Here is a 72,089-nt window from a genome sequence, read left to right as displayed (position 1 = left end):
TTGGCTAGATTGTACTAAAAGTGAGTCATGAATATAATTAATTTACCCTACGATGTCAATAGATGGTAAGAGATGTGTTGTGCCTTCATTCTATTTAATCAAATCCCACAGGGAAGTGAGACATATTCTTCTGACTATGAATTCTGTAAGGAAACGGTTTCCACAAAGTCTACTTGCCCAAATACCAAAGTGATGGGCAGGGTTAGTGTCTCCTATGGAAATTTCCATGCATTTTTAGAACATATGGAAACTGCAAGGCAGAGCTATGAAAATTCAGAGATGCTTACAACATCAAAATGTTCTTTTCCTCAGTGAGAATGTGCTGTCATATGACAATGAGGAGGAGGAGGATGGTGAACTCAGCTTTTATCAAGGCACTTATTTCTGTGGAAAATAGGAGCTCTCAGCAATCAGGTGTAAATAAGTTCAAAGTACAGACTCAAATGATGTTTTAATTACCAGTAAAGAGGGAAATGTTTGAAACTTAAACAGAAACTAGATGATATACATATTTCACCTTTTCCAATTAATCAATCTAATGACAGCTGGTTGGCCAAGAGAGTATAAGGTAGACATTTCAACTAAAAGAGATACATCTTTGTTAGTATTTTGTCTGGTGTTTTTTCCCCAGAAATGCTTTTGCTAGGACATCATATTTTAATAGAAAACAGATTATGTGTCTCAAATCTAATCAACAAATGCAAGAACTTTCACTTACTCCCTCTAGTTTATTGTCCACAGCAGCCTGACTTTGTGCTTTGTTTACTTAACCTTGTGCATTTACTACTAAAAAGGAGAGCAGAAGAGATGGAATAAATCTGGGAAATGCTCCAGACCTCGAAATGCCTGAGTGATTATTCTGTGTGATGGCAGACTTGGTGATAACAGAAGATACTATTTTCGGGAGACCCCTCAACATCTCCACTGATGGTTCACATCTGACTGCAACTCACTTTACTGCACTGTTCACTGGCAGAGCCCCCTTCGGGTGGGAAGCCTTGTCCTCACGATCCCTTTGTCTCAAGAGCAGGGAAGATTCTCATGGGGGAGACTTGCAAGAATCTATAAAGAGGTCAAAGTTATATTGCAGGAATTGACTTTAACTCAGTGATAAGACTTTTGGATTAATTTCTGTCATTGTGGAGGGTGAGAAAGGTCTTTACTTAAACAGGCAATGGAGAGTTAAAATACAGAACAAAATGCATTTGACTAAGTTGTATGGTTGATGTAAAAATGAAAGGAGGCTTGTAACTGAATTTCTCTTAAACACCTGATTTAGACATTCTGTATCAGCTTACCTAAAGGACAAATAACAAAATACAGTATCATATATTTATAAAAGATCCAGTAAAGTATAGACTGTTTTTGAGGTATATAAATAGAAAGAATATTTTCTAGGAAAGCAGTATACAATTATACCTACAAGCTCAAATTCTGTCTTCTCTAAAAATTATCACGGAGCCAGGGCCTCATAAAAATAGTCCCTTTGTATAACCAGGTGAGGACTCTCATGTGGTTCCCAAGAAAGAGAAGTGTTCATATTAAACATGATGTCATACTCTCGGTAACATATCCCCTTTTCACTCCATACCTAAGGCACTCAGATATGAATTTCTGTTTGCATTTACAGCAAATAAAGATAAAAATACTTCACTATTCAGACATTTTAGCTGTCTGTACCCAGTTAAGGCACCCATCTAAATGAGGCACTTAATATAGATACGTGTGATCTTGAACAAATGACATCTATGTTGAGTTTCAATATTGCTCAAAAAGTGAATATGTTATAGTGGAAGGGAAAAACGTAGTAAGATTAGTAAAAACAAAATGAGCAAAGTAAAAAATTTCAGGAAAAAAAAGTATAAGTTGACGACACCTTTGAATAAACAAAATAAGAGAGAAGATGTGTTTATGTTCTTGTGACCACAAGAAAAAGCATAACCAACAGCACTGTTAGGATTCAACCAATAAGACCTGAGGAGGTCCCAGTGAGAGAGAACTCTGGTCCATACTCCCAATCCCCTGGGCAAAAGGACTTCCTAAGCATGCTAATTGCACCATTATAAGACAAGTCAAATACAAACGAAACAAACAGTAATTTGGGTCATAGCAACATCTGGACTAGCCAACTCCTTCTTAGAGATAAATCAGGGGAGGAGTATTGGAGAGTCTGGGAAACAAAGAATGAGATCATGGTATAAAAGATAAACGGGGTTTGAGGGCTCAGGCATTTCTCAAGTCCTGAAGACATGCCTGTTATATCATGCTCTGAATTCGGTCACGGTCAAGGTAAATAATTAACCTAATGCAATAGGCCTCCTCTTACCTGAATGATAACACTTTACAATGTGCATGTCTTTTGACCCAGAGAATGCATTTTTAGGGCTCTATCCTACAGAAATATTTGTACATGGACACAAAACCATAAACAAGGATTTCCAGTGCAACATTATTTATAATAATCAAATTGGAGTAACTTAAGTATCCAAGAACAAGGGAATATTAAATAAAGTATGGTATGTTTATATTAGGAGCAAAGTGGAACAAAGCCTCCAGATTTCACCTGCTTGGGTTCATAACTCACTTCCACTGCTTACTAGCTGTGTGACCTTGGTCAAATTGCTTAGCTTCTCTGTGATTCCATTTCCCTCAAATGTAAAAAGAACATGATAAGATCTTCTTCTTTGTAGAGTTGCTGTGAAAATTAAATGACGTACCACTCTTAAAGAGCCAGAACACTGCCTGACATAACAGGTACATAATTCATGTTAGCATGGTTGCTATTTTGAAAATACTATCATGTAGCATTTAAAAAGATTAGAGATGCTCGCTTTGGCAGCACATATGTTAAAATTGAAACAATACAGAGAAGACTAGTATGGTCCTTGCACAAGGATGATGTACAAATTCATGAAGCATTCCATATTTTTACAAGGGATGTGAAGGACCTCTTCAAGGAAAACTACAAACCACTGCTCAAGGAAATAAGCAACAACACAAACAAATGGAAAAATATTCCACACTCACGGATAGGAAGAATCAAAATCATGAAAATGGCCATACTGCCCAAAGTAATTTATAGATTCAATGCTATCCGCATCAAGCTACAATTGACTTTCTTCACAGAATTGGAAAAAACTATTTTAAACTTCATATAGAACCAAAAAAGAGCCCACAATCCTAAGCAAAAAGAACAAAGCTGAAGGCATTACACTACGTGACTTCAAACTATACTAAGAGGTTATAGTAACCAAAACATCATGGTACTAGTATATAAACAGACACATAGTCCAATGGAACAGAGTAGATAACTCAGAAATAAGACTGCACATGTACAACCATCTGATCTTTGACAAACCTGACAAAAACAAGAAATGGGGAAAGGATTCCCTATTTAATAAATGGTGCCGGGAGAACTGGCTAGCCATATGCAGAAAACTGAAACTGGACCCCTTCCTTATACTTTATGAAAAAATTAACCCAAGATGGATTAAAGACTTGAATGTGAAACCCAAAACTATAAAAACCCTAGAAGAAAATCTAGTCAATACCATTCGGGACATAGGCATGGGCAAGGATTTCGTGATGAAAACGCCAAAAGCAAAAGGAAAAACTTTTTCCTTTTATGAAAAAATTAACCCAAGATGGATTAAAGACTTGAATGTGAAACCCAAAACTATAAAAATCCTAGAAGAAAATCTAGTCAATATCATTCAGGACATAGGCATGGGCAAGGATTTCGTGATGAAAACGCCAAAAACAAAAGGAAAAAACTCACAAATGGGATCTAATTAAACTAAAGAGCTTCTGCACAGCAAAAGAAACTATCATCAGAGTGAACAGACAACCTGCAGAATGGGAGAAAAATTTTGCAATCTATTCATCTGACAAAGGTTTAATACCCAGAGTCTATAGGGAACTTAAACAAATTTACAAGAAAAAAAATATTAAAAAGTGGGCAAAGGACATGAAAAGACACTTCTCAAAAGACGACATTTATTTAGCCAACAAACATATGAAAAAAAGCTCAGCATCACTGATCATCAGAGAAATGTAAATAAAAACCACAATGAGATACCATTTCATGCCAGTCAGAATAGCTATTACTAAAAAGTCAAAAAACAGATGCCGGTCAGGTTGCAGAAAAAAAAGAATGCTTTTACACTGTTGGTTCAATCATTGTAGAAGACAGTGTGGCTATTCCTCAAAGATCTAGAGGCAGAAATATCATTTGACCCAGCAATCCCATTACGAGATATATATAGCCAAAGGAATATAAGCCATGCTGTTATAACATAAGTTTATGTTCATTACAGCACTATTCACAATAGCAAAGACATGGGATCAACCCAAATGCCCATCAATGATAGATTGGATTAAAAAAATATGGCATATATACACCATGGAATACTATGCAGTCAAAAAAAGAAATGAGATCATGTCCTTTGCAGGGACATGGATGGAGCTGGAAGCCATTATCCTCAGCAAACAAACCAAACACCACATGTTCTCACTTATAAGTGGGGACTAAATGATGAACACATATGGACAGGAACATGGGAGGGAACTACACACATTGGGGCCTATTGAGGGTGGGGTAAGGGGAAGGAGAGCATTAGGAAGAACAGCTAAGGGATGCTGGGGTTAATATCTAGGTGATGGGTTGATCTGTGCAGCAAACCACCATGGCACATGTTTATCTGTATAACAAACCTGCATGTCCTACACATGTATCCCAGAACTTAAAATAAAAGTTGAAGGGAAAAAAAAAGACTAGGATCCAGCTATAGCTCCTCCCATGGAAAACTTTCTAAAGTATACTGTGAGGCAATAAAATGTTGCAAAACAATATGTAAAGGATGATCCTCTTAATTTTTGGAGTTCATGTAGGCAGATGTGCATCTGTATGTATACAAATGCATAGAAGACAGTGTGGAAGGGCCAGGCAATAGCAACAATCATCTCTAGAGAAGGGAATGAGGAATCTGATAACAGGAAGACCTGAAAGGAGATCTTCACTTTCTTCCTCTCTATATCTCTACATTTGGGGAGTTGTTTTACATACGTCTACATGTTTGTAAAACATATATCTACAAACATATACCTATATAAGTTTGTAACACAACTCATTCATATATATATATATACTTTTAAATATATGTACTTTTGAAAATAAGTAGATAAGTAAAGGATCAACAAGAACAGTGAAAAGAAGTCTGAACACATGAATGTTTGCAGTGTTTAAAAAATCTGTTTCCAAGGAAAGGAGATGTAGGAATTCTCTGTTTATTAAGGTCAAGGGTCTAACACAAGGACAGGACTACGATGAGTCAGATGAGGTGCTGAGTACAAAAAACTTTAACAGGCACCCACCTTTAGGGCCATGACATGCACAACCCTTAGGCTTAGCACTGATCTAACTTTATATTGAAAATGTCACCAAAGTCAAAGCACCTGCTTCTTAGCAGCCAGTATTGCACAAAGCTTTTGCTCTGACCATGTAGTATAGATTTCTTTCTCTCCTCACCTTTTTTACAAGACAAAAAATAGTAATAATAACAATTTATTTTTAACATCTGGAGTTTCAGTCTAAGGTATCTCATGTACAGTCTCCCAGAATGCAGACTGAACAGGTCTCTCTCCCTCCTTATTCAGTCTTCCCTTTAGGGATGCCATTCTGAGAAAAGAAAGGTGATTGTTTAGGGGTAGAAGAAGAGTTTCTATGAGTCTTTTAAAGTACTTGAGTACTGAGATTTGGACTCTCAAATGGTTTGACAGGAAATTTACCCTCTTTCTTTAGCTAGTGTGGTATCAGCATAATAATTTGTAAAATTAGCTGGCATTAGGAATGCAGTAGGACATTGGCCCAGTGTGAAATGCAATAACCAAAACTAGATGATATTTGCCTGAAATGCCCCACTATGCCCCTACTGGTTGTTTATGGCAGATATCCACTTTGATTAATCAGTAACCATGCCTTACTGTTTATAAATAACTTTGAATATTATCCCTGGGACAAACTAAAACTATGGTTCAATGAATCGTATCATGCTCAGTCTACTAGTTGAGCTGATACCTATAGATATTAAAAATGGTATTTTAGTCCTCTTAACTGGGTGGCAGCTTTGAATGATAGCTAACCACTAGCTGGCAAAAGTCCCCAAATATGATACACTGAATCATCTCCCCCAAAATCATGCATTTTTCAAGTGTAGGCATTCATTACCCAAGGAAAATTGTTCCCAGATAAAGGCCACATGAAGTGGTATAAAAAGAGACCAAAATTTCGTAATAAATGAGAGGGAATGGAAAAGTGATTGGGGTTTTATTTTACAAAATGAAATTTTTAAAAAATAAAATTACTTCCATTTTTATTTTATAATTTACAAAATTTAAGTTATAATTACCTTCTAAATTATTAGGAAAAAAAGAATCAGCTTTTCACTGTATTTAAAGAAACAAAATTTGTCTAATAAATTGAATGGAAGTGAATACCACAGCCTTCATTTCAAGACAGTTTATCTGAGTGTTTTGTAAAAATAGGGCATTTAACAATTTTTTCCCAAGGGCATCTCTTAATCCTTTGATAGCCAAATCATTCCGTTTTGAAATATTATAATTATTGTGTGTTTTGTTTTGTTTTATTTGTTAGCTGACCTACTCTCTGATCAATAGATCTGCGTAGGGAATCAAGCAGTTCTCTAAACATCATTTTCATTGATTTCATTAAATTTTGCGGCAGTAAGTAGAATTCTAAGACAGCTCCCAAGATTCCTGGCCCCTGGTGTACATGAACTGTATAATTTCCTCCTCATGAGTGAGAGTGGGGACTGTACATATGACAGGATAGTCATACCTGTAATATGTCATTCTTTTTATAAGTCTCCGTTGTAGCCAACTGGCGTGAGCTCCTCTCGTCGGCCTTGGAGAAGCAATCTGCCATGTGTGAACTGCTAATACAGTTTGGATATTTGTCCTCTCCAAATCTCATGTTGAAATTTGATCTCCAGTGTTGAAGTTTGGACCTAATGGGAGGTGTTTTGGTCATGGGGACAGATGCCCCATGAATTGCTTGGTGCCATTCTCCCAGTAATGAGTTCTTACCCTATTAGTTACCCCAATATCTGATTGTTAAAAAGAGCCTGCCACCTCTTCCTCCTTCTCTCTTGCTCCCTCTCTCACCATGTGACATGCCTGCTCCCCTTCACCTTGCAGCATAAGTAAGGTTTCCTGAGGCCTCACCAGAACCCAAGCAGATGCTGGTGCCATACTAGGACAGCCTGCAAAACTGTGAGCCAAATAAACCTCTTTTCTTTATAAATTACCCAGTCTCAGATACTCCTTTATAGCAATGCAAAAATTGACTAAGACAACTGCCCATGGAGACGGTCATGTGCAAAGACAAGAGGGTAGCCTCTAGGAGCTGAAAACGATCCCTGTTGACAACCAGCAAGGAAATGGGGACTTGAGTCCTATAATCACAAGGAACTGAATCCTGCCAACAACTAGTATGTTTGAAAGACAACCATAAATCTCAGATGAGATCAGAGTCCCAGCTAACACTGTAATTTCAGACTTACAAGATTCATGAAACCCTGAGCAGAGGACCCAGCTAATCCATGCCAGGGCTCCTGCCCCATGGAAATTGTGAGATAGTAAATGTGTGTTGTTTTAAGCCACTAAGTTTGTGGTGATGTCTTATGCAGCAATAGAAAGCTAATACGCTTGCATTTTTTAAGTATTTATATTATTTGGTTAAATGTTCAGAGAAGTTCTCTATTATAAAAGATTGGCAGAGTTGTTGGCAAACTAATCAGCATAGAATGCGTTTCTGAGTTAGAACAAATTTTATAAATGGTCAGCTTGTTAACAAATATTTTATGGTATATTTTAATTCTCTATGATTTTTGCTTCCCTAAGTAACCCTGTAACTATAAGTCAAGAGACATGAAAACAAAGACTCTTTCCCCACCTTTAAGATAGAATCCCTACCCTTAAAATGTTTTGATTTACACTTTCAACAATGACAAAATAGTGTGTTTACTCTCTGCCTACTCTTTCTTCTTTCCCCCTCACTTTCACAGGTTTTTATCCCAAGGGAACCCTTTAATAAACATCCTGTACAACACACTGTCTCAGAGTCCTCAGAGCTGGCATCCCAGGGAACCCAAACTGCAAACCCAAACTTCTACAATGAATTCATGTGCAATTTATTCTAAAAGATCTGTACACACACACACACACACACACACACACACAGATGCACATTTCTCATCCTATTGCTCTTCACTACTTCCTTCATCTCTGTGTTGCAATCTGGGATCATTTTTCCTCCCCTTGAGTAATTTATTATGTCTTTTACAGTGAGTCTGTTGCTCAAAAATTCTTTTAGTATTTATTTGTATAAAAAGTCTTAATTTTGTCTTCATATAAAATTTTGTTTGACATTCTATTCCAAATTGACTGTTATTCCCTTTCCATGTTTTCCAGACATAGTTCCATTGTCTCCTGACTTCCATCGTTTATGTTTAGAGGTCAGTGTTGTTTTTGGCTTGTGAGTAATTTGTCTTTTTTGTCTACTTATATTTTTTTATTTTGAAATAGTTTAAAAGTATAAAAAATTTGCACACAAACACAACAAACTAAGTCATATATATATATGTCCTAGTTTTATAAACTAATAATTTATTGTAAATTTTATAAACCAATAATTTATTGCAAATTTAAGTCAACAGTCTTAAAATCTCTCACCCATTCTATTTTCTCTTTTCTCTTTTTATATCTCCCTTAGATTAAATATTTTTATTATTAACTTTTCTGTCTCTATTGTCTCATTAGTCATACATTCTCACCTGATAGTGGTTTTCCTGGAAATCACAATATTCATTCTTTATGTATCCAAGTCTAATATAAATGAGTATCTTGGCCACTTCCCAAGAAACTCAAAGATGTGCAAGCACTTTAACTCTATTTACCTTCCTCCTGCCTTTTTACTTTCACATTGCTGTGTTCAGATATATATTCCATTAGAGAAATTTTTCCATTTTCCTATTGAGTTGCCTCTTTTCCTTATTGATTTGTAGCAACTTTTTTCACCTTTAATATTCTGGATATTAGTCCTTTACCAGTTTTATGTACTGCAAATGTTTTCTCCCAACCTATGCTTTTCTTGTTTTAATGGCTTTATTGAGGTATAACTGACATAAAATAAACTACATATATTTATGTAGACACATGTGCATACATACTTAATATGTACAATTTGATGAGTTTTGACATATCTATACACTCATGAAACCATCACCACAATCAAAATAGTGAACACATGCATTATCCCCTCAAGAGTTTCTTCATGTTCCTGTGTAATCCATCACCCCTCACCCTGCCTCCTCTCCATGCCCATTCACAGGCACCCACCAGTATGCTTTCTGTTGCCATAGATCATATTACATATTCTAGAATCTTATATGAAAGGAATAATACAATATGGACTCATTTTTACCTAACTTTTTCACTCAGCATAACTATTTTAAGGCTTATCCGTGCTTGCTCTTGCCTCATCCCTGTTTATTGTATTGTTGAGGAAGAACCCATTGCATGAACATGATAAAAATTGTTTCTTCATTCACATGTTGATGGACATTTGGGTTGCTAACAGTCTCTTTTTAACTTTAGTGGGTGTGAAGTGATATCTCACTGTAGTTTACATTTCCCTAATGACTAACGTTACTGAGCACTTTTTTGTGTACTTAGTAGCCGAAGTGTTTACACCTTTTGCCCATTTTTTAAATTGTTAGCCTTCTTACTGAACTGTAAGAGTTCTTTGCATATTCTTGACATAAGCCCTTTGCCATATAGATACATAGATATTTTTTCCCAGTCTGTGACTTGTCTTTCAAAGAAAAGGGTCTCTTTTCTTTTTCCTTTTCTTTTCTTTTTTTCTGTACATCTCAGCAGCAGCCAATCATGCTCTGAGAGTTACTGAGTAAACCCCAGAATCCAAGCTCAACTGTTTATGCTATTATTTGAAAAAGAATACTCTTCTGTGTTTCCACCAGTGAAGTATTCACACAATATCTCCCTGATGTCAAATAAAATAATGTTTAGAATAGCACAAAGGGCTTTTATTTCATTGTCATAAAGTTGTCAGTTTTATAATACAAGCATCTCAAAAGTAGTGACGTTGTTAAGCTGGAAGCCTGTGACTGATTTAAAGTTCAGAAGTTATCAGCTGTAATTAATAAATTGAGCTCATTCTCCAAAAAAACATTTTCAGAGACTATCAAAACACAAAGACACTCTTAACTTGCAATATTTAATTTGAAGCTGCTACCGAGGCTTTTAGCTAAATGAGGCCTGTGCGAAAGCAATTCACTTCATTACCAGGGTCCTTCAAATTTTCCTCTGCAATATCACTGATTTCATAATTGATTCACATAATTGTCCTTTAAAGTTTAGGCCTTCCAAAAGCCAGCTAAAAGAATTTGCTCTCTGGCATCAATTGCAATAATACACCTGTAGGGAGGGAATCAGAGGACAGAGAGACCAAGATGAGAGGGAAGAACATTGTCCTCCAGAAACTGAGTTCTGAAAGGCAGAACAAGATGACACAGGGGGACTGTCAAAAACTCTCACAGGAGAAGAATCCACTTCAATGAAAGATACAAATCCATTGGGCAGGGCAATAATTGGAAGTGTAATATTAATATTAACTAGCATGGTTTGTTCTCCCTTCAGTCTTCCTTGGCTGGTACTCACTGCTCACAGTTTACACATCTAAATGCAAAAATGCAAAAAACAACAAAAGAATTAATCTCTTGGATTCTAAACTTTAAAAACTAAGGACTAGATCTAAAGAATAAAATTAGTTTCTCCCTCCCAACCTTCACCTCCCCAGCCTCGCTGCACTCTGACAAGATCATTCTTGGAGCTGATATTCTCAATTACAGAAGAGTGAAGATCCGTGATGACTGAATGCAATCAACGATTTCAGATAGGATCCTAGATGAGAAAGAAAACATTCTAAGAAGGGCATTGCTAGGGCAAGTGAAAATTGTTGGATATGTATGTATATTAGTAATAGCATTGCATCGATACTAAATCCCCAAATTTGATAAGGTAGGAAAATGCTTTATTCTAGGGAGACAGATGGTGAAGTATTTCAGGGTGAAATGGCATGATGTAGGTAACTAACTCCATTGATTCAGGGGAAAAAGAGAGAGAGAGAGAGAGAGGGAGGATAGAAACAAAGCAAATGAGACAAAAAACATAACCATTACTGTATCTATATAAAAGATATACAAATGTTCATTATATTAGTCTTACAACTTTTGTGAACGTTGTAAAGACTTTTTGAGGTTTTTCAAAGCTAAACACACTTTTTATATGGGAGACAAGAGAATCAGAAAGAAAAACTAAACAGTGAGATGCTGGTCGGGGACTCTCAGCAAAGGAGCTAGTGTTTGAGACAGTGTTTGTTGCAAAAGGAAAAGTACTAAAATGCCAGAGTACATTTGGGAATATGATGGTAGAGGGAATTTGTACTCCACTTCTCACCTGATTCATGGGAGGCAGCAACCTTGCACAGAGGAATAAGGTAAAGAAGGCTGCATGGGATGTTGAGGGCCAAGAGGGCTGAGGGCAGCCAACTACATCCCCCAAGGCTTTGCATCATTTCCCATACTGTAGAGGAATTAGTGAATGGCTGACAGTGGTCTTCTCTCCCTGATGCCATGATGCTACCTGCCACTCCAGGAAGAAGGGTAGAAAGAAAGAAATGCTCAAACTACTGAGTTTAATCTGGAAAGACTGATTTTACCCACAACTGACTAATTTGATTCCACTCCACTAAATTTATTCCACAGAATGGGGGCTCTGGATTGATATGAAGTTCTGTGCTTGAGAAAAAATAATGGAGTGTTACATTTTTTACACACCAGTGTTTCTGTGACATGAGAGTCTATACGCACGACAATATTTTCTAACACATATTGTTTGGAGACTAGTAATTTATTCTCTACTATGAACACTGGTAATTTAATCTGTATTCTCTTCCCAGGGATCCCCTGTGATCAGTATTAATGGACTGGGGTGAGAAGAGAGAAGAAGGCGACTTCACATTTATGAATATCAAATAATGAGGGCTCAGTTTTTCGCCTTCCAGCAGTCAAGTTCTTCTGGGAAGTGCCTCTCTGCTGAGGTGACAAACATTTTTAAGTTGACCAATACATTTTAAAAGTAGTATGTAGAAAGGATCTCTAAAATCAAAATCCAATTTTTGTGATTGCATAGTTGTTTCCTTAAGCTCAGGCCAGGCATTTTGTATACTCATAGAATTTTGGAAGAATTTACAGTTATAATTGTCAGCTTAAATTGTGTTTGAATGTCAGTCCTCTTTTAAAGAAAGAAAAGACAAGAAATATTCCTTCTACTTTGTGTCTTTAAGCTGGATTTTTACTTGGCAGCATTCAAGGTGGGGATTTTTGCAACATTAAGATAACAATCTCTCCTCTGTAGATTTTTAGTACCCCAGGGATTCAAAGATCAAGTTGCTTAGAGACCCCATGGAATTTGCAGAAAAAGCAAACTCTAATCTTGACATCCGTAATTAATGTTTTTATCTTACTCCGAGAGTTTACTTTGCTGGCAGCTTAGCTGCTCTTTGGAGCAGAATAAGGCTCTTGCTACACCACATCCCACATGACTTTCTATCCTGAGAGTGGGTTGGGGAGCTCTGGGACTCTCTATGGGCTCTTTTCTCTTGGGGTCAACGTCAAGCTCTTGATCTAGTTATGTAGTGGTTGCATATATGCCTAGGTTTCCTTCCAATCAATCTTGCTGCAGGTTTCCTAAGCTAGGCTAGCGCCTGCCTTATTTCCAGTGCATTTTATATTGAGTTCACCGATCAATTCATATGCATGCACAGAGCACAGGATCAATTGTAAGTTGTGAAAATATCTGTATAACATATTATTCAGTGAAATGTGAAAATACCTATATAATGCTGGTACAATTTAAACATCTATCTTTTTCTCAGTAACCAAGACCACTGGCCACTCAGGCAAAAACAAATAAACCTGACCTGTATATGTACATACACACACACACATACCTGCATATGCACAAATATGAATTTGATTGTGACTGAGGCATGTGCCAGTTCTAATCATTCCCACATTTTTTTTACATATTTATACTGTAACTCTTTGGACTAAGGAGCGTAAGTGCTTGACTGACATACCAATGAAAATGAGGAGAGGTAATCTATCATCCCTCCCACCCTTAAAAGACAACGTAGTCACCTGACTAAGTAGCCAAAATTGTCACAGAGAGTATCATGCTCATCTTTTGTACATTCCACAAACATTTATGGAACTTCTAGTCTGAGGCCTGACATCTTCACTCAGAATGCTACAGCAAGCAAGACGAAGGGAGTCCTGCTACCTCTCAAGTGCTAGAGGGGAGAAAGACAATGAACAAAGAACAGAATCGATAAAATAATCGTCAGGTGGTGGTAAAAGCCAACAAGAAACGAAAATGGAGTGATGTCATAGGGCAAATGTGGGACTGCATCAGATCGAGGGATCAGGGAATGCGCCATTGAAGGTTACGTATGAGCTGAGACCTGAATCACAAGTGTTTAGGATATAGCTCTATGGTCTGATTTTTCAGGTCATTTTGTGATGTGGCTCCTTCACACACATTTAAATGAACTGATTAGAATACACAACTGGTGGACAGGGTTCTATATTATACCCTCAGCTTCCTCCCACTTTCTTTTTAAGCTTCATTCTAAAATGACATTTTAGAAATGTAAGTGGCAGAGCTAGACACTTTAGCTATAAGTGATACAGAAATCCCAAAAAGATGTTCCAGCAGGGATTGAGCTGGTCTTTTAGACAAAAATGATGAGGTCATTGCTTTGTCGACGGCCATCGGCTTGCATATCTCAGCCTCTATCAGTGACCAAAATCATCCAACAAAATGACTCCTTAAGTGCTTATGATGAAGAACAGCTACCAGGACACCCAGGCAAGCATTCTTACACTCATATCTTCTGTGAATCCATCAGCCAGCAGTTCCCATGCTCAGGGTAAGGAGCAGACATATTTCTTGTCAGTAAATTTATCTACTGAGATGCTGTAAAATGTTCTTATCTATCATCTTGTATGTCATATACCATAACTCTTATGGCTTATGACTTGTAGACAACACAAATAGCCACCTGAAGGTGTCCTCATGCAAAATTCTGCTGTTCAGAAAAGAAAATAACCACTAGTCTTATAACCCTGTGGCAATCCTTTATTCTCCCTAAATACTAATTTTTGCATGTCAAAAAAGAAAGTTAACCGGATGAACTCTAAATTTGAATTTTAGTCTTTTAAATTTCCTAAAAATGATTCAAATAATATTTCTTTTCAAGGAAAGATATAAAACATTTGCTGAAATTCAAGAAAGAATGATATCTGAGCATTTTGAGCACTGTATCCATTGGGAATGTGTATGGCTGCAACTAATGAAAAAGTAAACAGTGGCTCAACAAATAAGGCTTTCTTTTTCTCTCATAACAAGAAGCCTGGAGGCAGACTTTAGCTGGCTTTCGCTCAGCAGCATCACAATGTTAGGGTCAGCATATCCCTTGCATATCCCTTGATCTTTCCCTTATCTTGTCACCCCAAGTTCCCAAACTGGCTGCCACAACTGCAAAAATCATATCCTCATGACTGACTGAAGAGCTGGAAGATTAGTACAGGCAGGAGGCATGCCATCCAGGTTTATCTTTCTATTTGGGAAAAAAAAAAAAAGTATTTTATAGAAGCTCCTGCAGCAGCCAACTCCTTTGGTTTCATGTGTTACATGACCAACTCTAGGTCCAAAGTGCCTATGACTTTGCTTCTTCAGCCTGAATTGTGGACATCTCAGTCTTTTCAATGGTTTTTGGGTCAGCCAAGCAACCATGTCTACCACAATAATTTCTGTATTATATCTTCATATTCCTACACATCTCCTTAATTACAACTCCCAGGATAGTTATCTAGGGTTTCACCAAAATATGGACATAGAGCCAACATTAAACTATTGAGTAACTGAAATTTTTGAAGGCACTGGCTTATAGGAAATGTTAGCAGGAAAAAACAATACCAATTGATTCAAACAGGAAAGACCACCTCAATGTTTGCCAAAATACATTAAGGCTAGCAGTTGGCTGATTTTTAAAAAACATATTTTCTAATTGTAAAAGAAATATAAGCTTATTTAACAAGAATTTTTATTGTAGGGAATTCTAAAAAGAAAGTGAAAGTCATCTAAAAGTAACTCCCTACATAACGTATTTGGTATATTCCCATTAAAACATTTTTTGTAAGCGTTCCACATATTTTCTTCCTTTCTCCACTCTGTTCTTTCTGTAACTATGCTAAGTTCTCCTGAAATCTGCTTTCATCTACTGAATATATCCTCATTCCCTCTGCATATGGTTGCTGTGTTATATCCCATTATGAAATATCAGTGTTAAGAACACAGATCACCCCAGACTGTCTGGGTGTCACCCCAACGTGACCACTTACCAGCTGCATAACTTCTTTGTGGTTCAATTTTGTCATATTTAAGATGAGATAATAATACTATCTATGTAGAGGATTGTTGTGAAAATTAAGCTAGTTAATCCCTGTAATACACTTAGTAGAGTGACAGGCAAATAATAGTGCTCGATAAATGTCAGCCAGTTTTATTGTATGGAAATATGTCAACTAATTTTATTAATCCTGAATTGGTAGACATTCAAATTATCTCAAAATATTTGATTTAATAAATGGCCCATCCATTAATATCCTTGAAAATACATCTTGGTCAAATAATGTCCTAAGGATACATTCCCTCAAATATAATTGCTGGGCCAAAGGATATCCACACTTAAAATTTTGACACTTATTTCCAAGCTGCTCTTTGGAAAGCTTGTTCCAAGCCATGTAGGAAGTGATTGTTTTGGGGTAAAGGAAGGTCTGTTTTCCCATTCTAGATATTAATTTTTTCCAAACCAGCAGTGAGAATTGTTATTACTCTTTTAATTCATGTTTCTTTAATATGTAAAAAGACTTAAAATTTTCTAAGTGTTTTTTAATCATTCATATATATATTGAGACGGAGTTTTGTTCTTGTTGCCCAGGCTGGAATACAATGGTGCAGTCTTGGCTCACTACGACCTCTGCCTCCCAGGTTCAAGAGATTCTCCTGCCTCAGCCTCCCAAGTAGCTGAGATAACAGGCATGTGCCACCAAGCCTGGCTATATTTTTTTTGTATTTTTAGTAGAAACGGGGTTTCACCATGTTGGCCAGGCTGGTCTCAAACTCCTGACCTCAGGTGATCCACCCGCCTCAACTTCCCAAAGTGCTGGGATTAGAGGCATGAGCCACCGTACCCAGCAAATCATATTTCTAGTGAATCATTTGATTGTGTCCTTAGAGGCTTAATGGATTTTTGGTTGTAGGGGTTAGGTGACCTAGATGCCCTTTAAATTAAAGAGTCCAAAAGCAAAAGAGAGTCTGACAATATTTCAAACATTTCTTTTTGCATTCTCAATGACTGCTACCAATTTTTTCTCAATTTGAAAGAAATAGCTGGTTAAGAGGAATTTTCAGCTTTTGTGAGATGTGCATCTGTTTAGAAAAATCTATGAAAAGGAAATAGCAAAAAGATGTGGGGAAAAAAAAACAGAAGAAAGCTATTTCAAATGAGAATGAGTTACTGAGTTACCTATTTGATTATTTTTTATTTTGATTATATTTGCCTTATTATTTTGACATGTCCTGAATTGGCAAGGAGAAAAAATGAGACTCTACTGTTTTGCTAAGTATTCCTGGTACACATCTTTGTGGGGGTATAAATCACATAAGTCAACTTTTTCAAAATATTTTCCTAGGACCACTTGCCTTGGCATCACTCGAAGAGCTTAAATATCTGATTCTGGAATTCAATCCTCCAGATACTAAAGATGAGAGTCTCTAAAGATATATACCAGATAGCTGCATCTTGTAAAGGCCCTTTCTAGGAGATTCTTACATGCACCAATTTTGAAAAAAAAATTTTTTTTGGAAAATACCCAGTTAGTAACAGCAGTTCATTCAATTGTTCATCCATTTGTTCAAAGAGTAATTAAAATAATTACTGAGCACCTACAATGTGCCAGCCACTGTTCTGGAGATGGAACAGCGAATTAACCCCATGGTCTAATGGGGCTTACATTATAATGGAGGAAGTCAAACAACAACAAAAAACATGCATTATTATGCAAGGTGGTAAGTGCTATTACAAAGACTAAAGCAAAATAAGGGGAAAGACAGTGATGTGGAGTGAGTACTTCTGTAGGTTTATTAATAATCTATAACTTTCATTTGTCTCTTTTTTGAACAATAAAGTTACCTTAATATCAATCTTAGAGGCATTCCAACTTCTCAGTTCACCTGAGTTTGGGGCTGGCTCCCTTGTCCTCAACATATCCTTGCTTTCTTCCATCCTCACCTGTTCCTGGGGACCTCTGGCCCTATGGGGTATTAGCAAAGAATGGACTCAGTGGCCAAAGGGCTAGCCTTCTCCATCAATAGGACCATGAACAAACTAATGCGTGGTAAATAAATAGCCTAGACAGCAATCAAGCAGTGATAAAATATGAACCAAGGCAATATTTACAGTCTATCTACGCCCAATAAATTATCAACTGAAATCTTCAAGAAACACACAGGCCAAGACATGGTGGAAGCATCCAGCACATCGGACAGCGCCAGCAGCATGGTAAGGTATAGCTGTGGAGGTCCTGCTGGGAGCTGCCAACTAACTTCCTGAGCATTATATTGCTCAATGCTTGGGTTAAATGAGGGTCAAGGAGTGGGAGGTGGAAGAATGAACCCAGAGCTTCAAAAGACTCTGAAACAAATCTGGTTAAACCAAGCACTGGTCAAGGAGCTTTTAGACCCTAAACCTAAAATGCAGCCAGAAACCCATACCACCGTTACTCCTCTTTCAGAAGTAGCTGCAACAGCAACAGCTGTGGAAATCTGGCAAACAGATTATCTGGCAGTTAGAGTTGACTATGCAGTTTTGGGTATACAAGTAGAAGTCTGTTCAAGTAAGACTAGAGTTTATTCTCCTTCCCTTTCCTCCCCTCCTCCTCCCCTCTTCCCCTTCTTCTTCCTTCTTTCTTCTCTTCTGTCTTTCTTCTTCTCCTCCTCCTCCTACTGCTTCTTTCTTTCTTCTTCTTTCTTCCTTCTCCTCCTCCTCCTTGTACTTCCTCTTCTTTCTCCTTCTTCCTATTCTTCTTCTGCTGCTTCTTTCTTCCTCCTCCTCCTTCTCTTCTCCTTCTTCTTTTTTTAAGAGACAGGGTCTTGCTCTGTGGCCCAGGCTTGAGTACATGGAGTGCAGTGCCACAATCATAGCTAAATGCAGCCTTGAACTCCTGGGCCCAAGCAATCCTCCTGCCTCAGCCTCCTAAGTAGCTGGGACTACAGGCATGCACCACCACACCCAGCCAATTAAAAAAATTTCTTTTAAGAAAAGGGGTCTTGTTATGTTGCTCAGGCTGATCTTGAACTCCTGGGTTCAAGTGATCCCCCCACCTCAGCCTCCCAAGTAGCTGGGATTATAGGCTTGAGCCACAGCACCCAGCATAGTTTCTTAACTGGTATCCATGCACTGGCTGGTCCACAAACCCTATGATGTAAGCAAGCTTCTCTCTGTCTCTGTCTCTCTCTCTCTCTCTCTCATCTCTCTCTCTCACACACACACACACACACACATTATCTATAGGTAGATAGAGATCTGTGTGTGTGTGTGTGTAGCAACAAGGCTGTGTACAAGTACATTTTTTTTTCTGTGAAGAATTCTTACCGATTTCATCAGATTCTCAAAGGAGACTGTAACCCAGTAAAGCTTACGAACTATCATCTTAGAGCAAGGATCAGTATCCTTTAGATCTTGAGCTGGAATATCTAATTCAGCCACAGAAGGTTCTTGGTTAGAACGAATGTCATGGAATACTACTTCCACACAAACCCCAGCTACTGACACTCACTCTCAGGGTTATAAAATGTCTCATGCCTTGTGAGTTCTGTCCTTTGGACAGGAAGCTAAAAGTTTCATGTTCGTTATATATGAAGATCTGTGTTAGGAATTTTTAAAAACACATTACTATATTAGGTAGCTGTCAGTGCATGGTAAACCACTCAAAACTTTGTGGTGTTATTTACTTATGAATTGGTAATGTCAGCAACATGGATTAGGTTCAGCTAGATGATTCTTTTGCCTAGGAATTACAAGGCATGGGTTTAGAATCCGATAACATTATTTTTGCCACATTCATTAGTCAAGGTGCATGACAGGGCCAGTGCAGATTCCAGGGTGTTGAGAAACAGACTACTTCCTCATGGGATGAGCTGCAAAGTCACACTGCAAAGGGGCTGCTCATGGAAGAATCACTGTGGCCATCTTGAAAACAATCTTCCACACCTACATGCTGAAGAATTTACAGTTAAAATAATATGCTATCTGTGATTTGCTTGAAAACATCCCAGAAACAAAAACTAGTGGGAAAATAATTGAAAGAAAAATGGCAAAAAGTGATCAGCATTGAAGCTTGATGATGGGCACATGAGGGTTATTTACATTAGTCTTTTTACTTTTGCATGCATTTGTAATTTTTTAAATTAAAACGTTAAAATTAAATTAACAAAACACATGCCCTTTATGAATCCTTATAACAATTATCTTTTTCCCTTTTACATGTGTGGACATTGAATAGGAGGCAGTCATGTGACTGGTCATTGCTAAGATCACTCATAGAATAACAGCTAATATTTACTGAAGACATATAATGCACCAGCACCTTTGCAACACTGTATATCATATCTCATTTAGTCCTCACAATACTATGCATCAGGTGGCATTATTGTCTCCATTCCTAAGATAAGAAACACCAGAAAGCCGCCCAAGTTTACAAAATAAGTAGTGAAAGCCTGATTTGGATCCAAGAAATGTGGCTTCAAAGCCTCCACTCTGAAGAAGCAAAGCTGAGACTAGAATCAAGCTCTATGTGGTTCCAGCAGCAGGACCTCCCACTCCACAGTGCTAGGCCAGGACTTTCAGAGCTGGTGCTTCCCAGGTTATTTTCCTTCGGTATACTATCTGTCTGAATTTCCCTTCCCAAATCTGCACATTGCGCATTAACACCCCACACTCAATAAGGATCTGACTAATGGCACAGCCCATTTCCCATAGGGGGAACACCTCTATTTTCTTTTACTAAATATATATCTGTAAGTGCTTTATAAACTGTAAGGCAATCTGAAAGATTCACTTGTTCTACAACGTAAGTAGCATTTTAAATGAACAACTATTTGAAAAATTATTTTTAAGACTCTCCAAAGAGGCTAAATCTTGTTGTAAAGCTCTCCTTTGGAACTCTCTGTACCAACATCTGCAAGTATAAGCACGTTTTAGTTCAGGGTGAGAATTGTGGGGCGAGAATCATCATTGTAGGAGGAAAAGCAAGAAGACTCATGAAGTGGGAGTTGGGGCTATCAAAGTTTGTTTCCAGGAATGACCTAAGAACCAACTGGAGCAGCTTGGGATTTTTCAATTACTCTTCCTTCAGAGTGAAGATACTCTGTGCTACTCCTAAATGCTCTCCTGTCTATGTGTTAGAGCCTCAGCCACTCCAGCCTGAGGCTGTAGCTTGCTACTCCAGACTCTGAGGAAGTAAGAGAGACAGTGTACCAGAATACTTGGCAGGAAAATTGGAGTGGAGGGATTTCACTCCCATGTCATACGAAACAGCACTAGGCATTGCCTGAGAGGATCTTCTGTCCAACCCTATCAGCAGCAACACCACATCCCAACTGCAACGGAGAGGTCTATAGATGCAGAGTAGAGGTGTATGTGTTTGTGTGTGTATGTGTGAATGGATTTATGACTTTTTTAGAAACATACCAAAACTTAAAAAGAGAACATTCACTCCAAGAGTTACTGATACAAAGAAATGTGACAGAATATTTTATTGAGATTCAGAATAAAAATTGTTCTTCCGGGGTCCTAGGTATCTTTTTGTAAGATGGGCTTGTGTTCCTTCCATGATAAAGGGAAAGTAAGTAACATGGTGTCTTCCACACATACAAGACTTGTCAACAGTCTTCTCTCAATCATCCCAGCTGTGCAGAGAGGACATTAAAGGACTGAAGACATTAACTGATTGATACCATGGAGCTATGCAGTGCTTTCCAATGCTTCATCTTTCTAAGAAATCAAAATTAAGGAGCATGAGAAAGTAGAATCAGCTGATTACAAAATTTAACATTATATAAAAATATGGAAGGAGAGATAGAGGGAAAGAAGAGGAAAAAAGAGTAAGACAGACAGAGAAGCAACCTTCTTACAGACAAGCTCCTTAATCACTCAGGTTTCAAACTCAATCACAATCACAATCACAATCACACATAAAGCAGTAATAGAGGTCAAGTTTCAACTGTGTAGGTGCATTGTACATATCAGGTTTCCCAGCAACAGGAGTCATAAAAACACATGATTTATCAAGAAGCATTTTCTCTCCCCATCCAAGTAAACTCTTCCCCTGGAAACCACACAGCTGTCGCCTTTGGGAGGGAGGCTGGATTGCGGGTGCTAACTTTCCTGTCTTTAAGTTCCCTGAAACTAGGCTAAGGTAAATCAGAATTTGAATTCTCCTTAGCTTTCAGAATTTCAGGGAAACCAAAAGTCTATACCAGAATATCAGGCGAGGTCGGTTAGCCAGATACCACGAAGGGATCATAGTTAAGAGAGTTGAACTGCTGGGTTTTTAATCTTAAAAGTTGGTGCTACTCAGCCTGGAATGCACTCTAGGTCACAGCTCTCAGCACATGCACCCTTGCAATCACGGCCACCAGACATTTTTCTCTCACTGTGGGAAAGTGTCAAATCTTTTCTCTTTGAGTGTGCATATTTGAGTCACAGGAAATGGTCTTTATATCCCACTCATAGGAATGAATGAGGTGTGAGAACATTTTAATTTCATACAAATACTTCATGTCTTTATCAGACTGGATTTGCTTTTGTTTCCTTTGCATAGCTGCTTAAAAATTCCAGTAATTCTACAAGTGATGCAGATTCATTATGGGAAACGTGTACATACAGATAATAAAAGCAAAGAAGCAGAGGAAGCCATCTAAAGACATGCAAAGATGACTACTGTTAGCATTGCCTATTGTCTGGAAGCCTTTCTCAAAATATAAATTATAAATTTTTCATTATTAAGGGCCATCTTCATATTTTCAAGAAAAGTGCCTTTGAAATAATTTAGAATTTCATCACAATTCTGATACTTATAAATATAGAATTATGACAATATAATTTTCATTGTAAATAATGCTTATTGTAATAAACAATAAACAGCACTGAACACTAAGAAATAAACCTAAACCAGTATCTACGTAATTACCAGCAATTAAGGGTAATTAAAATACAATGAGCCTTGGTTAAAGTCAAAAGAGATATCATTTGGGCCCCAGTTCTGACACTAACCCATAGTGTGACCAAGAATAAATTACTTGGCTGGGCACGGTAATCCCAGCACTTTGGGAGGCCGAGGCGGGTGGATCACTTGAGGTCAGAAGTTCAAGACCAGCCTGGCCAACATTGTGAAACCCCTTCTCTACTTAAAATACAAAAATTAGCCAGGCGTGGTGGCAGGCACCTGTAATCCCAACTACTCAGGAGGCTGAAGCAGGAGAATCTCTTGAACCCAAGAGGCAGAGGTTGCAGTGACCTGAGATCACACCACTGTACTCCAGCCTGGGTGACAGAGCAAGACTGTCTCAAAAACAAAAAAAGAATAAATCACTTTACCTCTCTTAAGTTCAGTTTTATCTGCAGAATGAAGGGGCCAGATTTTATTCCTAAGGTCCTTTCTACCGTTAAAGTTGTCTGACATCAGCTGAAGCAGAGTCAAAGTTAAGCACCTCTTTGCTATATTTTACCTGTATAGGCAATCACTTCTAAATATTCAAATTACTAATTCTATTTTTCATTTATAGATGAGCTTATCCAGATGATACTTTAATTCTTCATCACTGAGAACACAAAGAAGTAAACCAACTTAAGAGTTATTATGTTAGTCATAAATTTATTCATACGCTAAGCAGACGAAATTGAAATACAACAAAAATGACTTTTAGAGCTACCACACAGTCAGATTTTTCCTCAAGCAGAGTATCAGATAGTCTATTGCAATATTAAGAACTTCATTTGTATAAAGGAGAAGAATCCTAGAATCAGGTTGGAGGACATTGGAGTGATAATATAATTGAATCTTGCCTAATGGCATGGATGGCAAATTCAAAGGCATACAGGAATCATACACACAGGCTATATAAATGTCTCCTTATATCTGGCCCTTTTGAGAAAACCCAATGATAAAGTGACAGGCCTTGGTGAACTGGAAAAAGCATACCCAGTATAAGATCCAAGGAACTGGTGGACTGTTGACATGAGAAGTATGGGCACAAAATAGCCAAATCTGATTTTTCAAAATACGCTGGAAATCCACATTGTGTGTGTGTGTGTGTGCACGTGTGTGTGTGTGTGTGTGTAAATTCCCAAGTTTCTAACTTTAAATCAAATATTTTCTTTTCTTCTGCACTGTGTGTGGGCCAAACAGTACAATGGTGGGCCACTAATTTGCAAACCTACAAATTATACAGAAAAAACTGACTTCTTCCATTTTCTGGAAGAAGAGAGACAGAGAAACAACCTTCTTACAGACAAGCTCCTTAATCACTTAATCACATAGACATGCAACTGAAGCACCAAACAGTGGAAGACCAAACCAATTATCTGTGGAGGGGAAGAGTAAATCTATATTGTAATAAAACCACCACAACTTTTATGCCTAAGGAGATAAATTCTGAATATATTTTCTCCAAATAGCTAATGATGATTGGATTGTTTTATCCACAGGCAAATAAACATGCAACTCTTTGCATTTCAGAGTTGACATCCAAATAATACAAACTAACCATTTTTAAATGGACTTGGTAAAAAGCCTTATTGTCAATGTATATAATTTCCTTGAATTTAGGTTGAGCAATAGAATTATCCCCAAGCCTCTGACCAAGCCCCCACCCTCGTCCAGCCACAGTGAGAGAGAAGGAAAAATGCTAACAAAGATATTCCACTGCTGTGCTAATGCATCCAACACTAGCACACTTTTCCCTCCTTCTTGTTCCTATAAAAACATCTGTGCAAAGTGGGCCCAGCTGGCTTGCAAATATGTTCCGAGATGCAGGCCAGTTTCCAGCCCCTTCCTATCACCCTTTGTCTTGTCTCCTTTCTGCCAGTGTGTATTTCTCTCTTGAGTACCTAATGCTTAGTGAAAACAATCAATGTTAACAGGTTAAAAGTTAATGTGCTTCACCTGTTTCACCTCCGTCCATTAGTAAACTTGGACCAGCAAAGAAGGATTTGACATATTACCTGTTTGCCTATCTCCTCCATGGAGGAAATTATAAGGGGTTCTCAAGAGTTATTCATCAAAATGTCAGGCTCCAATTTGGTAAAATCATTATAACACCTGCTTTCAGGGAATCATTGTGAAATCTCATTCCTTTTCCCTTTGCAGAGAACCTGCTGTTGGCTAAGAAATACACCCACCCACAATTTTTATTTACAGTTCAAGGTCTATTTGGGATGGAGGGAAGGAAGGAAATTTCAGGAATCAGCTAGTAGTGAACAGTCCTTAGAGACTGAGGCAGAAAAGTATCCAGACTGCTTGGGAAGTCTCCTGAGATTAGGGGGTGCTTACAACACTGCAAAGGACTTCCAAAGTTTCCATTAGTTCAGACTCACTGAGTTATGAGAGCAGTTCCACCTGGAAACTATCTCAATTTCAGCCAAGGCAGCAAGCATCTGATATTCAGAGAGATTAAGAAGAAATAATAAAGTGTAAAAAAATGTGAAAGGGGTTGGGAAGTATGGAAGCAAGTCTGAGGCACTTGAAATCATCAAAAAAGTTCAAAGTGGCAAAATAGTGATCCCTTAGAGAGTACAGAGCTGGGGTTCCTGGAACCAAAACCTATACTCAAGATTCAGGTCTTCACCTTTTTCCACATCCTAGTTCTTGCACAGTAAACCTCCTCGGTCTTCTTGGCTCACTGGGGGATTTTAGGAGTTTTTAATTCCCAAACTGCTGGTGGCTCTTTATTTACCACCTTCGCAGCACGAAAGTAAGTGCTAAAAGGCCGCAAACCCTGAAGTTTCAAGGGATGGTGCTCTGCTCCACTCGAATTCAGCTGCTGACTTTCCCAAGAATAAGCCATGCTCTCCCACCATTAGTGTTGCCAGATGTAGCAAATAAAATTGCAGGGTACAAGTTAAATTTGAATTTCAAATAACAGTAAATAATTTTTATTATAATACCAACTATCACATAGGCATACTTATACTAAAAATATTCATGTAGCGGAAATCAAATTTAACTGGGTATCCTGTATTTTATCAGGTAACCCTGCTACGAACAGATTCAGAAAGATGGTTGGACTTTACAACCTAGTGATTTGAAGAAGAAAATTCATTCAATAAAGCTAGTGAAGAGGAATTTTTAAAATGTATGAAGCTCTTAACTGCCAGAAAAATGCCAAAAGATCCACCTTATGTGCCTCTTTCTGTGATCTGCTGGTCCAGAGATTCTACACCCTGGCTGCATGCTAGAGTCACATGGGAAAGCTGAATGTTTCTGATGCGTACACCCTGCCCTAGACCTAATGAATCAGAATGGAATTTTTTAAAGATGCTCCTTGATTCTAAAGAGCAGTCAGGTTAAGATGCACTGAGCTAAAGAGGCAATGAAGAAAAGCTGAAGTGTGGTAGAGAATGTATGATTGCTTCAACTCAAGATTCCTCAACTTTGCTGCACATTGGATTCACCCAAGGAGTTTTGAAAATCACTGACACCTGGCACCCACCCCAGACATTCCGGTTTCATTAGTGCTAGGCACAGCCTGGGCATCAGGAGTTGTAAAAGTTCCTCAGGCGTTTCTAATACAGAACAAAGAGTGGAAAACACTGTGTGACCCTAATATACCTCTGTTTCTTAAGATGAGAGCAGCTCTGATTACTTTCGTGGGAGTAGGAATGAAATCTGACCTTCCAACCATATTGAGAAACAAATTAGGTGTTACTTTTTAAACCTATTTTTCCCATGTTGACTTCAAGATTTAAACCTTATTAATGGGATGTTGTTTTCAGGAGCTTAATTCTGGCTCTGTTTATAGGATGTGTATTAATCCCTTTGCCAGGAGTTTTATAGATGGGAGAATGACAGTCACCTAAGACCCTTCTATAACTGCCTGCTTTCAATCATATATAATGATAATGATTATACACCCATGAAACTCAGAAGTCATACTTCATTTGTATATCAAGATTGCACAAACTGATAGATTGACATGAGAAGAGTGTGATGTCAACCTCCAGACTAAGTCAAAGAAGGAGAAGAAGAATCTGTGCCTTGCTAACACAAATGTGGTCATAAGGGATGCTGACCTTTCTTACAAATTGCTAAATGCACACTGATCCCTGGAACTGTGAGTCCTCCAACATTTAAAAGGTTACTCATCCTCAAGAGATTATTCATTCCTGACTTGACAGAGAATGCAAGAACATTACTTGAGTGCCAAAGCCAATAGATACAAATTTCCAAAGAAGCATGCTTTGTGGGAGGATATGGGCTTTACCCCAGCTGCTTGGGTAATCTGAGAGCCAAAGAAAGATGTGATTGTCAGAGAAGACACCTGATGAGTTCCAGAACTTCAGTTTAGGGAAGTATTTCACACAACTAAACAATTTATCAAACGTGGCCAAATACTGCTAGTAGTGTGTAGTATGTCATGGGTGAGTTGATGGGATTCATTTGTGATGAAGCCAGAGCCCCAGCATCTTGCCAGGCAGTGGAGAAGTAAACAGGCCAGAAAAGCAATGATTAAGACAAAGAAAGGAACACATCTACTGTCAGGGCCACTTCAAGTTTTATTTATCACCATGGTAGGAAGAAAAGGAGGTTTTGCTGTCTGTCTAGGGTATTTCAAGGCCACAAAACCTTCTCATTCTTCATATTTTGAGAAAACTTTGGAAACATAAAACAATTTTTTAAAAACAAACATCTAACATTTCTTGTGACTACTTTTGAACTTTCTTACTTGCTCAGTTGATCATTTCATAAGTAAATGACTTTAAAGATTCCTGAAATTATACAATGTTTTCAATATTTTCTAGTTTGAAATATTAATAGGACAACATGGGCCAGATTTGTTTTGAAGGATATGCATAAAATCTGTCTATGACATGAGAAAATATTAGGAAATATATGTTTCAAAGCTTTAAGTTCATGAAGGGTAGCTCTTGCTTTAAGATAACTTAATACATGAAATTGAGTATTTACACAAAAGTGAACATTTACTTCAGCCAAGAATTCTTTACCTCTTCAATTATTTTACATACCACATTCCCAAGTACATTTAAAAATGCTTGAATTACAGAAAATACATCAATAAATAAATTCTTGGTGAAAAAAATTGGTTCAAGTGAGGAACACCTACATTGTCATAAGTGAAAGAAGCAATACCCCAAACTAGTTATTTGGTATACTGGTATACTCAGGAACATTTCATTGATTTCATGTAAACTGATTAATAAATGTTCAGCACTTTTCACTCAGAATTAAGAGTAACAATTCCTCTACAAGTTACTTTGATCTCTAACAGATATAAAAGAGTTCATAAATTTCCCACTTAAATCAATGAATTTCATTTGATACTAGTGATTTGAGTATGCCTTTTTTCATTCATTCATCAAACTTAACTTTAGCCCTTGGCATGTTTCAGGCACTATGGTACTTGCTGGGAGATACAGCTTAGCGAGGGAGGCAGACATAAATTACACAAATTACTACAAGCTATTATAAGGGGCCAGAAGGAGAAGCACAGGGGACATGCCCTAGACTAGGGACTCAGTAAAAGAATCCTGGAGGGAGTGACATTTAAGCTAAGACAGAGCTCTTAATAATAACAGCTCCCATTTACCGACATTATGCTAAAGGAGCTTTAGAAGTGTTAGCGATTATCTATTGAATTAGACACTTTGATTTTGCCACTTTGTGCATGGGGAAACTGAGACTTAAAAAGAGCAAGTGGCTTGTCAAAGGTAGACACATCTAGGAAGTAACAGAGCCTGCAGTTAAACCCAGATGTTGACTCCAGAACATGTATTGTATGCTTAATCATTAGTTATAGGACCTTTCCAGCGAACAGGATGAGAAGAGTGAACTAAATAAAGGGAGGAAAAAAGTGTTCCAGATGAGAAATAACTGTGATCTCAAATGACTAAGAGTGTAGATTATAACAAATATGGGCATTTGGCAAATCCAACTGAAACTAGCAAAGAAACATTTCCCAACAGAATCTAATTTCTGTTACAGAAAGAGGGTTCCTTCAAACAAAATATTTGCAAAGACTGTCACCTAGTGGCAACAGGCAGGAGGTGGGTTTTGGGCTAGTAGTTCTGAATAGGGGTATCTAGTTGCTTACCTGGGGATGCTGATGATCAATTTCCATGTCTACCGTGTGCACTAGGCAATCCCAAGTGGATTTTCCTAGAAATAAAATACATTAACCTAAACATTATGAGATTAGCAACCATTTCCTTCAACTGAATTGAGATACAAACAGAAAAGTACGGTGTCACAGTTTCAAGCCCTCAGAGACAGAAAAAGACCCCAAGTTTTATCCTATCCCTCTGATTTGGGCCAAATAAATTTGGGTCAACAGAATAGTGAGTAATCTAAATCATGGCTACGAATATGTTTTATTGGAGAGTGAAGCTTGGGGTTGCTTTACTGGATAAAGAGCCTCCAAGTAGTTGAGGGACTGTCAAAAAATATACGGGATATGTAATGTGTACTAGAGAGGAGGAATACATAACAGCTACAGTCTTTTAAATGGTTGCGAAAGTTAGGACTCTCGTTTTTAATATACATGTATATCTCAAACCAACCAGAGTGAGTACACTTCTTAGCAAGTAAAAACCGTAACTAATACAAACATGCAGTCTTAATTCTAACTGGCTTAGGTGCTAAAATTACCTGAAGAAGTTAGTTTAGAGGTGGTGTGGTGGTAGTCTGAAGTGGAACGAAGAAAGGGATTCCATGTAAGCTGTTTGAATCTTTATTTTCCTCCATTAAGCCCCTTTATTTAGGATAAGACTTTCTTTTCGGCCGGGCGCGGTGGCTCAAGCCTGTAATCCCAGCACTTTGGGAGGCCGAGACGGGCGGATCACGAGGTCAGGAGATGGAGACCATCCTGGCTAACACGGTGAAACCCCGTCTCTACTAAAAATACAAAAACTAGCCGGGCGAGGTGGCGGGTGCCTGTAGTCCCAGCTACTCGGGAGGCTGAGGCAGGAGAATGGCGTAAACCCAGGAGGCGGAGCTTGCAGTGAGCTGAGATCCGGCCACTGCACTCCAGTCCGGGTGACAGAGCGAGACTCTGTCTCAAAAAAAAAAAAAAGACTTTCTTTTCATTCAACTAAGGCATTTTTCTCAAAGAAGCCAGATCCAGTCTCTGGAAATTAGCAACTTTCCATTTTAGCCTAAATGTAGAATGGGAACTTGACAGGTTAAACGTCACAGGTTAGTCTATTCAAGATGAGACACAAGTATTACTATGTGTATTGGTTAAAACCCCTCACGTTGTTGGCTGGCCACAGTGGCTCACGCCTGTAATTCCAGCACTTTGGGAGGCCAAGGCAGGCGGATCATTTGAGGTCAGGAGTTCAAGACCAGCCTAGCCAAAATGGTGAAACCCCATTTCTACTAAAAATACAAAAATCAGCCAGGCGTGGTGGTGGACGCTTGTAATCCCAGCTACTTGGGAGGCTGAGGCAGGAGAATCACTTCAACCCAGGAGGCAGAGGTTGTAGTGAGCCGAAATCGCACTACTGCATTCTAGCTTGGGTGACAGAGTAAGACACCATCTCAAAAACAAACAAACAAACAAAAAAAAAAAACCTTTTATGTTGCAAACAACAGAAAACAGAAAACTCAAAGTGAAGCTGTGAGGTTGGAGCAAAAACTGAACGGTCCAGGGATAGCTCTAGCTTCATGACAGCTTGACACAGGGCTCAAATGGCATGACCAAAACTCTCTGCTTCCTCTCTTTCAAGCAGATTTGTCTTTCATGAACCCTGAGTTGGCAGCTGGAAGCTCTGGGTTATAAAGTTTAAGTACAGAGGGTGTATTAATCTGCTCAGGCAACTGTAACAAAACACCACAGACTGGGTGGCTTAAATAACAGACATTTTCTCACAGTTCTGGAGGCTGGGAGTCCAAGACTAAGGTTGGTTTCTGGTGAGGTCTCTCTCCCTGGGTTGCAGACAGCCTCCTTCTCGCTGTGTGCACTTGGGAGTAGTAGGGGAAAGAGAGGGAGAGATAAAGAGGAAGGGGATCTATCTCTGATGTCTCTTCCTCTTCTTATAAGGACTGTAGCCCGATCAATTAAGGACTCACCCTCGTGACCTCATTTAACCTAAAGGACCCTCTCTCCAAATACAGTTCACATTGGTAATTAGGGTTTCAACATATGAATATGGGGGGAGGGTGGTGATGGGGGTAAGGACACAATTCAGACTGTAACAGAGGCAGTTAACAAAATCCATTTTTCTAGCCGTCCCAGTGGAAAATCTCTTTGGCTTAGATTCCATCACATGCACATCTTCAAACCAATTACTGTAACCAGGGTGATGGGCTATCCTAGAGACGAAAGGTAGCATCAATTTTAAAGAATTCATATGGCTGAAAATTGAGAAAATAGGAATTACACAAAAGAATCATCAGAATTCTCTTGGTGGGAATAGGAGGAAGGAATTCATGCTAGGATGTTAGCTGATAAATGTCTACCATATTGGGATGGTGCACCCTTTCTCTGAGAGAAGATTTCCCCTATTTAAAGAAAAAATAGTACAGCAATAAGGCTCACTCAGAGTTCAAGCTGGTGCTAGACATTGTTGCTGCAGGAGAGATCACAGACTGGGTTTCATTACCATTACTACTATTAAACAGTCAAATCCACCTGCCTGGTACAATGATTCATTCTGATATCTAATTATCACAGTAGAAGTTGTGACAATTCAATTTCCTGATCTCTTCTCATATGGCTCCTGTTTTTCTTGTTGGATCCTTATTCTCCTCCTGTGCCATGGATTAGGACAATCTCAAAAGTCCTGCATACACCCCTCTGTTCTCTCTTGAAGCTTTTTTTTCTTCATCTCAGCCATCCCCCAAGTTTCAGCAACCACAACCTTTAGTGTAACTTTCATAACTTCATATTCCAGACCATACTATAAATCACAGAGCTCTACAGCTTAATCTCATTCTTATTTGCAGACTCTGTGTCTCAGAGTCCTGAGCTTGTTTTTGCTTGATCCCAACGAAGACTAGCTTGCAGCTCTGCTTAATAATGTGAAGGAACAAGAAAGCCTAAGTCATCCTCTAAGTAAGGATTTACTGTTTATTGTTTGGTAAATGTCTCTTCCACTAAACTCTAAGTTCGTTTAATACAGAAACTATTCATCTGTAGTGCCCAAAACAAATGATCATTCAATAAGCTCCTGTCAAAATATATGTAGATTTCAATACCATGTAACAGTCTAATCCTCTTGTTTCTTCTGGAACAGTCCTGAGGAAGAAATGATGACAAGTTCACTACAGGAGTCTATCCCAGTTCTGGACAGCTATAATATTAGGAATTGTAATTGAGGGGCACAGAATTGGAAGGGGGGTGTTGTTTCCCAGAATCGAAACTCCTATCCTATGCTTGGTGAATTCACTACTGTGTGAAGAGGCCAAGTCCCATCTCTCCTTTTGTCAATGGAAAATAACAGATACAAGGTTGCTGTTTTTTGCTTTTTCCTGACCTTTGGTATTTAGGCCATAGTATGCAGACTTTGCCCGAGTACAGACATCTACATCTGGTACTGTGAATCAGAAGTTCCATGTAAGTTATCTTAAAAGTAGAACCCATCTAGAATTCATTTCACTTGTGACATCTAGCATCCAGTGGTGGTATTGGCAGCCCTGTATTCAGGCCATCCTTAAAGAATGACCTTAATTATGACATGGGTAGCCTCTGTGACTTTGCTAATGCTGTCCCCTCTCCTACAACGCACCCCTCCTTAGCTCTGCCATCCTTCAAGGCCCTGCTTGAAGTGTCACATGCACTGGGAAGTTTTAAAGGAACATTCAGACAAAATATACCTCTGCCTTCACACAACTCCTTTAGTGTGGGGCACATACCACTTGTATAGCATTTACAGCCCTGTAAGTTCTATTTGTTTTTTAAAATCTCCTACTATATTGCGAGCATCTTCTAGGCAATAGTCGAGTTTACCACATCTCTAAATTCCACTATGCCTAACACATTGCGGTCACTCAATTAATAGTTTAAAATATATATTTTTAAAATAGGCTAGGAAGAAACATTAATAATATGGGGTATACCTTCTCTTGTAACAAAGGAGAAAAAATAAGTTCAGATCAATTTTAGATTACCTAATTGCAGCCAGGCATGACTGGCCTAAACTACAACAATCTTTTCCTGGCTCCCAAGTTAAGGAATCTTTGTTAAACCATAGGGAAAATGGTATTTGTTTCATTTTCCAAGAACATAGGCATGATTACAAATGAATGAGCATCTGGTTCATTGGAGCCCCAGATCCATCTGTGAGACTACACTCTAAGCAATTTGTTGCCAATCTTAAAGCTCAGATCAACCCTTTGAGTCTGGCTTAGCTCAGGCAGAAATTGTAGTCTGCAAAGGAAACTGAGAAGAGGCGGGCAAGGAGAGTGTGGCATCCCAATATATCAAGACTCAAATCAACCAGAGGAAGCAACTCTGTCAAATTTCACCGGAAGTGAGGCCTAAAGATTGACTACCGAATTTTGCAAGGTAGGAATCACTGGTAAACCTAACAAGAGCTACTTCACAGTATTGGTTGGGACCAAATCCTGGTTAAAGTGGGAAAAACAAACAAAGAACAAAAGGTAAGAAAATGGAGATAATGGATGTAAAGATTTTTTTCCCCCCAGAAATTTTGTTATAAAGAGAAGAAAACAAATCGGGTGGTTGCTGATTGGGGTCAAGGAGGATTATTTTAAAAAATGAAATCATGAAATGATTTCATGGCAATCATTGCAGCAAGTTTATGAGCTGATAGGGAAGATCCAATAGAGAAAAAAAAAACTGAAGATGCCAAAAAGAGCAGTTAGAGCCAAGTCCTCAAACAGGCAAGAAAAGATGGGCTCGAAAGAACGACATGATTCATATAACAGTTACTAGGACTCATCAGTGCTCACTAAATGTTAGCTACTATTATTTCTGATTGCTTCAATTTTTGAATAATAGGCATCCAGTTTACAAAACATTATCATTAAAAACACATGCAAACAGCTTGGACTGCATTCAATTCTAGTTCTACCACTCGGAGAAGGCACTTTTTCTCTTTGGCCTTTGTTTTTCTCTGTAGAAAAATGAGGAGTAATATCTACCTCATAAGGCTGCGGGCTTAACTGAGATAATCTGTAAACTTTAGCACATGGTGGGAACTCAAATGTTAACGCCAGTATTACCACTGGTAGGGTGCATGAGATCGCACGATGGTGCCAAAGGTGATTCTCCACCGTCCAGCCCAGCGACACTGTTCCCCTAGAAGGCACTGTTGTTAAAAAAAAAAAAAAAAAAAAAAAAAAAACCAACAAACAAAACAGCAAAACACGGAAACTAAAAGCGTATACTTAGAAGACATACATGAAACCAGCCCAAGGTACAACTTCTAAGTGAAAGAGCCACGTCTGCGCCTGCGCCAAGCCCACGGCGCGCCAGTAGCTGTAGGAGGGGGCGGGACGCTGCGTTGGGCGTTTCTCATAGTTTTTCCTTTACGCGCGGCTTGGGCGGACATTTCGTGAGACGTGGGACTTCTCGCGGGAACTGCATTCAAAAAGCCCTGGCGCTTATCCGAGAGCTAGCTGAGTGAATGGGCTGGCGACTCTGGAGTTAGCGTCCTGAATGAATGTGGACGCCCTGAGCTCCCATTAGGAGCCGCTGGCTGCGGCAGCAGGGGACAGGCGTGAGAGGTAGGAACAAGGGGCCTGGTGGATGGTGGGTGTGGAGAGCGGTAGTGGGGAGAGTCGAATAGGCCCTGAAGAAAGCTAGGGGCTCGGGGTCTTGGCCGAGGCCTTTAGCTGAAACACCTCCTTCCCCGGAACCCTGGGGTCCTACACACTGGGTTCCGAGCCGGTCTAATCTTCCGTTGGACCGCCTCGCCGCCCGCAATGATTCTGCTCAAATATGGAAGGCCGTGTCGGTTGCCGGGTCCTCAAAACGATAACCGCCACTGGATCTGCGCTGTGCGGTACGGTAGCCTCTAGTCCGAACTGAGAAATGTGCAGATGGGAGATTCACACTGGATTTCAGAGATAGCGCACAAATAGTAATATCTCATTAATAATTTTTATAATGATTACATGTTGAAATGATAATGTTTTGAGTGTATTTGGTTAAATATGTAAATTAATTTTTCATCTGTGTTTACTTTTTAAAACTTGATGGCTCCTAGAACGTTTAAAATCACGTACATGGCTCACATTATATTTCTGCTGGACAGCACTGCCCCAGCCGTGTGTCAGATTCTACCCTAATTGCTTTTCCTTCGTTATCTCATTTAATCTTTTCAGTAACCGATTAGGTGGGTGTTATTTTGCTTGTTTTTATAGATGATTAAACAAGACATTAAATAACTTGTCAAAGTTCATGAAGCCAGTGAGTAGTGGAGGCGGGGTTGGAACTCAGGCAGTTTGATTCCCAGAGTTTCCTATCTCCTAAATACTTAGTGTGTGCTGTATTTTTGAAAAGCAGGACAGAAAAATGGTTGCAGCATCGGGGTTTGTAGGTAGATTCTAGTTCCCATCTCAGTTCGCCTCTTAACTTGCAGATAACCCTAAGCAAGTTACCTAAACTTTCTATGCCTCAGCTTGCATTTATAAAATGAGGGAAATACCTTCAACCTCTTGAGTTTGTTGAGAAGATTGAATAAGAATGTATATAAAGCACCAAGCACAATGTCTGCCACACATTAGCTGTAGCTTTTAATCAACCACGGCTCTCTCTCTCTGTAGATTGATAGGTTAACTCTTTCTCATCCATTAGATCTCTGCTGAAAAGTTACCTCCTCAGGAATTTTTTTTTTTTTTTTGTCCATGTTCCCTTCTACACACTACCCCCCAGATTAGGACAGCTCCCCCTTGTTACACGCCCAGATAGCATACATCTCTCTCTCTTGCGCTTATCATACTTGTAACTTGATAGTTCAATTACTTGATTTAATGTCTTTTGCTAATAGACTGCAGGATTCAAGAAGACAGGAATATTGTTTTGGGTTACCATTGTGTTGTCAGCACTAGCACAATGTCTGACACAGTAAGAATTCCAGCAAATCTTTCGAATAAATGAGAGCAAATTTTTTTTGGCTTCTCTAGATAATGCCTGGCTGGAATGTCTTGAGGTTAACCCTATTTTTATTTTGGTGGTTGAGATGACAGTATTTACTTAACTCAGGCTCATCAAGAGAATTAGATGAGATAATATATTTGAAGCACTTAGCATGGCAAGTGGTAAATCCTCAACAAATGTAAGTTATTGTAAACAGTACAACATTTAGTTGACTGGCCCTATTATGTACAGGTTTTGAAAAGGTCTTGCATTTTAGAGCAGTGACTGCCAAACTGGGATTACCTAGAACACCTTTTTTTCTCTCTTAAAACCCTGTATCTCTTCCTTTGTCTTCATTCTCAGTTAAAGACCTTGCTTCCTAATTCATTGATAAATTGAAGCAGTTAAAAGGTTACTTACACACACTTCCACCACTATACCTGCATATCAGCATCTGAACTCATATACTTTGATTTCTTTAAATGAAATATCCATGCTTCTATTAAAACCAGTCTGTCTACATTAAACCTCATCCTGTTTATTCAGGGACATCACTAGCAATTCTCCAGTATCTTCTAGGTCATCAGTTTTTCTTCTCTCCTGGATTTATCCCATGGCCTACAAACACTGTTATTTTTTTCCACCTTAAAAATAAACAAAAAACTTGTCCCTACTTCCTCTCCAACTGCTGCTCCATTTATCCGTTGTCCTTTGCAGCAAAACTGTGCTTGCTATCTTTATTTATCTCCTACCATTTTCTCTCAAAGACATTCTAGTTAGGCTTTCACCCCCACCTGTATATCAAAACTGTTCTTGTCACCAGAGACTTCCAGGAATTCAAATTCAATGGCCAGTTCTCTGTTCTCACCTTAATTGCCTTAGCAGCAGCATCTGACATGATTGATTACTCGCACCTCCTTAATACACTTTTTATTGCCTTCTAGGACAACACATACTCCTGGTTTTCCTTCTACCTCACTGGTCACTCCTGATTCTCCGCTGTCTTCTTCCCTACCTCATAACAGGGTTCAATCCTTGGTCCATTTCTCTTTAAATATTTTTATCCTCTACAGACTGATAACTCTCAAATTTACATCTCCAGACAAGATTCCTCTTATCATATATCCAGTTGCCTACTTGATGTAGTTCATGTTCGAAACTTGAATTCCTGATTTTCTTTCTAAAACGTGATTTACATCAGTGCTTCAGCTGATGGCAGTTCCATTTTACAAGGTGCTCAGGCCAGAAGGCTTGGAGGCATTTTTTACTTTTCCCTTTTTCACACATTCCACATTATATCTTTCAGAAAATCTTATTGGCCCTACCTTCAAAATCTTCACAATCTGGCCATTTCTTAAAATGTTACCACCCTAGTCTGAGCCATTTCACATGGTCTCTGCTTCCAGCCTTGTTCCCCTTCTAACTCGTCAACATAGCAGCCAGAATGATCCTTTTAAATTGTATCAGATCCTCTACTCCAGACTTTGGAATGACTTCCCGTGTCACCCAGAGTAGGAGCCAAAGTCCTTATGATGGCCTGATTTACCCACTCCCTACTATCTCTTACCCAAATTTAGATTTCACTCCCTGGACTTCTTCCTGCCTTAGAGATTTCCCCTCTTGCTGGAACATTCTTCTCCTAAATAGCTGCATGGCTGATTCTCTCATCTTCCGCCTCCTAGTTACATCACCTGTCTTTTCTTCCCAGATTCTTACTCTGTTCTATTTTTTTCTCATCTCTCCTTTCTAATTTATTAATATTCTATGACTTATTGTTTATTTTCCCCTCCTGAAATGTAAGCTGCATGAAGGAGGAGCTTAATTTTGGTCCATTTTGTTCCCTAATGAATCTGAACTGCCCAGAGTGGAACCTAGTATATAAGGCATTCAAGAAATACTTGTTCAGTGAATGACTAAATTGACTTGAGACATGGGGGAACATTTGTAATGGCCTGGTGCCCTTTGAAGGCAAAGGTGAGTTTGAGTCTTGCTTAAGAGGCTGGGACCAAATAGTAAAGGATAATTAGTAAGGTTGATTAAAGTGGAATGTTTCCATATATAATGTTTAAGTGTTCATAAATCTGGAATGAAAGCAACATCCTTTAATTCATGTCGATATGGTTTCTATTTTTGCATACTTTTATGAATAACTAGAAAAATACTAGTGAATCTGTTTCCAAGAAAGCAGATTTAATATATACAGGAAGTTAACACTGTTGTGAAAAATTACAGACATGATAATTCCTTATTTTACCTTATGAGCCTTATTCACAGCTGCCTTTTTATATTTTATTTATTTATAGTACCCAGACCTTCCTTTTCTGGCGGTATTATTGTTATTATTATTTTTCAAGACAGTGTCTTGCTCTGTCCTTGGCATGATCATAACTCACTGAAGCCTGTAACTCCATCAGTTTTCCCTCCTTAGTCTCCCAAGTAGCTGGGACCACAGGGACATGCACCATCCCCACCTTATTTCTATTGATTGATTGATTGGTTGGTTGAGATGGAGTCTTGCTATGTTGTTCAGGCTGGTCTCAAATTCCTGGCCTCAAGCAATCCTCCCCAGCTGCTGGGAGTACAAGCATGAGCCACCATACCTGCTACTATGAGGTTTCTTGATTACTTTTTTTGTTATTCTCTTAATTTTGATTATATGGATAGTGGTCCAATTATGAGACCAACTTTACCTTAACATTTAAGGAAGTTTAGCATACAACAACTGAGCAGTTTTCTGATGGTAAACTGCTTAGAAGCAAAATTAAATGTATTCTATTCCACTCTTTAATTTTTGATCCCACATCAGTAATAGAATAGTTAGAACAGTTCTTGCTGTTGGAACAAGAATGCAAATTTGACTACTTACTAGTCAGAAAGAAAATTGTAATGTTTTTATACGGCAGTAGAATTGAGTAGATATATTTATTCTATGATATTATTGCATGGAGTTTTCTGTATAAGCTTAAGTAGTTTTATTTCCTCTATTTACAGGTGGGTAAAAAAAGGAAAAGAACATGGAGACAGAAGTAGTCATAAATCTTCGATGCAAGCTCAAAGAGGCTGAAGAAGAGCGACTAAAAGCTGCACAGTATGGTTTACAACTTGTGGAGAGTCAAAATGAATTACAGAATCAATTGGATAAATGTCGTAATGAAATGATGACCATGACTGAGGTAGGACTCTGAACTCTGTCTGCAAGAGTGTGCTTAGCTATTGAAGATTTGTCCTGTTTAGCAATTAATAGTAGTAGTAATTTATTCTTTTCTGAAGATTTTAGATCTAGTTCCCACCCTGCCCCATCTCTGTTAAAAAAGAATGAACTAAATGAATTCCTATTATTCTTTCCAACCTAGTATATTCAGAGTTTGAAAGATCAAGTTATCGTTAAAGTTATCATTACTCTCTTTGCCACATTTGCTACCCGATTTTGCTTTGTCTGCACACTTCCTAGATGACCTTGCTTGTTGCTCAGACCTCTAAACATCTGAGTGCCCCATGACACTACACCAAGCCCTTAGTTCTCCTCTGAAGTCTAGGTTTGTGTGTTCAACTGCCCACTAACAGACTTCTCACACTTAGAAGAGTAGATTCCCTGTCCATTACCCAAATATTCTTTTATGATTTTCTTTAGCTTATTTAGTAAATGTAATAGCATTCAGTTTCTTGAACACCAAAAATCTTTGGTATATAAAGATTTATGTATAGTTTTGGTTTCTTTATATACCAAAAATCTAGAACTGTTAGTCAATATCTTCCCTTTATTTCTCACATTTCATTCATTAATAAGTTCTAAGAACTGGACTACAAAGCATGTATCTTTGCTACTGGCACTATAGTCCAGATCACCATCATTGCTCCTAGACAAGTACTGTAGCCTTCTGGCCAGGTTGCCTGCTTCCATTGTTGCCATTCATGCCATTCGTTCTTCACTCAGTGTCCAGGTGGTCATGGAAAATACACCAAAGGTCATGCCACAGCCCTGCTAAAAACTATACAACAGCTTCTGATTGTATTTACAACAAAATCTGAGCTCTTTCCTTGGGTTTGTAGATCCCTATGTGACTTGACCCCTGCCAACCTTCTGACATCATCTCAAACTGCTTTGCCTTATTTTTGACTATACTAGTCCTCCCTAATGGGCTTTATGCCAGCTATTGCCTTTTTTCGAGTTGTTTACCCATCAGTGCTCTTGGGTTGAGTCCTCAAACTTCAGCGTTAAGTTAAATGTCACCTCAGCAGAGAGGCCAACCCTTATTATGTAATGTAAAGTTACCCTGATTCACTATTTTTTTTTTCTTTTTTGAGACAGGGTCTTGCTCTGTCGCCTAGGCTGGAATGCAGTGGCGCAATCTTGGCTCACTGCATCCTCTCCCTCCTGGGTTCAAGAGATTCTCCTGCCTCAGCCTCCCAAGTAGCTGGGATTACAGGTGTGTGCCACCACACCTGGCTAATTTTTGTATTTTTAGTAGAGACAGAGTTTCACCATGTTGGCCAGGCTGATCTTGAACTCCTGGCTTCAAGTAATCTGCCCGCCTCGGCCTGCCGAAGTGCTGGGATTACAGGCATGAGTCACTGTGCCCAGCCCTCATTCACTCTTAATTATCTGCATTACTAATTATCTCTAGATTATAAACTCCATGAGAGAGGGAATTTTGTATGCCTTGTCCACTACTGTATCCTCAATGCCTGCCACACAATTATTTCTTAAAAGAATGAATAAATCTGGGTAATTTAGCAAATGCTCAGTAACATATTTAAACTTGAATCTCAACACTGTAAATATGGCAGGTAAAAAATATCTGTAACAGGTAAAAATAACTAGTGATGGCAACCTTTGTGTTTCTACATAGTTCTGTTGTAAACCAAGAACTTAGTGCCAAGTCTTAAAGGCAAGGTAAAGATTACAAATGTCACTAGTAGTAGAAAATAAAACTGTTATACTTAATCATTTTGAGTCATAACTTGTCAAATTTCAGTGTTTAACAGTTAATACTCTTTGCCTTCCTTTAAAATAAAAAGGGTTTGGAGGGGAGTATTGTATCATTTTTTAAAGCTTGTTGAAGGAGTTCATACTCGTAATGTTTTTAATGTCTAAACTTCCCTGTGAGTAAGCAAAAGCCCTTTTAACTACTCCTTTTGTCTCAGCACTGCATTCATTCTGATAGACATTTTGTGAACATTTCTCAGGTAACTACATTCTGAAAGTAAAGGCTAATTGAGTATTTCTTTTTTTCAACTTTTTTACTACTACTACATTGTGTTCAGAGCTACAAGCAGAGCATCTCATTATCAAACTAATAATTCTCATGAGGAAAGCTGAAGTGCTGTTAAATGTTCTTTTGTTGTTAGCAGAGATTACTTGACGTGTTGACATACCATGGAGCACATTTTACTTCCTCGATAGGGCACAGAAGCAGTAAGCTATCCCTTGCATGGGTTTAACATAGTCTGGAAATACACCTCAGGGGTTTAGTAAGACTGATTAACTACAAGGTTATTCCAGGTTTAACGTGTCTTCATTATTTGGAAAGCAGCAAATGCTTGAAATAAGAATGAAACAATTGAAGTTGAAAACTGATTATATGTAATGGCTTTAGGCTATTTTTATGTAATTGAATCTGTTTTCAGAGTTATGAACAAGAAAAATATACCCTTCAAAGAGAAGTTGAACTCAAGAGTCGAATGTTAGAAAGTTTGAGCTGTGAATGTGAAGCTATTAAACAACAACAAAAAATGCACCTGGAGAAATTGGAAGAACAACTAAGCAGAAGCCATGGACAGGAAGTGAATGAACTAAAAACGAAGGTTGGGATATCTGTGTATTTCAGTGCAAAATATTCCATATTTATGCAGCCATCTGTAAACTTTAGATGATAAAGATTTTCTTCAGCGTCAGCTTTGCAAAATAGCCAAGACCTAAGTCTTCATTATCTTAATCTTGGGGGTGGGAACACTGAGATACAAGAGTTTGTCTAAGGGACTTGTATAAATTATATCCTACTAATTAAATACAATTACTTAATTTTGGTTGCTGGATATTTGTGAAGGTTTAGTTTAGTGACTAGCATGGCCTTCTTGCTGATAGTGAGTACAACAGTCCCCTTGCAGAAAGCCTGGTCTCCTAGCCTTCCCTGCAGTCAGTGGTACACTTTGTAATTCTGTAAAACAGACCAGTAGTTTCTTACTAGTTAATATGCATTACAGATGACACTTTGTAGTTTGTTTACTAAAGATAAACTAATATATGCGATCCAGTTCTTAAAATAATTCTTTGGGAAGGTACCATTATTATCTCCATATACCAAATGAGAGAGCCAGTGTTTAGACAGACTGAGTAAATTGGACACAATTCAAGAGCTAGAAATCTCCATCTACATTTGAACTGAGGCTGTCTGATTCCAAAGGCTGTGTTACTGAATTACTCTACGTAGTCTAACAACATGTCACACTGGCTCCATTTCAAACATAAAAGCAAGATAAATGATTGGTCAGTGGTTTCCCCTTTCCCAGCTACCCAGTGCTTTCAGGTTGCTTCTAAGGAATCCAGAACTTTTTATCATGGATCTGCTTTGTGTATAGTCTGTACCCTGACTTTTCCAGACATCTCTCTACCAAAACTTGCCTGACTTTTGTCCTCCTTTCTCAGAAGTCTGTTATCCAATTTTCAACTTTTTCTATAGCAGCTTCTAAGATTTTTCTTTTTCTGTATACCACCTATACTATTACTTAGTATTGACTCTCTTTAAATGTTTACTGATTTTAAGAAACATCAATGAAATTACTTTTTTTTTGAGACGGAGTCTCACCCTGTCGCCCAGGCTGGAGTGCAGTGGCCTGATCTTGGCTCAATGCAACCTCCGTCTCCCGGGTTCAAGCGATTCTTCTGCCTCAGGCTCCTAAGTAGCTGAGATTACAGGTGTGCGCCACCACGCCTGGCTAATTTTTGTATTTTTAGTAGAGACGAGGTTTCACCGTGTTGGTCAGGCTGGTCTCAAACTCCTGACCTCATGATCCGCACCCTTCGGCCTCCCAAAGTGCTGGGATTACAGGCCTGAGCCAGCGCGCTTGGCCGAAATTACATATTTAAGTTTGGTTATTTTTTCCTACTATACACTAAAACAAACATGGCTATCTATATATGCCTTTGTGTAATATATAATCATCTTGCATACCACTCTGACAGGTAATATCATCCAGCTTGTCTGAAACTAGTCGGATTTGAGGCCCTAGTGACTGATAATGATGTGCTTTTTTCCCCCTTCTGATTGTTATTTTTATTTTTGCAATAGATTTCATTACGTAAACAAGAGTAATATAGGGAGTATTCAGCAACTGAGGTAAGGCTAATTATAGAGATGGCTTTTTTTTTTTTTTTTTTTGGTGAAGCAAAGAGTAAATTTGTGAAATATTTTGTTTTACTGATTTTCTCAAATCACTTGTGCCAAAATTTGGAGTTTTTTTCAATGCCTTTTCTTCTCTTATTTCTCACATTTAATTCAAGTTCTAAGAACTTGACCTACAAAACATCTATGACGCTACTGCCACTCCAATCCAGACCTTCATCATCTCTTTCCTAGACTACTGCTGTAGCCTTCTGACCAGGTTGCTTGCTTCCATTGTTTCTCTTCACACAGTAGCCAAGTGCTCAGCATCACAGTGCCTCCAGATTGCTTCTGAGGCATCCAGACCCACCCTGATTACTCATGGATTGTTTCTATGTTTATTAAACAAGGTGTGTCACTCACTGTCTGTTAAAAGATGCCTAACCTCGGGCAAATAGGAAACTGCAATAATGTCATCATTTAGTAAGTTTGTTTCAATCAGTTCAATCAGTGATTTTTTTTAGAGAGAAAATAACTTTCAATTTATGACTTTTTTTTTTTTATTTGACTTTAGATAGAAAAACTGAAAGTGGAATTAGATGAAGCTAGGCTTAGTGAAAAGCAGCTGAAGCACCAGGTAGATAATCAGAAGGAACTCCTCTCTTGTAAATCAGAGGAACTACGTGTAATGTCTGAACGTGTGCAGGAAAGCATGTCTTCAGAGATGCTGGCTCTTCAAATTGAGCTGACAGAAATGGAGAGTATGAAGGTAATTTTTATGGCATGTGTTTCTCAGGGTTTTCTCTTTTTTTTTTCTGGCATATTTTTACATGTTTTGGTAGTAATTCTTAAGAGCTAGTTTGAAGGCTGAAACATTTTTTGACCTAATTTGCATCTAACTAATTAAAAAGTGGGTTTTTTTTAGGTGGATGACTTCAATCATAATGTAGCTTTAGATTGTATGATTATGTAAGGCAGCCTTTCTTTTAAATTAATGAAACCTCTGGAAGAATTTAGAGGCATATACTCTGATCCCGGTTTTTATCATAAGAGCCCAGTGTAAAATGTTGGCTCAGTGGAAGCTGAAATGCATGTGAACTTAGTTTTTTCGTTGAAAGCTAAGTTTAATTAAAAATTAAAGTCTGCAATTCATAGAAGAAAAAGGGCAGTCTCTAAAATCATTTGTTTCCTTGGTGAAAAATTTAACAGTAATAGTAATTTCTATTATTTTAGTATGTACCTGACAACTTTTGACTGGTTCTTTAGTTTTAATTTTGGATGTGAACCACAACTGAGATAAACTGAGCAACTGCCAAATGAAAGATTATTCAAGAGAATTTCCTCCTTTTCAATTCCTATGAAATAGACCACCCTCAAAGAAGAAGTGAATGAACTACAATACAGACAAGAACAGCTAGAACTTCTTATTACTAACCTAATGCGCCAGGTAGACCGGCTTAAAGAGGAAAAAGAGGAGCGAGAGAAAGAAGCAGTTTCTTACTATAATGCCCTAGAGGTACTATGATTATAGTAACATCATCTTTTCCAATTTATCATAATTTTTTTTTGCTAATCTAATATCTATTGCCTAAATTGTTTTCTTTTGAATTTAGAAAGCTCGTGTAGCAAATCAAGATCTTCAGGTACAGTTGGACCAGGCACTCCAGCAAGCCTTGGACCCCAATAGTAAAGGCAACTCTTTGTTTGCAGAGGTACTTACAAGTATTCTAACTACTAAATTGGCATTTTCCTTTACTACCAGAACAATTAAGCATGTTAATATTTTGTAGGTGGAAGATCGAAGGGCAGCAATGGAACGTCAGCTTATCAGTATGAAAGTCAAGTATCAGTCACTAAAGAAGCAAAATGTATTTAACAGGGAACAGATGCAGAGAATGAAGGTATAGAACTATCACTTTCAAAGGTTTATTAAACAAATTTTATGTCAGCATTACATGTCTGAATACATCAAAGAAACTCTTTTCCTACAAGGAGTGTACATATAGTTATTTCTAGAACTGCATGATTTCAAAAAATCAGTTTTGAAATTAATCAAAAGATTCATTTATACTTTAAAAATCTTGGAATAAATATTTAGTAATAGTATATTTAGCAATGATTTTTTTGTTTGTTTTAATGATTACTCACTAGCTTTGACTTAAGTCTTTCTTTATGGAGTAGAAGAAAGAAAAGTATTTATTTCTTATTCTTGGCCTGATGTCTTTCCAAGCATAGCCCTAGGGTTCCTACTTCAGCTGAAACTCGCTGCCTCACCAGTCCTCTGCTCTTTCACCGAGGCTTATTGTGGAGTGAAATTTGGATTATTCAGGGTTCCCTTTCCTTGTAGCCCCTCAAGTCAAGCACATAGACCCTTTTAATTTTATGGATTTTGTTGGTTGTCATGCTAGCCAAATAAGAGGTAGCAGAAAAATGTGGAAATTAGAAAGATTTCAGTATTTTAACAGTCCTTAGAATACTGATCCCTCATCCATTGTGCCTTGCTCTACTGAGATAGTAATTGGAATCTGGAAAGGCTTCCTTCCTTTTATTCAGATGATGGGCTTTGCCAAAGAAATGGGAAAAGTTAATGATTAAACTTGGGAGTTAGATAGATTTGGGTTTGAATCATAGTTTTGTCACTTTCTAGCTCTGTGACCTTGGACAAGTATTTTAATTTTCAAAGCGTCAGTACATCTATAAAGTGGAGATGATAGAACCCCTCTTAGAATTGTCCTACAGTTAAATGAAAGTGTAGTAAAATACTTACCTGCTACTTGGCAAATGAGTGTTTAATGAACAACAGCTGTGAATTTTATTTCTAAGGCAGACCGTGCTGCCTCATTTCCTGAGACTCTCTCCTGTCTGAGAAGTATTTTTTTATAAATTTTCTCATATTTACTTTAGTTTTCTTACAGTATTTGTCAGGGATACTTTTAATCTGCCAATGTTGCATGACGTCCCAAACTATCTTTAGAGACTAGAAGCATTCTGAATCTTAGGCTAAGTGGGCCTAGCCTCCAATCTGAAACAGGAGCAAAAAGGATATCCTTTAAAATGTTAAAAGTCATCTGCAACCTCATATCATTGCTTGCTTTACTCAAAACTGTATTTAAACTAATAGGCACTCTTTTCAACTCCAAAAATTTCCAAAAACAAAAAGAAATGCTAGGTTTAGAGTCTACTTAATTTCCCTTTGATAGCTTTGCAACTCCAGATTGGCGGGGGCGGGTAGGTATAATTAGGTAAGTTGAGTGCTGCTCTTAAAAAATTAAAACATGGTATATTGAAGATTGCCCCAGTATCCCAAGATAGCCTTTTATCTTTGCTTTTCATGTCATTTGTGAATCTAACATTTGTGGCTGTCAGTAGCTTAGTTTTCCTCACTTAATTAAAGTTAATTAAAGTTTTTGAGAAACCCATCAGAACCTTAATGAGAGCGAGTGCTTATCATAAGCAGTCTGCAGCATTTGGCCAGGCTTACTTACGAGTTCGGTGGTGTGCTTTCAGACTATAGCCATGCAGGTCAGTTTTATGTTTCACAAAAGTACAAATAATTACGTTACAGACTTCAGTTATCATTCATAAGTAGTCAGAATAAGTATTCAAATGTTATGTCTACAACAAAGTTTATTATTAGATTAGAAATAGCTAATTAGTTTTGTTTCCGAAATGAGTTCAAAGTAATGTAGTATAAACTATGAATTATATCAAAAAAGTAGTTATCAGAATCTTTCTCTCCCTTAATTTTATTAGAGGGGGTAATTTTATTTTTCTAGTTACAAGTCGCCACGTTGCTACAGATGAAAGGGTCTCAAACTGAATTTGAGCAGCAGGAACGGTTGCTTGCCATGTTGGAACAGAAGAATGGTGAAATAAAACATCTTTTAGGTGAAATTAGAAATCTGGAGAAATTTAAGGTATGTGTAACACTTAAAAAAACACACATCCAAATTTTGATTTGAATACCTTAAAATTGGGTTTGTATTTTAAGTTTAAAATATTAGTAAGTATCTTGTGGGAGATACTTTGAGACTAAATAAATGCCTGTTTCTCCTTATACTTAAACATCCATTGGTGATTCTTGCCTGAAATATAATTCTGTGATGATTGCTAAATGGGTAATTCCATCACTTCTATATTTATTAGTTGGAATTCTAATAAAGGGACAGAAAAGAAAAATCTTTTCCCTTATTCATTCATTCATTTATATCAGTATAGCCTTATGGATTCTTTATGCTATGAGTTATAATCCAGTGCTTGCTTTATTTACTCTGATACTCAAATTGTCCCAGATTTGGTCGTCGAAGTGCTCGCTCTTGAATACTTCCTTACTCTGTGGCACAACAAGGTTTTCCTAGCTCACCTGCCCCAGCCCTGGGATTAGCATTTCTTCAAGGAACATTGGTTTATTTTAGTGGATAATGGTATTTGTGTAAGCATTTGTGTGTGTGTGTGTATAAGAATTCACCCATGTTTTCTACTAATACATGTGTGGTTTCATTTTTTACATTTAAATATCTGATCCCCATTGAAGTTTATTTTTGTGTGTAATTTGAGGTATAAATCTAATTTTATCTTCTTGTAAAAAAGTAGGCACTTGTCCCAGAGTCATTTGTTAAAAAATCAATCTTGAGCCCAGTGATTTGAGTTGACACCTTTATCATACATTAGGTTTCCATATATACTTGAGTCTGTTTCTAAATTTTCTGTCTACGCCATTGGTCTGCTTCTGTGTGTATCAGTACCACACTGTTTTATTAATTATAAAGGCTTTAAAGTATGTTTATCTGGTAGGACTATTTCCTCACTATACTTTTTATTTTTCAGTGTTTTCCTGTCTATTTTTGAATGTTAGTTTTCATTTACAAACATTTTGTCTAGCACCAAAAAAAGCTTGTTGGCTTTCTATTAAAATTGCATGCAATTTAAGATTTTATAAATTAACTTAGGGAACATCGATATCTTCATTAACCTCCTAATGAACTAAAGTTTATAAATGACAAATTTTTGTAAATGTTAATAACCTCTTAGGCATTCTAAATGCCATTAGTATGTCATAAAATCTTAATTAAGTTTACAGAACTTTATTTCTGTGTCTTATAAAAACTGTTGAAAGAACTACAAATTTGGTTAAATTGGCAGCCTTATGTATTCCATCAGTGGGCTTAGAACTATACTTTGAAAATTATGGCCTTAAATCAGAGAAATTTTATTTATAACCTCTGAAATTGTTTCAAGTTTTTAAGCACATTTACCTTTTTTATCCCACTAGAGAAATGTATAGTTTCCATCAGTCTCAGAAGAGTTTGCACTACATTCTTGCCTGGGGTGGGGGGAAGAACCTCAGAAGAGGGGGACACCAAATATAAATGTAAGGCTCTCATCTTTCTTTCATGTTTTGCCAGTTTATGGTTTTGTTACAAAGGCCAGAATTCAATCCAGCAGGCATTTATTTTTCTATTTTAAAAGCCAGGAGAGGGAAGGAAGCCAGAGCATATAGGTAAGGCTAGAAGCCTAGGCCTTGGAGTCAATTTGGGTTCAGATCATCTCTTCTTGGTTTACTTTCCTCTGCATTTGGAGCCTGTTTCCTTATCTGTAAGAGAGGAATGGTAATTATTTTACCTACTTCAGAAGGCAAATAAGTTAAATGGGTAGTTCTTAGCATAGTACACACCAAGGGATATAAATTCAGGAAGTGATGGTGCTGTTACTAATAAACATAAACGAACTTTATTTGTTATTTATTTTAAGTAATACAAATTTTTGCTTTTTTAAGAATTTATATGAAAGTATGGAATCTAAGCCTTCAGTCGACTCTGGTGCTCTGGAAGATAACACCTATTATACAGATTTACTTCAGATAAAGCTAGATAACTTAAAGTAAGTGTCTGGGTTGGTAGATGGGAAGATGGACCTGTCACTTGCTTATAATAGTGGGGTCAGTGACTACAAAGTTTTTTTTGAAGTTGCCAGAGGAAATTTTCCAAAAAGAAAGGTAACAAAAATATCTTTGTGCAGATATTTATGCATGAATACATTTGAAAGAGTATTTCCTCCTTGTCTGTTTCCTTTCAAGATTGCATGAGTATTTTTTAAATTTAACACTACTATTGTTAAAGATTATTTAAATTGTTTATTGTTTCTTTGTTACTAACCCCAGAAAAATGTATTTTTAACTAAGAGTTGAAATATGCAGTGAAATGTTTATACCCCTACACTTATTATATGCTGTTGTAATACTCGTTGGTTCTCCTTTTTTTATTATCATAGCAAAGAAATTGAAAGCACTAAAGGTGAATTGTCCATACAGCGAATGAAAGCATTATTTGAGAGCCAACGGGCTCTGGATATTGAGCGAAAACTTTTTGCAAATGAAAGATGCCTCCAGCTTTCAGAAAGTGAAAATATGAAACTGAGAGCTAAACTAGATGAATTAAAACTAAAATATGAACCTGAAGGTATATATGTCTCATATGTTTTTGTCTTTTAAATCATGAGTAATTCTGAGAAATTATATCAAATTTTTTTTACTGTAGTTTTTTGCAAATCCTATTTACAAACTCATTTGTAGTTATATACCTATAGTTAATAAAGCAAATTTATTGTGTAAAATGTATAGAAAAATTCAGGGAGAACTGGATACTGGGTGTGCATGAATATAGCATGTATCCTTTTTGGATATCAAAATTCATCATACTGTATAGTAGAGATTTGAGACTTTCCCATTTTAAGATTACAGTATTTTATGTCACACCTCATAGTTAATTATGTTGAAGCAGCTGATGTTTGGAAGCTATACGAGGTAGGACTGTTTTTAGAAAATCTAAAGTAATGGAGACTTTTAAGAAGGTGGGTCTTTATCTCTGCCTCTGATGGAAGTCTGGAGGAGGCCTTCCAGGACTGGGAAAGCACTCCATGGTATCAGGATTCAGGTTTCTTGTGTTTGTTGGTCTGCTGCCATCCCGTTGAGCAGAATTTAGTCATGCAGCCTCACCTGCCGACAGGAAAGGCTGAGAAATGCAGTCTTGATTCTCAGAGGCCATGTTCCTCACTAAATATTGGGAATTATTTTATTAAAGAAGAACAGTGAGCCAGGTGTGGTGGCTCGTGCCTGTAATCCCAGCTCTTGGGGAGGCAGAGGCGGGAGGATAATTGTGCCCAGGAATTTGAGATTTGCTTGAGCAATATAGCAAGACCACATTCTCCTCCAAAAGTAGGGGGAAAAAGGAAAGAACAGTGAAACATATTAGGAAACATCTAGCAAGTCTAATGACTGAGCTGGAAAGTAGCCTAACCATACAGTCTCTGCATCTTATATACTACAGAGAGTAAAGTTTACTGTACATAAATTCAAAAACAAAAGGCCAGGTGTGAAGGTGTGTAAGAATGTGATGGTTCTACAATACCCCTTCCCTGAAAGAGTGTTACATGTTTTAGGTTAAGGATTCTCAACAAGTTTTTGTCCCTGCACTCTGCACATGCCTCGATCTCTCTTCATATTGTCTCAGTAAACTGCTATGATTCTCAACGATAGTGGGGAGGTTGCCAAAAATTGGAAGGTTTTTACACAATTTTAAAAGGCTTCTCTTGCTCTTACTCTTTGTTTTTCTTCCATGATTCTGATAGGCTCCCCTGATTAAGAATTATCCATTATGAATTTCAAACATCTGTTGAACTGAGCACAGCAAATAGGCAAGAGGCAGGGTAGTGAATCCTGATAATGTGGGTTTCAAAGGAGCAGTGCCAGAAAAGGGGAAATCATGGTCTAAAAGCAACAATGTAGAGCAAAAACAGCAACCCCTTGTGCTACCAGGATTCCTCAGACTCCACTAACATTTTGATTTTGAAAATGAAATACACTGGTAATGGGCATAGGGAAAAGCTATCAGAGCAGTTAATTCAGTGGCTGTATGACCTGCTTAGATAGAATGATATTAGGCCATGAGGATAGAAGGCATTGCAGTAGTCTTTGATGAGACAGGATAGGATTGGATTAGGGAAGTATCCATCATAAAAGTAGTCCGATTCTGCTTATATTTTGTAGGTAGAGCTAGCAGGCATGTATTACCAATATTCAGAAAGTTTGGCCTATTCTTATCATTTCATCCTTCTAACACACAATACCAAGTGAAGTGGGTGCTTTTAATCCCCATTTTACAGATAAAATGAAGCTCAGAGAGGTTAAAAAGACATGGCTGTCAAATACAAGGATTAGGATTCAAACCTGGACTCTGCCACTGCCTCTTCATCTCCACACTGAGATCTTACGAACCACCTTTCATAAGATCAAAACACCAGGAGAGAACACTGAAGCCTTCATGCCTAGAGTCAAAATATTGAATTCCCAAGGAAAAATATATAGCCAAATAAACTTTAAAATAGAGAGTTTATAATAGATTCCATGATAAAGAATAAAAGGTAGAAACAAACGATGCATTTCAGTGAGGAGATGGTATGATTTTAAGAGAAGGGAAAAAGGTATACCTATAACTAGTTCTGGCTCTTGTGTTGATTGTGTCTTTGTTTTCTTAGATTTTTTTCTTGTCCCCACTCGTTTTTATTCTCAGAGACAGTTGAAGTGCCTGTACTGAAAAAGAGGCGTGAGGTGCTGCCTGTGGATATTACCACCTCTAAAGATACATGTGTCAACAACAGTGCTGTCGGGGGAGAAGTTTGTCGATTACTGCCTCAGAAAGAGGAGACACAGTCCTGTCCTAACAGTTTAGAAGATAACAACTTGCAATTAGAAAAATCAGTTTCTATACACACACCAATAGTCAGTCTCTCTCCTCACAAAAATCTGCCCGTGGATATGCAGCTGAAGAAGGAAAAGAAATGTGTGAAACTCACAGGAGTTCCAGCTGATGCTGAGGCCTTAAGTGAAAGAAGTGGAAACACCCTTCACTCTCCCAGGTCAGTGTCCTCTTTTCCTCGAGGCAGCCAGCAGACCTCTCCATCTCTCCTCTCTCGCTGCATGAACTGTGCTGTCTGTTTCTTTATCTACTTTCTTACTGTTGCATGCAGTATAATTCCTCAGTTTCATCTACCTACCTTAAACTTTTCCAGAACTTTAAGAAAGACTAAACTGATTGCAAAGGGAAAGGACTCCTAAATAAGGGAATCACATTAAAAAGTTAAATGTTTCTGTTTCATAAAAGGAAATATCACAGTCTAACACATCTCTGAATGTTTTATCAGTTTGAATAAATGTTCTGTTATTTTTCTCCTGGTTCAAGCATGGCCATGAAAGAAAAATCAACTTCCTTTCTCAAAGGGCTTTCTGGTAGTCTAAGAAATTTCAGCCTTCTGGAAAACTTAGGTGAATTTTTTATGTCTTTTGAAGTTGCTTATCCTAGGCTTTCAAAAATGGGCTTTAATACTTATTTTGACATTTTTACATATCAAAGCTTTTCATTGTTTCCAAAACTTGAAAGCCTCTAGTTTCTGCATAATTGGGTTTTTGACTAAAAGAAATAGTGTCAGATATGTGTGTCTCAAGGAATTGACATCCCAAGGGCTTTGTCCTTTAAACATAATCGAGGTCAGAAGGTAAGAGAAAGTGAATGGAAGGGAAAGGTAAGTAGGAGTGGCTGAGGCTCGAGTTCTGGATGTGCACAGCAGAAGAAGCGCATGAGGAAATTGGAGAAAGTGAAAGATGGAGGATGCATGCAATGGAATTGTTAGAGGCATTTAAAACAAATATCTAGACATTCAAAAAGATGTGCCAATAGCTAGCCTGGATTATCTCGTATGAAATGCGATCTTGAAGGTGCTACTAGGGCTACATTAGTCTTAGAGAGTAGAGACAGATTAATAAGACATTTTACTAATGTGCATTTGAGTAGAGACAGTAAGACACAGCCCAATGTAAAAGTGCTTCCTTATATGTTTTATCTGATTTCTCTCCAAGTCTTCAGTGCTACTAAATGTAATACTCAACAGTAAAAGCACTTTAACAATGTTAGCTGCTATTATTATAAGGAATAGTAATTTATTACTCCCTCCTTGGAGTTTTATATAATGTTATAACCTCTGAGTCACATAAAATAAAAGCTTACTATTCTTAAGGAAAAAGTAACTTCAAATGAGTATCTGCCACATACACATGGTTTCAAAGAGTTCTGAAATGAATCCAGTAGATTATGCCTGTGTATATGTGTGTGATGCATTGTATAAACATCCTTGACCACTGTATATTTCTGGAGGTGAATTTCCAGAATTGATAAGTGCCAGCCTTGCTATCTGTATTGTCTTCATTCCTTTTTCTGCCTTTTTTTGCTTGATAAAAATCACTTAAGCAAATGTATGTGGCTAATTGACTCAAGTAGCACGTTGGAAACTTTTTGTCTTGTTAAACAAAAAATAAAATACCACAAAACGTTTATGTGTGTGTGTGAGTCCTTCTGCTAACTTTAAGATGTTTCCAACTCTTTGTTTTCTGCATGTTTAACTTAGATACACATTCCTAAGATAATTTTGGTACAATAAATATGGCTTTTATTGGAAACTTTACTATTGTATGCTTTACAAAACTAATGAGTGTTCTTGTTGCTAAGAATCTTTACATGCCTTTAAGAATATCTCTCTACTATTTATCTTGTCTTTATTATTCTACTAGTTGAAACTCAGTTTTTTAATAAGAAACAAATAGACATCTATTCATGTAGCTCAAGGGTCCATGTTATTTTTGTCTTTTTGTATGTCATGTTAATGTTAAAATATTGCTGTAACATTTCAGTTTTTGTGTTAGGTGTACTTATCATGATAGGGGCCCTGTCATATTTTAATTCTTTAATTTAGGCCTTGCCATGACTTTTTAAAGATATTCTTTAGACTTAAAAAATAATCGGCCCAGCGCAGTGGCTCGCCTGTAATCCCAGCACTTTGGAGGCTGAGGCAGGTAGATCACGAGGTCAAGAGATCAAGACCATCCTGACCAACGTGGTGAAACCCTGTCTCTACTAAAAATACAAAAATTAGCTGTATGTGGGAGTGCACACCTGTAGTCCCAGCTGCTCGGGAGGCTGAAGCAGGAGAATCGCTTGAACCCAGGAGGTGGAGGTTGCAGTGAGCCGAGATCATGCCACTGCACTCCAGCCTGGCGACAGAGTGAGACTCTGTCTCAAAAAATAATAATAATAATAATAATTAAGCCTATTGATATAAAAAGACTCTTTTAGAGAGCCAGTGACTTAATATTCTTAACAGTATTAGAATCAACTATATGTTTTTTCCTTGAATGCCATGCCTCATTGGAGGCCCATTATACTGGGGGTTTGTTTCTTCAATCCTTCATGAGCACATTTGAATTCAGAGTGGATACTTTAATGCCTGTAGGTTAGCTGCTGAATCAAAGCTTCAAACAGAAGTTAAAGAAGGAGAAGAAACTGCAAGCAAATTGGAAAAAGAAACTTGTAAGAAATCACACCCTATTCTATATGTGTCCTCTAAATCTACTCCAGAGACCCAGTGCCCTCAGCAGTAAAGACTTTGCTTTAATAAGAGTATGGTACCACTTGCCTCAAAAGTTACTGTGGTGCTTAAGATTGTCTTTATCTGACATATATCACCTTCTGAGTTATTTATTCATTGTGCCAGGACCTGGCATTTTCATGTTCCTTTGACCAAGTGTTCAGAATTTGCTTGACTCTAACCTGGAGAGCTTCTTAAGTGATGACCCTTCATGGAGCTTCTGTGGCAGTGAATAAACTATTAACTGAAGGAAAATGTTATAATTAATGTATCTATTTGCTGCATTGTATATGGATTAAATAATAAAAACACTTAAGTAATCTACCTTCAGAGCCATATATTTGAGAACACTCAAATCATTATATTTTCCTATGTACTTTTTTTTATAAACTTAGCTTTAAACTGTGTTGTAAAAATAGGAAAGTTGTAAACTATGTTGTAAAAATAGGAAACGTGGCTAAAAAATATACATTATATTGTTTCAGGATTTTGTCAGTGTTTAAAGAACCAATGTTCATCTTTGTATTTATATACATGATTTAAATTGTGTCTAAAATTTTAAATAAAACTGCAATGATTTATCCTTAAATTTTTTGCTTTGTATAGGTAACAGGATGTTATCAAAAGGGAATAAAAAGCACTTTGGGAGGCTGAGGTGGATGGATTGCTTGAGCACAGGAATTCGAGACTAGCCTGGGCTACATGGCAAAATCCCGTATCTATAAAAAAAAATACAAAGAATTAGCTGGGCATGATGGTGCACACCTGTCGTCCCAGCTACTCCGGAGGCTGAGGTGGTAGGATCCTCTGAGCCCCAGTAAGGAGGCCGAGGCTGTAGTTGAGCTATGATCACACTACTGCACTCCAGCCTGGGCAACACAGCAAGACCCTGTCTCAAAAAAAAAAAGGGAAAATAAATAAGGGGAAAAAAGAAATGTCAGGAATTCTTAATTCCCTTATGTATAGTTTTATATATAATTTTATGGTTAATTATGTGTACATATACAGATGGTCCCTGACATAATAATGGTTTGACTTAATGGGTTTTCAACTTTTCAGTGATACAAAAACAGTATGCATTCAGTAGAAACTACTTCAGGTACCCATATGACCATTCTGTTTCTCACTTTCAGTACCGTACTCAATAAATTACATAAGATATTCAACACTTTATGATAAAATAGACTTTGTGTTAGATGATTTTGCCCAGTAGTAAACCAATGTAAATGTTCTGAGCACATTTAAGGCAGGCTAAGCTAAGCTATAATGTTCATTAGGTGTATTAAATGCATTTTTGGCTTAATATTTTCAACTTATGTTGGATATATCGAATTATATAACCCCATTGTAGGTCAAGGAGCATCTGCATATATGTATATATAAAGATATATTTAATTGTAAACTTTCCAAATAGGATAATTCGGGCTTCCCAGAGAAATAGAATGAATAGGGTGTGTGTGTGTGTATAGAGAAAGATTTATTTTCAAGAATTAGTTCACATGGTTGTGGGGGCAAGTCCAAACTTGTAGGGTGGGCCAGCAGACTGGAGACCAGGGAAGGGAAGAGCTGATGTTGAGTTCCAGTCCGAAAGCCATCACGCTAGAGACCCAGGGAGATCACTGCAGTTCAAGTTCAAAGGCTGTCTGCATCAGAATTTCCCTTTGCTGGGGGAGCTGAGTCTTTCCATCTAGGACTTCAATTCTTTGGATGAAACCCATTCACATTAGAGAAGGCAATCTGCTTTAAGTCACTGATTTAAATGCTGATCTCATCCAAAAACATCCGCACAGAAACGTTCAGAATATCGACCACGTATCTGGGCACTGTGGGCCAGCTAAGTTGACATTCACAATGGGCATCTCTTCCAATTAGTCTGTTGAAGCTGCTGCTCATACCTGTAGTCCCAGCACTTTGGGAGGCCGAGGCAGGTGGATCACCTGAAGTTAGGAGTGAGACCAGCCCGGCCAACATGGTGAAACCCTGTCTGTACTAAAAATACAAAAAAAAATTAGCTAGGCATGGTGGCTCATGCCCGTAGTCCCAGCTACTTGGAAGGTGAGGCAGGAGAATCACTTGAACCCTGGAGGTGTAGGTTGCAGTGAGCCGAGATGGCACCACGGCACTCCAGCCTGGGTGACAGCATGAGACTCTGTCTTCAAAAAAAAAAAAAAAAGTCTATTGAAACATAGGTAAAAAGAAATTAAATTACATAAGCTTGTTTATAAGTTAATATAAATTACTACATAAATCTACATAAATAAACGTTTGAATTTTCTGCAAAAAATGTACTCTAAGTAGAACATTCATATTAAATATTAAATAATATGTCTTGCAAAAAGAAGCTGAAGGCACTAGGGAACTACATTAGTCCGTTCTCGTACTGCTATAAAGAAATACCTGAGACTGGATCATTTATAAAGAAAAGAGGGTTAATTGGCTCTTGGTTCTACAGGCTGGTAGCATGGCTAGGGAGGCCTCAGGAAACTTCCAATCAAGTGGAAGGCGAAGGGGACGCAGACACATCTTCACATGGCTGGAACAGAACAGAAGGGCCTGGTGCTACACACTTTAAAACCAGGTTTCGGGAGAACTCACTATTACAAGAAAGGAAAGGGGGACATCTGCCCCCATGATTCAATCACCTCCCACCAGGCCCACCCTGGTCCAACACTGGAGATTACAATTTGAGATGAGATTTGGGTAGGAACACAAATCCAAACCATATCAGGAACAAGTATTTTCAAGCTGAGGATATCAAATGAGTGACCATATTCATACAGCAAATTAGAGAATGTAGATCAATTCCAGCATGAGCTGTGTGCTAGGGATACAAAACTAAGCCCTTAAAACTCACAGTTTAAAACACCCACGTAGATGAGAAGTGGTAGTGGTGGTGGCACTAGTAATTGTTTTATCTGAAATTTCAATCAACCTAATGTGCTAGGCACTCTTCCAAGCCCTTTCATGTATTACCATGTTAAACCTCCCAACATCTCTGAGCTAGATACTACAGTTACCACCATTTTAAAGATGATGAAACCAAAGAGGTTAAGTTACTCATCCAAAATCACAGGTGCTCATAAATGATGAAAAAATTAGATGAAAAAATAGAGGTTATAATGACATTGTGTACAAAGTGCTATAGGAACAGAGAGAGGGAAATGAAACTGCCTAGGGACATTAGAGATTTTTGTCATCTCCAAGAATAGGTTGTTTAAGAATTTTTCTGAGCCAAATAGAGAATAGCACTACAAGTAGAAGAAATGGCTCCTCGAAACAAAGGCATGAAATGACGTTTCTAATTCAGCAAACTGAAGACTTAGAAATGACTGGAAGTTTAGGACTTGTGAATAGCAATCAATAGTAAATTACATCTGAATAAATTACGAGCAACATTGTGAAGAGCTCAAATTTGGGAAATCCTTTTACAAACAAAAACATAGACATAAACAAATTAAGCAATTGTGATTGAAGGTTAAACAGGGATGACAAGGGAACCTTATCCATCTAGCTTCTGTCTTCCCTCCCTTAGAGACAGGTATTCTATTGAGTCTTGAGTCTTCTAGGAATGTATTTTGAAAAATCATCCCTGTGAGTGATGGGAAGCAACTGTTAATTGATATTAGCAAAATAGTGCCATCATTCAATTTATTTTTAGTAAAAGTCCAAGGACATAATATAAAATAAATATAGAAAAAGATTTAAATGGAGGCAGAAAAAAAAAAAAAAAAAAAGACTAGTTCGACCATTTGATAGTCCAAGTAGGAAATGTAAGCACAAACTGAAGCAGTCGTAGTGGGAATATAGAATGGTAGTTGGATTCAAGATACGGTTTAAGCAAAGCAAAGTTGTCAGGAGTTGTTGACAAATAAGATGTGGGACTCTGATGTTAGTGGATACGTAGTGATCTGAACAGAAAACAGAAGAAGTAGAGGTATTTCCATTTTGATGAGCACTTTTATTCAAGTACCCAAGGGGTATACAAAAATAGGTTTGTTTAGCAAATCTTTGTTTTTGTAAGGAAAGTGTAAGACTAACTTATTACCCTATTCCAGTAGGCACATTTTTCCCCATTATCCATTATTACTCAAAAAGCGACCTTGTTGGTCGAAAGTTTAAAATCATAGCCTTGATCTGTTCAGTTTCCACTATTAAACATAGTGAACCCTTAGTATGGGCCTAGAAGGAAGGTAGCAAACCATTTGTTAATGTGTGTTGTCTCCCCAAGTAAGGCATTGGTGGAAGGGAGCTAATGTTTACTGATTTGTTAGGGGCTTTACCTGTTATGCCTCTTAATGTTACATAGTTTAGCATAATGGTCAAGATTGTAGTCAGATTATCTGAACCCAAATCTCACCTCCTCCATATAAATGTTAGACCTAGGCAAGTTTATGACAGAAATAGTTTGTATAGATACTGCTTTTTTAATATTTTAATTTTTTATAATTACATACATATGTGGATCCAAAGTTAAATCTACAAAACAAAGTATATTTAAAGAAATATAGCCACCTCACTTGGCCTATCTCATATCTAAGGCCTTGAGCCTCTTCTCCTCTAAGCAGAACCAGTGGAAGCCCATTAAATGCATCTCCACCCAGAGCCAGAAGCTCAGCCTGGCCAACATGGTGAAACCCCGTCTGTATCAGTCAGGGTTCTCTAGAGGGACAGAGCTATAGGATAGATAAAAAGGGGAGTTTATTAAGTACTAACTCACATGATCACAAGGTCCCACAATAGGCTATTTGCAAGCTGAGGAGCATGGAGAGCCAGTCCAAGTCCCAAAACTGAAGAACTTGGAGTCCGATGTTCGAGGGCAGAAAAGGTCCAGATGGGAGAAAGATGTAGGCTGGGATACTCGGCTAGTCTAGTCTTTTCACGTTTTTCTGCCTGCTTTATATTCTACCTGTCCTGGCAGTTGATTAGATGGTACCCCTAGATTAAGGGTGGGTCTGCCTTTCCGAGCCCACTGACTCAAATGTTAATCTCCTTTGTCAACACCATCACAGACACACCTAGGATTAATACTTTGCATCATTCAATCCAATCCAGTTGACACTCAGTAATATATACTGAGTAGTATAGTGGTATTATGTAGTATATACTACATTAGTATATAAAGACATTAGTATGTATTTGATGAAACACATTAATATATAGACCGGGTGCAGTGTATCAAGCATGCAATCCCAGCACTTTGGGAGGCTGAGGCAGGTGGATCACGAGGTCAGGAGATCGAGGCCATCCTGGCCAACATGGTGAAACCTCGTCTCTACTAAAACTACAAAAACTAGCTGGGCGTGGTGGTGCATGCCTGTAATCACAGCTACTTGGGAGGCTGAGGCAGGAGAATTGCTTGAACCAGGGAGGCGGAGGTTGCAGTGAGCTGAGATTGCATCACTGCACTTCAGCCTGGCGTCAGTGAGACTCCGTCTCAAAAACAAAAACAAACAAACAAAATACAAAACCATCAGTATATAAAATACACTTGTTTATATTAGTATATAAAAGATGGCCTCTGTGTATTGGGTCCCAGCTTATTTCTTCACTGCAGGTTGAGACCCAGAAGTTCAAAAGGCTGTCAGCAGCAAACCCAAGTTTTTACACAATGAATTACTTTTAAAATAGCCCAAACAAGGGTACTCTTAGACGTTTAGTGCCTACCTGCTTTGCATAACCAGCAAAACCTCACCCGCATCAGTTTTTGCTTATTGATAAGAGAGAATCTTGCAGTTATGAGGTCCTAAACTACCGTTACTGTTTAGAGTTCTCTAACCCAGAAACTTCCCATTGTGCTGCTTCACCTGGACATGTTAACCCACTCTCTAGCCCCTTTCTCTCCCAGGAGTTTCCTTGCCTTCTTCCCCTCTGGAAGATGGCCCCAGCACTGCTGTAGGCTCTGGGCAATCTCATGCTATGAGAGACTTATCTCTCGTGCAACTCTGTCTCCGCACCACTCAATAAGGCTTTTGTGGAACTGCTTCTCATGGCCATATCTTTGTCCTTGATCAGCCCCCAAATCCTGGAACTCTCGCAAACATGAGCCTATATGTCTAACAAGGACATAGAACAGTAAAGTGTCAATCTATCAAGAAGAAACAATTACAAACATATGTGCCTAACAAGAGCCCTAAATATCTGGAGCAAAAGCTGCAAGAATGGAAGTGAAAATAGACAGTTTAATAATAGTTTAATAGAGACCAGCACTCATCAGAAAAGTTGGAGACTTTCTTCAATTATAAACTAAATATAAACAAAGAAATAGAAAACTTGAATAACACTACAAAGCAATTAGACCTAATAGAAACATGTAGCATACTCCACCCAAGAGGAGAATACACCTCTTAAGTGTACATAGAACATTGTGCAAAACAGACCAATGTTATGCCACAAATCTAGTCTCAATAAATTTTAAAAGTTGGAAAAGTATCTTCTCTGACTACAATGGAATGAAATGAGAAATCAACAAGAAGAAAATCTGGAGAATTCACAAATACAATGTAGAAATAAGACAATACACTCTTTAAACAACAGATGAATCAAAGAAGAAGTCACTAGGAAAATATTTTGAAGATGAATTTTTAAAATATTTTTAAATAAATGAAAATGAAAACACAACAATAACAAAACTTGTTAAGTGTAGTGAAAGCAAAAGCCCTCAGTGGGGAATTTATATCTGTAGATGCCTACTTTTAAAAAAAGAAAGCTCTCAAACTAATAACCTAACTTTATACTTTGAGGAACTAAAACCAAAAGAGAAAACTAAAAAACTAAATCCACAGCCAGCAGAAGGAAGAAAATAAGAGATGAGAACAAAAAGAAATGAAATTGAGAGCATGAAAACAATAGAATCTATAGAACCAAAAGTTTGCTCTTTGAAAAAATCAAAATTAATGAACTTTTAGCTAGACTGATCAAGGGAAAAGGAGAAAAGACTCAAATTACTAAAATAAGGAAGTGGGGACAGTGCTGTCAATCTTACGGAAGTAAAAGGGGTTATGAGAGAATGCTATAAACAATTACAAATTACGTACACTAGATGACATAGTCAAGTTCCTAGAATCAAACTATCAAAACTTACTCAAGAAGAAATAAGAAATCTCAATAGAGCTATAAAAAAGGGAATCAAATCAGTAGTCAAAAAAAACTTTCAAAGAGAAACGCTCACAACCAGATAGTTACACTAGTGAACTTTACCAAATACTTAAAAAAGAGCTGATCTTTCTAAAACTAGTGTGTCTCAATCTCTTCCAAAAATTGAAGAGAGATTATTTACTAACTAATTCTATGAGGAAAGTATCGCCCTGATTCCAAAGCCGGACAAAGACATCAGAAGAAAACTACAAACCAATATCCCTTATGGACACAAATGCAAAAATCCATAACAAAATACTAGCAAATTCAGTCCAGCAGCATACTGAATTATACACCATGACCAAGTGGGATTTGTCCCGCAAATGCAAGGGTGAATTTAAATGAAAAACCAATGTAATATACTGTGTTAGTTTGTGGTGAAATGAATTATCACACATTGAGTGGCTTAAAACAATAGAAATGTACTGTTTTATAGTTCTGGAGGCTAGAAGTCTGAAATCAAGTTGTTGGCAGGGTCTTGCTCCCACTGAAGGCTCTAGGGAAGAAATCTTTTCTTAGCTTTTGTTGGCTCCCAGCAATCTTTGGCATTCTTCTTAGCCATCACTCCAATGTCTGGCTGTCTTCACACAGCCCCATCTCCATCCCTGTGTGTCCTCTCCTCTTCTTATAAGAACACCTTAACTAAGTATGATCTCATCTTGATCCTTAACTAATTATATCTGCAAAGACCATACTCAAAATAAGGTCACATTCTAAGGTTCTGAATGAATAAATTTTGGGGGGATACTATTTGAACCAATGCACACACAAAGAACAAAAAAAAGAACAAACAGAACAAAGATGGGGAAACCGCTGACATAATTATCTCAGTTGATGCAGAAGCAGCATTTGAAAAAATCCAGTATCTGTTTATGATTTTTAAAACACTCGACAAACTAGAAATAGAAGATAACTTCTAAACTAATTAAAGGGCATTAATGAAAAAAATTAATGAAAGTATGAAAACATCATACTTGCTGGTAAAAGACTGAAAGTTCTTCCCCTAATATCAGGAACAAGAAAAGGATATCTGATCTTGACACTTATATTCAACATTGTACTGAAATTGATAGCCAGGTCAGTTAGACAAGAAAAAGAAACAAAAGGCATCCAAATCAAGAAAGAAGGAGTAAAAATACCTATATCCACAGATGAGATCATCTTTCACACAGAAAATATTAAAGAATTCCCCCAAAATCTGTTTGAGCTAATAAATGATTTCAGTAGTTGCAGTATACAAAATCAACATATAAAAATCAGTAATATTCTTATACACTAGCAACGAACAATTGGAAAATGAAATTAAGAAAATAACTTTATTTAAGCAGCACCGGAAAGAACAAGCTCTTAGGAATAAATTAACCAAGGAAGCGAAACTTTTACACACTGAAAACTACCAAGTATTATTGAAAGAAGTTAAAGATATGAATAATTGGAAAGATATCTCATGTACATGGATTGAAAGACTTAATATTGTTAAGATGGCAATACTTTCTGTCTTAGTCAGTTTGGGCTGCCATAGCAAATTATTCTAGACCTGGTAGCTTAAACAATTAACATTTCTTCTCACAGTTCTGAATGCTAGGCAGTTCAAGATCAAGGTGCCAGCAGATCCAGTACCTGCTGAGGGCTCACTTTCTGGTCTGCAAATGGCAATCTTCTTGTATCTTCCACATGGTGAAGAGCAGAGACAGAGAATAAGTTTGTGTCTCTTTTTATAAGGACACTAACCCCATTCGTGAGGGTGGAGCCCTCATGACCTAATTACCTCCCAAAGGCTCCACTTCCTAATGCCATCACACTGGGAATTGGTATTTTGAAATATGAATTTTGGCAAGGGGATACATTCAGTCCACATCACTAACCAAAGTGACCTACAGCTTCAATACAATTCCTATCAAAACCCAATGAAAACGTGCTTCTACAATGTATACAAAATTGCCAGAGACCCCAATAGCCAAAACAATCTTGAAACAAACAAACAAACAAACAAAAACAGAATTAGAGGACTTACACAGTCCTATTTTAAAACTTACTAAAGAGACAGGAAACAAAGTAGTGTGGAACTGGCATAAAGATAGACATAGATAATGGAATATAATTGAGAAATAAATGAGACTGTAAGTAAATCAGAAATAAACCTGTACATGTATGATCAATTGATTTTTAACAATGGTAGCAAGACCATTTAAAGGGGAGGAAATGGTTTCTCCAACAAATGATGCTGGAACTACTTGATAACCACATGCAAAAGAACGAAGTTAGACCCTTACATCACCTCATATGGAAGTATAAGTTCAAAAATGAATCAAAGACCCAAATGTAAGAAGTAAACTATAACATCCTTAATAGAAAACATAGGGCTAAATCTTTATTACCTTGGATTTCACGATGATTTCTTAGATATAACATAAAAAGCATAAGCAACAAAAGAAAAAATAGGTAAAATGGTCCTCATCAAAATTAAAAACTTTTGTGCATCAAATGACACAATTAAGTGGGTAAAAACATATCCCACAGAAGGGAGGGGAGCAAGATGGCAAATAGAAGTTTCCACCGGAACACCAAATTTAACAACTATCTACACACAAAAAAAGAACCTTCATAACAACTAAAAATCAGGTGAGCACTCAGAGGACCTGATTTTAACTTCATATTACTGAAAGAGGCACTGAAGGGGGTAGGAAAGACAATCTTGAATTGCTGATGCCTCCTCTCTGCCATCCTCCACAGTGGCAGCATGGCACAGAGAAAGAATCTGTGTGCTTGGGGAAGAAAAGCACAGCAATTGTTAGACTTTGCATTAAACTCAGTGCTGCTCTGTCACAGTAGAAAGTAAAACCGGCTTAACTCAGCTGATGCCCAACCGGCTTAACTCAGCTGATGCCCACCCACAGAGGGAGCATATAGACCAGCTCTAGCCAGAGGGGAATTACATATCCAAGCAGCCAGAACTTGAGTTCCGACAAGCCTCACCACCAGGCTAAAGTATTCTGGCATTCTAAGTCAACTTGAAACTCAGACTAAGTCACAAGGACTGCAACTCCTAGGTAAGCCCTACTGCTGACCAGGACACAGAGCCAGTGGACTGAGGGGCACAAGACCTACTGGGACACCAGCCAAAGCAGTTAAGGGAGTACTTGCATGACCCCTCCTCCAGCCACAGGCTGTAGAGCTCATGGCTCCAAAACAGATTCCTTGTACTTAAGGAGAGAAGAGGGAAGAGCAAAGAGGTCTTCATTGTGCATCTTGGATACTGGGTCAACTACAAAGTAAGACAGGGCATCAGGCAGAGTCATGAGGCCACCATTCCAGGCCCTAGCTCTTGGACAACATTTCTAGACACATCCTGAGCCAGAGGGAACCCACTGCCTTGAAGGGAAGGACCCAGTTATGGCAATACCCATCATCTGCTCACTAAAGAGCCCTTGGGCCCTGACTAACAGCTAGTGATACCCAGATAGTATACTGTGGGCCTTGGGTGAGACTCTGCCTTCAGGCAAGACTCAGCACATTCTCAGCTGTAGTAGCTACAGTGACAGACTCCTTCTGCTTGAGAAAAGAAGAGAGAAAATTAAAAGGGACTTTGTCTTGCATCTTAGGTACCAGCTCAGCCACAGGGGGATAGAGCACCAAGCAGGCTTTTGCAATCCCCAATTCTAGGCCTTAACTCTTAAATGACATTTCTGGACCTGTCCTGGGTCCAGAGGGAAGCCCACTGCCCTGAAGGGTAAGCCCCAGGCCTGCCAGCATTCACCACAAACTGACTGAAGAGCCCTTTGGCCTTAAGTGAATACTGGAAGTAGCCTGGCAATACTGCCTGTGGGCCTGTGGAGGTGGTGCCCATGGGGTGACCACCCAGCTCCACTGCCTATGAAAAGGGGAGGGAGGAGTGGGAAGAACTGCACCTTATGCTTTGAGTGTCAGCTCAGCAGCAGTATAATAGAACACCGGATAGATGTCTAAGGTTTTTGATTTCAGTTCCTGGCTCCTGGATGGCATCTCTGGACTTACCCAGGGCCTAAGAAAACTTACCACCCTGAAGAGAAGGACATACGCCTGTCTAGCTTTGCCACTTGCTGATTGTAAAGCTCTGCTGACTATCAAGCCCTAGGACCTTGAGTGAATGTAGGCGGTAGCCAGGTAGTGGTTATAGCAGGCCTTGGGTAAGAACCAGTGCTGTGCTGGCTTCAGGTTTGACCCAGTGCAGTCCCAGTAGTGGTAGCCACAGGGGTGCTTGTGTCACCCCCGTCCCCAGCTCCAAGCAGCTCAGCACAAAGAAACTCTTTATGTTTGGGAGAAAGTACAGGAAGAGGACAAGAGTTGCTGCCTGGTAATTCAGGTAATTCTTCCAGATCTTACCCAAGAGCACCAAGATGACACCTCTATGAGTTTGCAAGAACCACAGCATTACTGGACATGGGGTGCCTCCTAATGAAGACATGGCTTAGATCACAACACTCAAGTCCTTTTGAATGCCTGGGAAGCCTTCCCAAGAAGGACAGGTACAAATAAGTCAAGACCGTGAAGACTACAATAAATACCCAATTCCTTGATGCCCAGACACTGACCAACATCTACAAGCATCAACATCATTCAGGAAAACCTCACCAAATAATCTAAATAAGGCACCAGGGACCAATCCTGGAGAAACAGAGATATGTGATCTTTCAGACATAAAATTCGAAATAGCTGTTTTGAGAAAACACAAAGAAATTCAAGGTAACAAAGAGAAGGAATTCAGAATTCTATCAGATAACTTTAACAAAGAGATCAAAATAACTTTAAAAAATCAAGCAGAAATCTTGGGCTTGAACAATGCAATTGACATACTGAAGAATGCATCTGAGTCTTTTAATAGCAGAATTGATCAAGCCAAATAAAACAATGAGTGAACATGAAGACAGCTTATTTGGCTCACTCCTGTAATCCCAGCACTTTGAGATTTGCAGAATAAACATTTTTTTCCTCAGTACGTGGATTGTTCTAAAAGATAGACCATATGTTAGGTCATAAAAGAAGTCTTAAAACGTTGAAAAAAATTGAAATATCAAGCATCTTCTCTGACCACAATGCAAAAAAACCAAAAACAAAAAACAAAACAAAAAAATCCTAGAAATCAATAACAAGAGATATTTTGGAAACTATACAAACACATGGAAATCAAACAATATGCTCCTAAATGACCGGCGGGTCACTGAATAAATTAAGAAGGAAATTAAGAAATTTCTGGGCTGGGTGCCAGTGGCTCATACCTGTAATCCCAGCACTTTGGGAGGCGGAGGCAGGTGGATCATGAGGTCAGGAGTTCGATAGAAGCCTAGCCAATATGGGGAAACCCCGTCTCTACTAAAAATGCAAAAATTAGCCAGGCATGGTGGCACATGCCTGTAGTCCCAGCTATCTGGGAGGCTGAGGCAGGAGAATCACTTGAACCCAGGAGGCAGAGGTTGCAGGAGCCAAGATCATGCCACTGCTCTCCAGCCTGGGTGACAGAGTGAGACTCCATGTCAAAAAAAAAAAAAAAAAAAAAAAAAAATCTGGAAACAAATGATAGCAGAAACACAACATACCAAAACCTATGGGATACAACAAAAGCAGTACTAATAGGAAAGTTTATAGCTATGAGAACCTACATCAAAAAAGAAGAAAAAATTTCAAATAAACAACCTAATGATTCACCTTAAATAACTAGAAAAGCAAGAGCAAACCAATCCCAAAATTAGTAGAAGAAAGGAAATAATAAGGATCAGGGCAGAAATGAATGATATTGAAATGAAGACAACAATAGAAATGATCAATGAAACAAAAAGTTTTTGAAAAGCTGAATAAAGTTAAGAAACCTTTAACTAGACTAAGAACAAAAGAGAACACCCAAATAAATAAAATTAGAGATGAAAAGACAGATATCACAATCCATATTACAGAAATTAAAAAGATCACTGATGGCAACTATGAGTAACTGTATGCCAATAAATTGGAAAATCTAGAAGAAATGGGTAAGTTTCTAGACATGTAAAACCTGCCAAGAATGAACAATGAGGAAATCCAAAGTCTGAACAGACCAATAACAAGAAATGAGATTGAAGCTGTAAAAAAAGTAGTTTTCCACCAAAGAAAAGCCCAGGATCTGATGACTTCACTGATGAATTCCACCAAACATTTAAAGAACTGATACCAATTCTACTCAAACTATTTGGAAAAATAGAGGAGGAGGAAAGACTTCCAAACTCATTCTGTGAGGCCAGTATTACCCTGATACCAAAACCAGACAAAGACACACCACAAAAAGAAAACTACAAGCCAAAATCACTGGTGAATATTGATGCAAAAATTCTCAAGGAAATACTAGCAAAACAAATTTGACAACACATTAAAAAGATCATTCATCATGACCAAGTGCATTTATCCCTGGGCTGCAAGGATGGTTCAACATACACAAATCAATCAATGTGATACATCTTAGCAGCAGAATGAATAACAAAAATTCAATTTCAATTAATGCTGTAAAAACATTTGATAAAAGTCAACATATCTTCATGATAAAACCCTCAAAAAACTGGGCATAGAAGGAATATACTTCAACATAATGATAGCCATATATGTCAGACTCCACAGCTGGTATCGTACTGAACGGGTAAACACTGAAAGTCTTTCCTCTAAGATCTGGAACATGACAAGGATGCCCACTGTTACCACTGTTATTCAACATAGTACTGGAAATCCTAGCTAAAGCAATCAGACAAGATTAAATTAAATTAAATGGATTAAAAACCTAAACTATGAAACTACTACAAGAAAACATTGGAGAAACTCTTCAGGACATTGGAGTGGGCAAAGATTTCTTGAGTAATACTACACAAACACAGGCAACGAAAACAAAAGTAGACAAGTGGGGGTGGGCACAGTGGCTCATACCTGTAATCCCAGCACTTTGGGAGGCTGAGGTGGGCAGATCACTTGAGGTCAGGAGTTCAAGACCAGCCTAGCCAATGTGGGGAATCCCAGCTCTAATAAAATACAAAAATTAGCTGAGTGTGGTGGTGCATACCTGTAATCTCAGCTACTTGAGAAGCTGAAGCACAAGAATCGCTTGAACAAAGGAGATGGAGGTTGCAGTGAGCTGAGGTTGCACCACTGCACTCCAGTCAGGGTGATGGAGTGAAATTCTGTCTCAAAACACACACACACTAAAAACGTGGATAAATGGAATCACATCAAGTTAAAAAGTTTCTGAACAGAAAAGGAAACAGTCAACAAAGTGAAGAGACAACCCACAAAATGAGATAAAATATTTGCAAACGGGTTACCCATCTGACAAGGGATAAATAACCAATTGTTTAAGGAGTTCAAACAACTCTACAGAAAAACTAATAATCCAATTTTAAAATGAGCAAAAGATCTGAATAGACATTTTGCAAAAGCAGACATACAAATGGCAAATGGGCATATGAAAATATGCTCAACTTCATTGATCCTTAGAGATATGCATGTCAAAACTACAATGAGATATTATCTCACCCCAGTTAAAATGGCTTTTATCCAAAAGACAGGCAATAACAAATGCTGGCAAGGATGTGGAAAAAAGGGAAATCTTATATACTGTTGGTGGGAATGTAAATTAGTACAACTAGTATGGAGAACAGTTTGGAGGTTCCCCAAACAACTAAAATTAAAGCCACCATATGATCCAGCAATCCCACTGCTGGATATATACCCCAAAGAAAGGAAATCAGTATATCAAAGAGAGACCTGCACCCCCATGTTTATTGCAACACTTCACAATAGCCAAAATTTCTAAGCAACCCAAATGTCCATCAACAGATGAATGAATAAAGAAAATATGGTACATGTACATAATGAAGTACTATTCAGCCATAAAGAAAAATGAGATCCTGTTATTTTCAATGACGGAGGATGAAACTGGAGGTTATCATGTTAACTGAAGTACACGAGGCACAGAAAAAACAAACATTGCATGTTCTCATTTATCTGTGGGAGCTAAAAATTAAAACAGTTGAACTCAAGGAAATAGAGAGTTGAAGGATGATTATCAAAGGCTGGGAAGGATAGTTGTGGGGCAGGTGGGTGGGAGTGGAGATGATTAATGGGTACAGGAAAATAGAAAGAATGAATAAGCCTTAGTATTTTCTAGAACAACTGACTTATTACAGTGAAAAATAATTGCACTTTTAAAAATAACTAAAAGAGTATAATTGGATTATTTTAAATACAAAAGATAAATACTTGAGATGATGGATACCCCAATTACCCTGATGTGATTATTATGCATTGCATACCTGTATCAAAATATCTCATGTAACCCATAAATATATACACCTACTATTTACCTACAAAAATTAAAAATTAAAAAAGATATCCCACAGAATGGGAGAAAATATTTGAAAATCATATACCTGATAGGAATTTAATATCCAGAATATGTAAAGGACTCTTACAACACAACAGCAGAAAGGCAAGCAACCTAATTTTTAAAATACATAAAGTACTTGAATAGACTGTTTTCCAAAGAAGATATACAAGTGGCCAACAAACACATGAAAAGATGCTCAACATTTTTAGTCATTAGAGAAATGCAAATAAAAATCACACGAGGGAACCACCTCGCACCAACCACAATGTCCATAATCAAAACAAACAAAACATAAAACAAGTATTTTTTGCTGATGAGAATGTAAAATGGTGCAGCAGCTGTGGGAAACAGTTTGGCTGCTCCTCAAAAAGTTAAATATAGAATTACTAAATGACCCAGCAAGCAATTCCATGCCTAGATATATAGTAGAACTTGTACATTGTTTATTGCAGCACTATGTACAATAGTCAAAGGGTAGAAATGATTCAAATATCCATCCATGGTTATTTGCACAATGCATAAACAAAATGTGATATATACACGCAGTGGAAGATTATTCAGCTGTCAAAAGTAATGAAGTACTGATACATGCTACAACATGGATGAACCTTGAAAACACACTAAGTGAAAGAAAACTGACACAAAAACCATATATTGTATAATTCAATTTATGGAAAATATTCAGAATAGGTTAATAAGGCAGCAGCCTAGTGATTGACACAACCTGGGTTGAGGAAGGACTGCTTAGTGGATACAGAATTTCCATTTGGGCTTAAAAAAAGTTCTGTAACTAGATAGTGGTGATAGTTGCACAATTTTTTGAATATACTTAATGCCACCAAACTACACACTTTAAAATGGTTAACATGATGATGACTTTTATGCTGTAATGATTTTGCCACAATAAAGCAAAATCCATAAAATCTGTGGAAAGCAGCTTTCAGGATGTTTAGTGTGCAAAAAGAATGGCTACAGGTCAGCAATTTAAACTTTTATTTCTTGAGATAAAAGTTAAAAACAACTTTTTAAGAAAAAAACTTAACAACAGCAACAACAACAACAAAGCAGGCTGGGCACGGTGGATGGCCGGGTGTGGCGGCTGGTCGGGCGTGGTGGCTCATGCCTGTAATCCCAGCACTTTGGGATGCCGAGGTGGGTGGATCACCTACTATGTACCCGCAAAAATTAAAAATAGTTTAAAAAAAGATATCCCACACAATGGGAGAAAATATTTGAAAATCATATACCTGATAGGAATTTAATATCCAGAATATGTAAAGGACTCCTTACAATACAACAGCAGAAAGGAGTTCGAGACCAGCCTGGCCAACATAGAGAAACACGGTCTCTACTAAAAATACAAAAATTAGCCGGCGGGGTGGCATACACCTATAATCCCAGCTACTTGGGAGGTCAAGACAGGAGAATCTCTTGAACCCAGGAGGGGGCGGTTGCAGTGAGCTGAGATGGCACCACTGCACTCCAACCTAGGCAACAGAGTAAGACCCCATATCAAAAAAAATAAAATAAAAAAGCAGACCAAGTAAGCCCTTAAAAAGTTCAAGGAAGGCAATATTAATAAGGGAAGAAATCAATGAAACAGTAAACAAGTATGTAATAGAGGATCTACAAAGTCAAAAGTTCATTATCTCAAAAGACTGATAAAACTCCTACCCAAAATCATGAAGCAAAACAGAAAAAATACAAATTTACTATATCAGGAATAAAAAAAAAGTGCACACAACAGAATCTGCAAACATTTAAAAAATAATAAGTAGATGATCAGGTTGCAGCAATAAATTTAACATTTAAGATAAATGAAAAACATGCTTCTAAAAACTGATGCGAAAAATAGAATTTGAATTATTTTATGTTAAATTCAGTTTTTTATTAAAAATATTTCCATAAGGAAAACTCCAGTCCTCTGTAGTTTAACCAGTGAATTCTTCTTCTTTTTTTTTTTTTGAGGTGGGGTCTCGCTCTGTTGCCCAGGCTGGAGTGCAGTGGCCAGATCTCGGCTCACTGCAAACTCCACCTCCTGGGTTCACGCCATTCTCCTGCCTCAGCCTCCCGAGTAGCTGGGACTGCAGGCGCCCACCACCTCGTCCGGCTAGTTTTTTGTATTTTTTAGTAGAGACGGAGTTTCACTATGTTAGCCAGGATGGTTTCGATCTCCTGACCTCGTGATCCGCCCGTCTCGGCCTCCCAAAGTGCTGGGA

General features: G+C 38.0%; 1 protein-coding gene and 1 non-coding gene across 6 annotated transcripts; both read left to right on the top strand.

Moving 5' to 3' along the window:
- Positions 1-2,823: 2,823 nt before the first annotated feature.
- On the top strand, positions 2,824-2,930 carry LOC111547245. The gene has a single exon (XR_002733066.1). It is a non-coding gene; the product is annotated as a U6 spliceosomal RNA (small nuclear RNA).
- A 31,030-nt stretch (positions 2,931-33,960) lies between these two features.
- SPDL1 (spindle apparatus coiled-coil protein 1) lies at positions 33,961-54,951 on the top strand. Of its 5 annotated transcripts, none has more exons than XM_023218910.2 (12): positions 33,961-34,214; positions 38,560-38,741; positions 41,197-41,373; positions 43,465-43,659; positions 44,257-44,406; positions 44,504-44,602; positions 44,681-44,791; positions 46,667-46,807; positions 48,667-48,770; positions 49,161-49,348; positions 51,458-51,803; positions 54,228-54,951. In XM_023218910.2, the coding sequence occupies exons 2-12, from the start codon at positions 38,583-38,585 to the stop codon at positions 54,373-54,375; spliced, it is 1,818 nt and encodes a 605-aa protein (XP_023074678.1). In that variant the 5' UTR covers positions 33,961-34,214; positions 38,560-38,582; the 3' UTR covers positions 54,376-54,951. The 5 variants fall into 5 exon arrangements, with proteins under 5 accessions (XP_023074678.1, XP_023074675.1, XP_023074679.1 ...); XM_023218911.1 differs by lacking the exon at positions 33,961-34,214 and adding an exon at positions 34,357-34,492; XM_023218907.2 differs by lacking the exon at positions 54,228-54,951 and having other exon boundaries at positions 51,458-53,272.
- The last annotated feature ends 17,138 nt before the right edge of the window (positions 54,952-72,089 follow it).

The sequence above is a fragment of the Piliocolobus tephrosceles genome, chromosome 4 (assembly GCF_002776525.5).
Source record: "Piliocolobus tephrosceles isolate RC106 chromosome 4, ASM277652v3, whole genome shotgun sequence".
Taxonomy (NCBI): domain Eukaryota; kingdom Metazoa; phylum Chordata; class Mammalia; order Primates; family Cercopithecidae; genus Piliocolobus; species Piliocolobus tephrosceles.
This window is presented reverse-complemented; position numbering and strand designations above follow the sequence as displayed.

What these genes read in the sequence shown, in the direction of transcription:
- SPDL1 (XM_023218907.2), top strand. Translation starts at nt 38,583, where the DNA reads ATGGAGACAGAAGTAGTCATAAATCTTCGATGCAAGCTCAAAGAGGCT. An exon ending in CTTACTATAATGCCCTAGAG is followed by an intron (nt 44,407 to 44,503) that starts GTACTATGATTA and finishes TTTTGAATTTAG; the next exon opens with AAAGCTCGTGTAGCAAATCA. An exon ending in ACTAAAATATGAACCTGAAG is followed by an intron (nt 49,349 to 51,457) that starts GTATATATGTCT and finishes TTTTATTCTCAG; the next exon opens with AGACAGTTGAAGTGCCTGTA.